This window comes from Pempheris klunzingeri, chromosome 1 (genome assembly GCF_042242105.1).
Source record: "Pempheris klunzingeri isolate RE-2024b chromosome 1, fPemKlu1.hap1, whole genome shotgun sequence".
NCBI lineage: Eukaryota > Metazoa > Chordata > Actinopteri > Acropomatiformes > Pempheridae > Pempheris > Pempheris klunzingeri.
Genome location: NC_092012.1, coordinates 1,138,960 through 1,207,969, shown reverse-complemented (window position 1 = coordinate 1,207,969; position 69,010 = coordinate 1,138,960). Strand labels below are relative to the sequence as shown.

Genomic DNA, 69,010 nt, shown 5'->3' with positions numbered 1-69,010 from the left:
TGCATGTGTGAACAGTGAAAGCAGTAGCTGAGTGGGAGCTGTGAGGGTCACTGCAGCCTGCTCACTGAGGAAACCACAGCCACACACTCCTTTTTTTTATTATTGCCCTCAAAGCCGTTTGCATTCCACAGCTTGAAAAAAGCCACAAAGCTTCTCTCTATTATTCCTGACAGGATGTAAGGTGACACTGCTCCTTTCTCCCTCTCAGTTCTCCTCTTTCCACCTTTCTCCTCCCATCTGTCTGACGGAGCTGAACTCATTTCAGGAGAGGAGAAGAGAGGGTGGGGGCTGAAATCAGAGACGCTCCCTCAGAGGAGGAGGAGGAGGAGGAGGCGATTTATGGTGTGTTTGTGGACGAGGGCGAGGAGGAGGAGGAGGAGGAGGAGGAGGAGGAGGAGGAGCGGTGGGAGGGAAGGAAAGGAGGGCATGAAGCAGCGACAGAGGTTGAAGAACTGGGACAAAAGTCTTCCGAGAGAAAGAAAAGAGCTCTGGAGTTTATTGTCGGAGCAGGAGAGCTCTAAAAGAGGAGGATTAGGAGGAGGAGGAGGAGGAGGAAGAGCGCTCGGCTCGCTCTGTGCAGCTGAACTTGGACTTGCAGCCACGTTTAGATCCCGGCGAGCGCAGGGAGGGAGATCTGCAGGTAGGAGGACAGAGCAAAGGTTACTGCTCCCTCTGCTTCTTTCTCTTCACGTGTTTGATGTGACAAACTGCAGTCGGGTGAGGAAGACTGTGGAGGAGGAAGACGGTGGGAAGGTGTCAGCGTTTATCTCGGTGTGCATGCAGGAGGAGCTGCAGCGAGCGAGCAGAGCCTTTGTAGTGCAGATTGTTGATCCTCCAGCTTCTCCTCTCGTCAGGTTTCTGTCTGTCGATCCATCAAAGCTTCGCTGCTTCATCTCTCGAGCGGCCGCCGACTTTTATTTATCTGTTTGTCTTTCAGATGTTATAACATCTTTACACCTGCCCGCCTCAGAGAGCTGGAGGAGGCGCTGGGTTTCTTGATGTCTAACAAGCAGACATGCTGTTTCACTTCACCTCCAGCCGTCTCTGTGCATGCAGATAGTTTGGGTTTATTCCTCCTGGTTTTCACCTCTCAGCTGTGAAGAATGTCATTTAAAAGACGCGACAGCAACATTTCTTTATAGAAACGGCGTCTCCTTCGCTCTGGATCGTCTGCCGGAGTCACTGAGCGACTGTGGGAGGTTTAATTGGGAGTGTTCCCCTGGTAGAAAGTAGTCCCTCTGACAGCGAGCTCTGCTGCTGCAGCATCAGCTTCTGCTCCACTCGTGTGATCAGTTTATTTATTGTTTCATAGGAGATACGGCTGAACTTTAAAGATCATAAAGCAAAGTCTGTCAAGCGTGCAGCGTTTTTACTGCCTCGTTTTTGGGGCTATGAAGTGTTGGGTGTTGGGCGGTGGGGCCTCTTTAAGACCAGTCTGCATGTTTGAAGGAGCACAAGCTCAGACATCAGGTCCACGTAGAAAGAGATGGATTCAGACCACAGAACAAGAGCTTTAACCAAAACAACAGGCCAATAATACTGGAAAATACGGAAATGACCCAGATACACATACTGTACTGGTGTTGGAGAGTGTTCCACTTAAAATAGAACAATTATTATATCAAACATACAGAACAACTGGATGAATTCCCCACATTCTTAAAATCTGGATGATTAGTAGACAGTCCTATGACTCTAAATGGATGTGAATGGAGGGATTTAAAGGGCATTTCTCCCCCTGAGTCCTCTCTGTGTCCACATCCTGGTGTCTGAGTGACTGGTAGGTAGTAAAAGTGTTGGAACTGGTCCAGTAGATCACCTCAGCCAGCAGCCACCAAACGGGCTGCAATGGCTGCAACATGATCCTTTGGGACAACTGATCCAAGATCCTTTTGGTTTAACCACAAACAGCCGTTCTATCGCTCTCTGCGCACACACCAGACTACATTCACTAAAACAGGGATTTAACCTTGGAGCACAGGAGCTGCTGGTCTGCTGCTGCTTTGTTTGTCGTGTTATTTCCTGACTCTGTAAACTCTGTTGTTTTGTGCGACATTGGTGTAACACACAACAACAGAAACAGACTAACTAATCAGGGCAGCAGTAGACCAGCAGCTCCTGTGTTCTCCAAGGTAAAATTACTGTTTTTTTCAATGGAGTTTGGTGGCTTTGAAGAGAACAAAATAACAGCCGTTTTCGGTTAAACAACAAGGATCTTACAAAAACAAGAATTTTAAGTGAAGTGCTTTGATTGGACGCAGATGCCTCAAAGGATTAAGTCTCATCCATTGCAGCCCATGGGATGATATACTGGACCAATTCCAACACTTTTTGTACCCAGTAAAAAAGGAGCCCAGAGTTACACTTAAACATAAGAGAATGATGAAAAACCCTCCCTGTTTTCTTTAAGCTGTGACTGCTGCTGTATTTAGACTAATTTAATATATACGTAGATCATACATGCCGTAATCAAGACGACAAAAACAAACGAAGCTACAGTTCAAAAATAGCGTCAGTGAATGTCATGTGTGGGAAAGAGACGAAGAGACAAAGGGAGCGCCAACAGTGTATCATTGTGAATTCCTGCTCGTATCCGTGGGACTGCAGGGAAATGAAATGAAAAGGTCGGCCACGGTCACAAACCCGCTAATCCCACCTCAGCTTACTGTGATAAATCACAAAGAAATACACGCGAGCTCTCGGAGCAGGCCGGCACGCCCACAGTACAGCAGATTAAGTGGAGCACACCTCCGTGACCTGAAGGAATCAAATTAAAGGCAGAACAGGAGAGCATGCTTGATACTCTGGGGGGGAAAAACAGACAGGAAGTTTTCAAAGAGGCAGAAATGTCAGAGAGTGAATGATTGGATGAGTTAGATTTGACGGTGGGATGAAATGTGTTCTGGGCCTCGCCAGGATTAACCTGCTGTGTGCAGCGTGTTCAGCCGCTCTGCGCCTGTTCCCGGTGTCGCTGCGCGGTAACTGGATTAAAAACATTCATTTGGCGGCATGCTGTAGTATGCTGGGAAGTCCGAGCGACGTGTTGTCTCAGTAAACCCACATCAGGACCTCCAAATGTATCTCCTGTAACTCCTGGTGCCTGTTTTAGGATGTGATGTCAACAGAGAGCATCAGCAACAACATGTACGATAATACATTCACAATAACAGTCTGTGTTCTTCAGCTTCGTCTGAGTTTATTTAGGGGAGGACATTTACAGAGTTAAAGCAGCAAAACTGGGCAACAGAAGTAGATTGTTCATAAAACAATAAGTAATAAACTAGTGGACAGCAATCTAAACAGGAGTAGACATAAAAAAGAAGTTTCTTCCAGGTCGGTCTCTGTAGGGTCTGTCACAATGCACAATTCCCCTTTATTATGATTTAAAGGAGAACTCTTGTATTTGAACCTGAGCCCTATTTGTACATATTTTGGCACAATGGCTGCAGTGTTTGGGGCAGAAATGTTATGTTGCACTGTTCAAAGCCACCAGACTCCACTGACAAAAACATCAATTTTAGCTCACAGGACACAGGAGCTGCTGGTTTACTGCTGCCTTGATCAGTTAGTTTGTTTCTGTTATTGTGTGTTGCACCGATATTATGTTGGATTCAATGTCACACAAAACTACAAACAAACTATCCCAACAAGGCAGCAGCAGAGCAGCAGCTCCTGTGTCCTGTTCTCTAAAATCCCTGTTTTAGTGAATGTAGTCTGGTGTGTGTGCTGTTTGTGGTTAAACCAAAAGGATCTTCCAGGTCTCTCTCTGTAGGGATCCTTTCCATGATGCTGTCACACACTTAGAATAACACTCTTTCACTACCTACCAGTCACTCAGACACCAGGATGTGCAGAAATGGAAGCCAGGATTAAAAACACGAACGTTTTTATGGTAAAACAGAATTACACATAAAAGCGTCTGAGAGGTCTGTTTCAAACGGCAGAAAAGGTTTTGTTCTTCTTGTTAAAAACATTTTGCTTTAAAACCGCTGATATTTAAATGCTGCCCAGCCCAGCCCACTTATCTGGTGCTGAAGTGGAGGAGTTCATAATGTGTCTCCTCTCTGAAGGAGTGTTTTCACGGTGCAGGGCTGCAGGAAAGGTTTGGTCCTGCTGCAGAGCTCTGATGTTGGGCGGAGGGGGAGGAAGAGCAGCAGCAGCACTTTGATGAGAGCAGAGTCATGAAGCAGAGGGCGAGGAGGGAAAAATAGGGCACGGAGATGCTGAAGGGTTATAAACAGCCACGCTGGAGGGCTGAGGATGGAGAGCAGACGCTTCTCACTCCTTCTGACGCCGGGGAGGAGAACAGAGCGTCAGGCGAGGCCGACCAGAGGGAGGTTTAAAGTCTGCGGACAGAGCGCTTAGTCATCGTTATACAGGAGACAGATCGGGCTTTCACTGGCTATTTAGTTATCGTGTCACTTCCTGATTGAAGATTTCCCAGCAGGCCGTCGCCCCAGCACTCATGACGACGTCCAGTCATGATCAGAGTTTAACGGTTACTGATGTGGACCCGGCGGCTCACAGCGGGCGTCTGGGCTCACGGAGAATATAGAGGATAAAACTGGGGAAACATTTAACAGTCGCACACACGTCTCTCTCTGCTGCTGGTTCATCCTGCTGGTTCATCCTGGTGGTTCATCCTGCTGGTTCATCCTGCTGGTTCATCCTGCTGGTTCATCCTGCTGGTTCATCCTGCTGGTTCATCCTGCTGGGGAAGTTCTGGATGATAATCTGAACTTTTCTCTTTGCCACCAGGGCAGACTGAGTGGATGAGTGTGGACTGATCTCTGGGTGATTGATCCAGGCTGAAATGATCACAAGCAGTGACGAACAAAATATTTAGACTGGGACGACCTGGACGGACACCAGTAAGGTGTCACATAGTTATATCCAGACATATTTGTCACACCAGCACACATGGGGAGGAACCAAATGACGTTCTCAGGGTCCCGTTTTAAGCCAAGATAAATACCAACATAACACATGAAGTATAGAAAATAGAGGTCCTATATAAAATAAAATAAAATTACATTACACTATTTGAAAAATCCAGGTTTCCAACAGGTGAAGTGCTAGCGGGGTCAGACCCCAGCATGAAGGTGGGGGTCTGGTTTGTCTACCTGGCTGACGTGTTCCAGCTGTGCAGTGTTCTCAGGCTTTGTGTGGAACAAACGGCATTAAGACAGTAAAAACTAATGTGCTGCTCTCCTGCTGGGCATGAAAACAGCTTACTTTAAACGATCAGAAGCTGGCAGGGATAATGAGATTATCGCAGAGAGTGACGGCGGCGGCGTGTCGGACATGTGAGAGTGTGACGGCAGCTCGTTTACCGCCGCTTTTTTGTTTATTTCAGGCGACTGAAATGCAAAACGGGATCAGTTTTAGTGCCGTTCATGGCAGCGGGGGTGTGAAGCAGAGCGTCCCAGGAGACCACAAGCATGTTTGGGCATCAGGTGTGTGTGTGTGTGTGTGTGTGAGAGAGAGAGTGTGTGTGGGTCAGTGAGGTCAAGAGAGAGTGAGTGGAGTTGATTACTCGTCTCCACTCTTATCTCTGTCCTCCTCTAACGCAGGAAGCCCCCGCTGATTATTCCCTTAATCAGGACGATCTCCTGTGTGATTAGCTTGGTGCTAAAAGCCCTTCAGTCTGAACGGGGACACGGACGCTGGACCGCAGCGCTGCTTTCAGCTCTTAATTGCATTATCATACTGTCTAACCCCCCCCGTTAGTGTTAGTGGAGGTCTATAGTGTGTGTGTGTTAGTTAGTCAGTGTGTCAGTGTGTAGTGGAGGTCTATAGTGTGTGTGTGTGTGTTAGTTAGTCAGTGTGTTAGTGTGTAGTGGAGGTCTATAGTGTGTGTGTGCTAGTTAGTCAGTGTGTCAGTGTGTAGTGGAGGTCTATAGTGTGTGTGTGTGTGTTAGTTAGTCAGTGTGTTAGTGTGTAGTGGAGGTCTATAGTGTGTGTGTGCTAGTTAGTCAGTGTGTCAGTGTGTAGTGGAGGTCTATAGTGTGTGTGTGCTAGTTAGTCAGTGTGTCAGTGTGTAGTGGAGGTCTATAGTGTGTGTGTGCTAGTTAGTCAGTGTGTTAGTGTGTAGTGGAGGTCTATAGTGTGTGTGTGTGTTAGTTAGTCAGTGTGTTAGTGTGTAGTGGAGGTCTATAGTGTGTGTGTGTGCTAGTTAGTCAGTGTGTCAGTGTGTAGTGGAGGTCTATAGTGTGTGTGTGTTAGTTAGTCAGTGTGTTAGTGTGTAGTGGAGGTCTATAGTGTGTGTGTGTGTTAGTTAGTCAGTGTGTTAGTGTGTAGTGGAGGTCTATAGTGTGTGTGTGTGCTAGTTAGTCAGTGTGTCAGTGTGTAGTGGAGGTCTATAGTGTGTGTGTGTTAGTTAGTCAGTGTGTTAGTGTGTAGTGGAGGTCTATAGTGTGTGTGTGTTAGTTAGTCAGTGTGTCAGTGTGTAGTGGAGGTCTATAGTGTGTGTGTGTTAGTTAGTCAGTGTGTCAGTGTGTAGTGGAGGTCTATAGTGTGTGTGTGCTAGTTAGTCAGTGTGTTAGTGTGTAGTGGAGGTCTATAGTGTGTGTGTGCTAGTTAGTCAGTGTGTCAGTGTGTAGTGGAGGTCTATAGTGTGTGTGTGTTAGTTAGTCAGTGTGTCAGTGTGTAGTGGAGGTCTATAGTGTGTGTGTGTGTTAGTTAGTCAGTGTGTCAGTGTGTAGTGGAGGTCTATAGTGTGTGTGTGCTAGTTAGTCAGTGTGTCAGTGTGTAGTGGAGGTCTATAGTGTGTGTGTGCTAGTTAGTCAGTGTGTCAGTGTGTAGTGGAGGTCTATAGTGTGTGTGTGTGTTAGTTAGTCAGTGTGTCAGTGTGTAGTGGAGGTCTATAGTGTGTGTGTGTGTTAGTTAGTCAGTGTGTCAGTGTGTAGTGGAGGTCTATAGTGTGTGTGTGTGTTAGTTAGTCAGTGTGTCAGTGTGTAGTGGAGGTCTATAGTGTGTGTGTGCTAGTTAGTCAGTGTGTCAGTGTGTAGTGGAGGTCTATAGTGTGTGTGTGCTAGTTAGTCAGTGTGTTAGTGTGTAGTGGAGGTCTATAGTGTGTGTGTGTGTTAGTTAGTCAGTGTGTTAGTGTGTAGTGGAGGTCTATAGTGTGTGTGTGCTAGTTAGTCAGTGTGTCAGTGTGTAGTGGAGGTCTATAGTGTGTGTGTGCTAGTTAGTCAGTGTGTCAGTGTGTAGTGGAGGTCTATAGTGTGTGTGTGTGTTAGTTAGTCAGTGTGTCAGTGTGTAGTGGAGGTCTATAGTGTGTGTGTGTTAGTTAGTCAGTGTGTCAGTGTGTAGTGGAGGTCTATAGTGTGTATGTGTGCTAGTTAGTCAGTGTGTCAGTGTGTAGTGGAGGTCTATAGTGTGTGTGTGTTAGTTAGTCAGTGTGTCAGTGTGTAGTGGAGGTCTATAGTGTGTGTGTGTTAGTTAGTCAGTGTGTCAGTGTGTAGTGGAGGTCTATAGTGTGTATGTGTGCTAGTTAGTCAGTGTGTCAGTGTGTAGTGGAGGTCTATAGTGTGTGTGTGTTAGTCAGTGTGTCAGTGTGTAGTGGAGGTCTATAGTGTGTGTGTGTTAGTCAGTGTGTCAGTGTGTAGTGGAGGTCTATAGTGTGTGTGTGCTAGTTAGTCAGTGTGTCAGTGTGTAGTGGAGGTCTATAGTGTGTGTGTGCTAGTTAGTCAGTGTGTCAGTGTGTAGTGGAGGTCTATAGTGTGTGTGTGCTAGTTAGTCAGTGTGTCAGTGTGTAGTGGAGGTCTATAGTGTGTGTGTGTGTGTTAGTTAGTCAGTGTGTATTTTCTCCATATGGTCCAGTCTGAAGTCTTTTCTCACTGATTCTTCTTTATTGACTTCTGGAACCTTTTAGTTGAGGTTGGACACATTTTAGGGACATGAAGAAGAAGAAGATCCTCCACTTATTCTAAGTGTGCAGCATCATGGAAAGGATCCCTACAGAGAGAGACCTGGAAGATCCTTTTGGTTTAACCACAAACAGCCGTTATATCGCTCTCTGCACACACACCAGACTCCATTCACTAAAACAGTTATTTTACCTCACAGAACAGAGGAGCTGGTTTATCGCTGTCTTGATCGGTTAGCTTGTTATTGTGTGAGTTACTTGTTTTAAAGGGCTAGTTTGGGTCCAACACTATATTCCGTAACACATGATAACAAAAGCAAATTCGGTTATTACCTCAGAAACTTTTGATTTCATTTATGGCTGAGTGGAGCTAAATGGTGATTTTGGGGGTCAGTAAATACTTCTACACAGTAACACACAGGATTAGTCTTCCTGAGGACCGTGTGTGTGTGTGTGTGTGTGTGTGTGTGTTATCCTTTAATTTACAGCCATTAGAGTAAGTGATCTGCTATCGTGCCGCCTCCCACGCAGCCTCCAGTGCTGCTCCCCGCTCTGATTAGAGGGCCGAGGAGGCTGCAGACGCCTCGACGGACGCCGGCCCAGCCTGTTGTTTTTACAGCCACAATTAGAGCCCAGACGTGTAAGCGTTTTGTGCAGCTCCTGCAGAATCGACAAAAGCTGCCTATTAAACTCCTCTTTAGTGGCACTGTCCCTCACTTTTATATCCTCGCTGGGTATATATGAGTGTGAGAGGCTGAGAGGCCAATACACCTCCGCATCTCCACAACTCAGCCTCCACCTTATTTACTGAGTCTGTCCTCTTCTCTGTCGCCTAAACCTTCTTTTATTCTCTTCTTCTTATCTCCTCATCCTGTCCTCTCCTCTCCATCTGTATTCTAGTCTAGTCTTCTTCTTCTTCTACCCCTCTTCCTCACGCCTCTTCTCGTCCTTCCTCTCTCTTCTGTTCCTCCCCTCTCCTTTCTCCTCCCTTTTCCTCCCATCTCAGCACCTTTCACTGCTCTTAACGACGTACGCCGCATACATCAGCCCCGCTAATTAACTCATAAATCACCCGGCTGTGCTCGGAGAGTTTAACCCTCTGTCCGGAGCGTTGATGAGGCTGTTTTCACCTCCCTTTAACGTCCACGTTAACTACAGACGACGCTGAGTTTCATAACAGCTTCTGTTGTTTGAGTATATTTTCCTGGTTTATTCACATTATGAGTTTGATGTCTTTTCACCTGAGCACTAAAACCGTCTGTCGCTGGTCGTGATGATTCTCTGACATCATCAGGAAGCACGTCGACCTCACGTTGCCGTCGGTCGGTCGCTGTTTGACCGGAGATCTGGTTCAGGAGCGATTCATTGAATCTTGTTTTCATTTTATTTGAGCTCACAGCAATAAAATAAAAGGACGACTGGGCCACATTCCATTTAGCAGCGGAGCTCTTATAAATCCAGTGTGTGGTTCTAAGCTGCCGCGGTCCCACCGGCCCGGCATGGTCGTTATTGTGGTCTAATTCATTTTTGTTATTTTTGTAATATGAGTATTTGTTTTCAGCAGGTTGTCGGACTGCACTTATTTATTTTGATCAAATTTATCTCATTTTTATATTATTTATTTAAATTATATAAATAATAAATAGATTATTTATATATTTATTTATTTATTTTTATTTCTTCAACTAAAAAAACTGGCAAAAAAAAGTTAAAAAAAGTTATAATGTTTAAAGTTCAAAGAAATCCACAGTTGTTTCTTCAGTTCATTAAACAAATGTTTCCAAAGTCGACAGTCATGTTAAATAATTGTGATTCTGAGTTTTGATCTCGTCTGCAGGTTAGTTTTTATCTTCAGGTGAACGAATGAATGTTTTCTCGTCCTCGTTTGTTCCCTTCAGGTCAGAGAGTTCACTCCTGACCTCCAGAGGAGCTCGACTGAACTAAAAACTGTCCTTGTGGTAAAAAGCTTTGGGATGAGTTGGTAAATGAACCCATGAGTGAGTGGACGTCGCTCCGCTGTCTTACTGTTGGTGAAGACGTTCAGAGGAAGATTACAGACGATAACCGATTCCTCTGATTCCTCTGGTCGTCGTTTCTGCCTCAGACAAACGAGGAAGATGTCACAGTCGGACTCGTGTCCATACAGGTTACAAGAGAAGGGCGGAAGTCTCATGTGAGAATAAACAGAAAGAGATGAAAAGCTGCACTAGCATGCTAGTAGCTGTGGCATTAAAGGCTAGTTAAGGTCAAAACGAACACACTCGTCTTCTTGCACCGATCTTATCACTAAATCTTGGTGCTCGTCCTGCTCAAGAGGACATTTTGTTGGTGGCAGCTGCCCCAAAACCACCCCGGTTCATCCTCTGAGGGCCGTGACCATCCACTCCGGACTTTAAAGAAGTGAGACGAACCATTAGACGACTGTTTTCTGCAGCCAGAAGTGTCTCAGGGTTTCATCAGGAATCCTTCAGACAACACACACAGGTGGTGAAGGCAGAACAGTGGAGGGAGATCTGAGCTCCGTCTTCTTCTCTTCATTCCAGCTGTCGTTCTCGGGGCAAATGTGTTTATATCATTGAGACACGGTGAGACTCAAAGTGCTTCACACAACAGAACCCAGACACAGGAAACATTACAGCTGCCTGCAGAAACAAAGAGTTAAAGCTGAAGGGGACGATAACAGATACAGGACTTAAAAGAGTTTATTCTATTATTAATTATCATTAAAAAGTGTTAGATTAGTCTATTATTAGTATTGTTTTTGACATTCAGTCACATTTTTGAGCGACTTAACGTTTGACTTTGGTCTCTTGAACCACTAACCTACAACACACAGGAAGTCAGTCAGTCAGTCAGTCAATCAATCAATCAATCAATCAATCTTTATTTATATAGCGCCAATTCACAACAGCGTTATCTCCAGACGCAGGTCTTAGACCAAACTCTTTAATCAGAGAGAGACTCAACGATTCAGGAATTCAACATGAAGGATTCAGGAAGTCAGCCATGTTGAATTTGATGTTATATTTTAAAATCTGGATTTATGCACCGATATATCAAAGTACATTCTGAAAGACTCGACAGGTAGATGAGCTGGAAACCTGCTTCTCATTGTACAAAGGGCTTTTCCACCAGAACCTACTGGGCTCGACTCTACTCGGTCTTTCTGGTTCTCCACCAGGTGATACTACCTGGTGACGTCACCAGACTGCAGGCCACTGATTGGCCAATCAGGGAGTGACATCACTGGATGAGTCATGAGAGCGACTCGTTCACAAGAATCAAACCCTCTGTTTTTAAAACCTGGAAACAGTTTTTATTATCTCTGTGAACGAGGTGAACGGCTGCAGGTGAACCAACACCGCGGTCTGACGAGCTCTTAGTTGTGTTGTGTCGCATACAAATGGCTTCAGAGGAGTTTCGGCCTGCGTTGCTATGACGACCCCCCCACGTTGAGGTGGTACTCAACTGTAATGGAAAACCAACCAAGCCGTGTGGAGTGCTGCTCTGAACCTGCCGACACATGAAAACATGGTGGACGGCGTCCTCGCAGGGCCGATAGTCAGAGGACGTCTGCTCAGGCTCCTCTTCCAGGGCCGGAGCTCTGCTCTGCCCTTCGTCCTGTCCTGTTGGACATGTTTTATTCACGCCCTGGAGGCTCGCTGTGTTTTGTCTCCTCCTCTTCATGTTATCTGCGCTCCACCGCGTCCTTCAAGCGGCTCAGACGCCACCTAAACTTCTTAAAGTATCTCGTATAAAGACGAGGCCACTCGGCGTTCTGACTAATAAAGTTATGGCTTCATATTTTATAGAAACACGAATCATCAGTCCTTTTGTGTCCTTCTGTTTCACTGCATGGAAACTTTTCCAAAGAAGTGCGGACACAGAAAAGAGGATAACCTTCCTTCCTACATGATCAGTTCAGTGAAAAGAGCTTCAGAATCTGCTGCTAATTAAAAGTGAAATACGCAGGTCAGAGTTCAGTTGGTGCTTTTTTCATTAACTTCAGATCAGCATGTTCAAATGAACATATCTGTAGAATAAAGTGACAAAAACACATTTATCTGCAGTAAAAGCCAGTTGACAGAATTCTCTCTCCCAGTTTAATTGGCAGGAAATATGAATTTTATTTTGTCAGATTAAAACCACAAGGTTTGTTCTGGAGATTTCGATCACGCCACATGGTCTTCCTCAGCAGGATGAGGTTTTCTCAGCTGCCAAAAATGAACTTTGAGGTCTCAGCTTCAGGAAAAAAAAGGAAATTTAGAAATCTGCAGCTCCACGACAAACTCTGTTGATGCTGATGAAGACCATGAGATGTGTGGTCGAAAACTCCTGCTAATAAGCAAATAAGTGGACCTTGAGGTGGCGACTTTTTTTATCGAAGGTCAAGAAGAAACTTAAGAGAAGCAAAATAAATAAAGTAAGAGGATGATTTCATTGGCTGATCAAACACAGAGCGAATATTACCAATAAGAAATGATTAGTTTTGTCTTCTGATGTAAGTCGCCCTTTATTTGAATGATCTGATATCGATCTTTTCCTGTGAGGGTGTGAAGCTCAAACCCTGTCGGTCTCACAATACCACCCCCAAATCAATCAATCAATCAACCTTCACAGGTGATAAGAGAACAAGTGTGGATTATGATTTTATTCATAATAAATTACAAAGTTAATATAAAATATATAAATCTAGTTTGTTTTTCATCATAAATACAATAAAATATGTGAATAAAGTGAAATAAAGTCTGTTTATTTGAATATTGAAGAATAACTAAGATTAAGATTAAGATTAAGATTAAGATTAAGATGCACCTTTATTCATCCTCCAAAGGGGAAATTCACAGAAACACAACAGATAGACCAGAAACTCCAATTTACAGTGAAAAGAAAAAGAAATTAAAAAATAAAATAAAATACAAAATATACAAAATGAAAAAAATATAATTTAAATGTACATATGAGACAAACAGCTGAGCACAGTTTTATAAAACTATAATATATATAATATATAATATATAATCCTGGTGTTAAATGTTAGAGCTTCAGGGTTTACTGGAGGACCAGTTCCCATTCAGGGCCTCAGAAACCACAGACACCAGTGGACGTCCCGTCTTAATGGAAGAGACATTTACAGGAAACACCATAATCACAGTTTAGGAACAAAAACCCTGTTTTCTTTTCTTTTTTGGGGTTTATTTTCTGTAGCTCACTGGTTTTTAATATTTTAATACTCTTTAATTCTTCTTCTTGTCTCTGAGCTTTAGCTCCTTTTTATGGCCTAAACATGCTGAGAAGAATCCTGAACCGTTGCTCAGGCGTCAGTGGTGGAGAAGATGTCCTTATCTGAGGGGTGTGTGGAGCGTCGGAGGGCTGAACGGCTCTGTTGCACTGAGGAATCATTACTTATCGTCAGTACAGCGTCCATTCAGAGGGCTGACATGCTAATTATTAATGGACATGAACGATCGGCGGTGATTTCTCTCTACGTTTGGTTACAGTTTGCAGAATCGGTGGTTAATCCCAAACATGTGTCAGAGTTTCGTCCCCCCCCAGCTGCTGTACTCTCACTGAAGCATCACATTCATCCCCACAAACAGCCGACAGTGTCGTCCTCGCTGCGGTAAAGCTGGCAGAGCTCTCCGCTCTCGTTTCCTGTCTAATTAAAGTGGGATTAATGAATCCTGCTGTAAAACAAAGGGCCGGCACACAGAGGGAGGCGGCTCGGCCCGCCGGTGGGAGGGGTCACACGGCGCCTCGTCCTTTCAGGTTTTCTGTGTTTACATGTTGAAAATGTGACGCTTATTGATTCTGTTCAGCCTCGTTACGCTCAAACAATCGGGGATCATTTGAAGCTTTTACCGTCCAGACGCTGTGTTTCTCAGCCCGTGGATATTTATCTGATTTTATTAACAGGAGATCAAATACCAAAGTGAAGACGTGACGCAGAGAATAAAACGCTCCAAAGAGTCTGAACTGGATGAAACCTCATATCCTGATAGATGTCATTTCATATCTGGATCACATTACAGCACTGTCTCTGTGAATCCATGAGTGTTAGAAGACCTGCTTCTGACTGCAGTCTGAGTTATAGACTCAACACGTCAAAGGAAATATTTGGATTTGATTATTTTTGTGCACGTTTTCCAATTAAGCATGTAAACAAAACAGAAAATATTAGTGTACGAACATTGTAAGGGGTTCCTGATTCTGGACACCTTACTGATATTTTCACAAGGGTCTGACTAACACCTGGAACAACCCATAGAGCTCAGCTGTTAGCCAGGAAGCTAACGATATGCTAGCACCCCGCTCTGCATCGCCTCCATGTTTGTCTGCGTTGTTGTCTCCATGCAGGTTTCATGATTTGAAACAGCAGACGTGTTGTCATATCGCCCCCCTGATGGTGACTAAAGCTGCACTCATCAGCTGATTTCTCCACCTGGGGGTGGAGACATGCAGCTGATGCAGTTTAGCGTGGGGATGTAGCCCAGCTGGACCAGGGTGGTGCTCTTTAATCCATGATCCAGATCAGGTCTCGGTATCGATCCGGTCCGACTGTCTTCCTGCTCGATCTCAGTGCAGACCTGCAGACCAGTTCTGCACCAACAGGGTTCTTAGAAACGGGTCACATGATCTCACATGATCTCACATGATGTCACATGATGTCACATGATGTCACATGATGTCACATGATGTCACATGATCTCACATGATGTCACATGATCTCACCACACCGACCCAAAGACGAACCAGATGTTTTTCAGTTTAGTTCACTCTGTCCTTCTCTCTGTTCGTCTCTCCTCAGATGAAAGGATGCTGCAGGGGCCCGACGAGGGTCTGAGCCCCACCTGAACCCCCCCTTCCCCCTCTCCTCTCCTCTCCTCTCCTCTCCCCTGACCCCCGACCCCCCACCTCCCCCCCCAGCGCCGCCGTCCCACCATGAACCTGCTGTGCCGCGGGCGCCTGAAGCTGCTGGTGGCGTCTCTCACGGCCGTCGTCCTGCTCACCTGGCTCTACCTGCTGGCCGGAAACCTGGAGAGTGAGTCAGACCGGCTCTTCCCGTCCTTCGCTCCTCGCTGTGTCATTCTCATGGAGATCGAGTTAGAGGAGCCCAAAGTTGATTTCTAATAGATAATAGAGGAGTGCAGCTGTGGTTTGGATCAGACGGAGGAATCCAACCAGCAGGAACAGAAAACATCAATTATCAGGCGCCTTTTTACCAACTCAGCTCCATTTCTCTTCGATCCGACCGTTAAGTTTAATTTTTAAACACGTGGAGGCTGTTTTCTCTTCGGTTTGATTTTTCTCTCTGACGTCCTGGTGAGCCGGCGAGGCGGCGAGGCGAGCCGCAGCCGGGTTCAGCTCACAGGAATGCTTTTAGAACACACACACACACACACACACACACACACAGCCTGGCTCTAACCATCACCAAACTAATATTTTCCCTGAGAGTAGAAAGAGGAGAAAAGGTCCTGAATAAATAACAGAGTCTGTCTTTCTTCTGTTATCAGGTCCATAAATATATAATATATAATATAGAAGTGACATCATTAGATTATTATCATTAGTATTAAAGGTAATAACAATAGGAAGTCAGGACAGATGTGATACAACTGGATCAGAAAATACTACAAAGAAAAAAATAAGAATGTCAAAAATTAATTTAACTAACTAACTAACTAACTAATGCACTAACTAACCAGCGAAATAACTAATAAATAATACACACGTAATGCATTCACTAGTTCTCACCTTAACCTTAACCACTACTACTAAATACCAAACCTTAACCTTTAAACCAGGTCTTAACCCTCAAACTTAACCCTTAAACCAGGTCTTAACCTTTAAACCAGGTCTTAACCCTCAAACTTAACCCTTAAACCAGGTCTTAGCCCTTAAACCAGGTCTTAACCCTCAAACTTAACCCTTAAACCAGGTCTTAACCTTTAAACCAGGTCTTAACCCTCAAACTTAACCCTTAAACCAGGTCTTAGCCCTTAAACCAGGTCTTAACCCTCAAACTTAACCTTTAAACCAGGTCTTAACCTTTAAACCAGGTCTTAACCCTCAAACATAACCCTTAAACCAGGTCTTAACCCTCAAACTTAACCCTTAAACCAGGTCTTAACCCTCAGACGTCACTTTGGAGTCATCAGGAAAAATGTTTTACTTTATTGTTTATATATCTGACATTTTATTGTTTTAGCATTTTTCCTATTTAAGCTCTTATTTATTTATTTATTTGACTATTTTATGATGTGAGTTTGGCTTTGACACTTTAGTAACTCATCTGATCCTAAACCTTTGGTTCCATATTGGCAGCATTACTTCCCTTTGAAACAGTTCACAGGATGCAGGTTGATTTTCTAGATATTTCTTCTTATTTACCCAGAATCCATCAGACTTATCGAACTCATTAACTCAGCTGATGATTGTTTTCATCGTCCATTAATCTGCCCGTTGTTTTCTTAATTAACTGAGCGGAGCTGAAGGTGTCGGACAGAGACGTGAATAAAGAGAGAGAAGATCTATTATATCCTACTATACAGTACTGTCACCACACTAAACACAGGGGGAGATGATCATGTTCCCCAGAGGATGGTTTCACAGCAGAGTGTCAGAGCCAGACACAAGAGAAAGAGAGGAAACGTCAGTAGTTTGGTTTATTCTCTATTAGACTTTATTAGACTTTAGTCCTGAAGGGTCCTGGTTCTCCTGGTTCAGAACCAGAACAGGAGACCAGAGCAGGAAGCTGGACTCTCTCTCTCTCTGTCTGTCTCTCTCTCTCTGTCTCTCTCTCTCTCTCTGTCTGTCTCTCTCTCTCTCTCTCTGTCTCTCTCTCTCTGACATCACCGCTGAGTCGTCTGCAGAGACGTCGCTTCAGAAATAACCAGCCTGTCTCTCTTACTGTCTGTCTGTCTGTCTGTGTGTCTTACTGGTAGATCAGGTGTTCAGTGTCTCTCTCTGGCGTCAGGTTTCACCTTCCTCCTCCTTCCTCTCAAATTCACATTTTCCTTTTTCTGTCCCAGTCAGTCAGCTTCAGTACAGCTTAGTAAAGTCAGTCTGCACGTTAGTACTTTATATACACAAACACCTGTACCTGTACCTGTGTACCTGTGTACCTGTGTACCTGTACCTGTGTACCTGTACCTGTGTACCTGTACCTGTGTACTTGTACCTGTGTACCTGTACCTGTGTACCTGTGTACCTGTGTACCTGTGTACCTGTGTACCTGTAGCTGTAGCTGAGAGCAGCTCTGAGCTCTGAGCTTCACTCTATAATGAAATATTGTGCCAGCAGCTCTGCAGATTGAAATAATGACTTAAGTGTGCAGAATAAATGGAACCACTCAACAGAAGGTAAAATAGCTTCTTCTCAGCCAATAAATAAAACTCATCTGTAACAATCATCAATACACAACGATACCTTTATTTCCTTTTGTTCTATGGAAGGAAGGATGCAAGTCAACAGTGTGAGGAGAAAAGGTCCAGTAAATAAATAACAGAGTCTGTCCCACATTGTTCTGTTGTCTTCAAGAACGGACGGATCCATTAATGTATAATATATATATCATATATCATATATAAGTGACATCATTAGAGTATTAAAGGTAATAACAGACCAACTGGATCAGGAAATACAACAAAGAAAAAGGAAAGAAATAAAAGTAACAACACTAACTAACTACATCTAACCATCTACATGTCTAACTAACTAACTAAATAATTAATAAACAGCTAAATAACAAAATAACTTATTTTAACTTGTTAAAAAACCACCTAAATATTTAAGTAACTAACTAAGTGAATAAATGAATAACCAGCTAACTAATGAATAAATATCTAACTAACTAGATGAGAACATGCATAAATAAATAAAGGAAACTTGAGGAGACGTGACGGCTCCTTTAGGAAAGAGAAGGATTTAACCTTTGACCTCAGGTCACCTGACTGAGTATTAACACCTGTTCCTCACAGTAAACAGCAGCACGGAGAACAAACCGTCCATTAAACCAGTCAATAGGGAACCAGAAAGAGTCGAGGAGCTTCTTCCCTTCTTTCCCTCCTTCATTCCTTCATTCCTTCATTCCTTCCTTCCATCGCACTCGTCTCCCTTTCGCCCTCGGATGAGGGTGTGCACATTCCCAGCATGCCTCACTTCAGCTGTGGGCCAGCTGCTGCTCCTACAGGGTTAGAGAGAGAAGAAGAAGAGAGGAGGAGGAAGAGGAAGAGGGGAGGGATGGTAGGAATGTGTGAGAGGTGGAGACGGGATTAGAGAAGAAGAGGTGTGCAGCAGAGAGCTTTTATCGAACCAACAACACAGGAAGTGGTGCATTTGTGGGGACTATTTTCAGCGGCGGATTAATCCATGTTTGCTGCTGCCGTGTGTGTGTGTGTGTGTGTGTGTGTGTGTGTGTGTGTGTGTGTGTGTGTGTGTGTGTGTGTGTGTGTGTGTGTGTGTGTGTGTGTGTGTGTGTGTGTGTGTGTGTGTGTGTGTGATAGACACAGTGACGCTCTGAGGCTCAGATAAATATTCACTGTTTTAATGGGATCGGTCAGTCATAAGAGGAACTGAAGCTGGATCAGGATCCTGGTGGATCTGAGGACTCGCTGTCCTCCTCCCGTCCTGATGCTCCTGAACTGAGCGTCGGTGGTTAATTTGAGGACAATCAGATAAAATAAGTGGCCTGTTTTCGGCGGCTGTGACTATTAGAAGAACCAAAGCAGGAAATAAACTCAGCGTTCTTTAGTCTTGATGGTTACTTTTCTCTGAGGGTTTGTAATGAAGCGAGACGCCGACCATAAACGCCAAATCACTGATTTTTTGTGACCACATTATTACCTTTTAAGACTTTATGGCAAACAGGAAACAGTTGTTTGTTTAAAGAGTCCTTCATTAGGAGCGCCGGTTATTTCACTTGATGGATTTAAGTGTCTTGGCTCTGATTTTGGTCTCCACCACCTCCTGAGGAAGATACCTCGCTCTTTAAATGATGCACCGTGTTCACCAGCTGGTGTCTAACTGAGGTTGTGGCTGAGCAGGTGGTCTTTACAGCCTTTTCTCTGAAAGCCAGGACAGTAAAGTTGTGGGCCGGGTGTTTAAACAATGAGCTGAAAGTCACCATGAAGCTCAGTAAAGGTGACTCGCTTTTCACGGCAGGAATGCTTTGTGTTGTTCTTCCACCTTGCTGTCTGTGTAAAAGTGACTTAGACAGAATGAGGGGTCATGTTTTTCAGTGGAGGTTGTAAAAAAAAAGTGAGCTGGCAGGACGGGACGCCCACTGGACGCCAACACTTGTTAAATTCCAGTGTGCTTTCAAAACTCACACTGTGGGGCAGCAATTTGCCGCTGGTGTTTGGTTCAGTGTGAACAAGCGAAGCTGCCTTAATGATGAGTCTCCTTTATGCTGATATTTTGCAATGTATACGTAAAAAAAAAAAAAAAAAAAAAAGAGACGACTGCATCTTGTTCAAAGCCACCAGACTCCATTCACAAAAACAGTAATTTTACCTCGCAGAATATGGGAGCTGCAGATCTACTGCTGCCTCGATCCCTTAGTTTATTTATGTTATTGTGTGATGTGCCTGTTTTAAATGGGCAGTTTGGATCCAACATAATATTTGTGTAACACACAATAACACAAACAAACTAATGAATCGAGGAAACAGTAGACCAGCAGCTCCTGTGTCCTGTTCTCTAAAATCCCTTTTTTTATGAATGTAGTCTGGTGTGTGTGCAGAGAGCGATATAACGGCTGTTTGTGGTTAAACCAAAAGGATCTTCCAGGTCTCTCTCTGTAGGGATCCTTTCCATAATGCTGTCTGAGGTAACCTACTTTTTGTTTAACCAGAGAAAACCATTATATTGCTCTCTTCAAAGCCACCAGACTCCATTGACAAAAACTCAAATTTTACATGGCAGTTGCTGGTCTACTGCTGCATTGATTTGTTAGTTTGTTTGTGTTATTGTGTGACTTTGGTGTCTTAAAAGGTTAGTTTGGATCCAAAACAATGTTTCTGTAACACACAATAACACAAACAAACAAGTGATGGTGCCATGACTCTCATGCTCTGTGAGCTTAAATCCCTGTTTTAATGAATGTAGTCTGGTGTGTGTGCTGTTTGTGGTTAAACCAAAAGGATCTTCCAGGTCTCTCTCTGTAGGGATCCTTTTCATGATGCTGTCACACACTTAGAATAACACTCTGAGCCTGTCAGTGGATCAAACAAGCTCTTTTAGTGGACCTACTGTGATCAGGTGCAGTTGTCCCAAAGGATCACGTTGCAGCCATTGCAGCCCGTTTGGTGTCTGCTGGCTGAGGTGATCTACTGGACCAGTTCCAACACTTTTACTACCTACCAGTCACTCAGACACCAGGATGTGTAAAATTATGATCCAGCCAGTCGAGTAGCTGCAGCTACCAGGCACGCTGCAGTTTCAGGCTGCTGCTGAGTTATTTTGGAGACTGTTTGTTTTGTGACTCCAAGAGCTCTGTCTGAGTCTGAGTGGATCTAAATTTGAATTTGCTTAATAATTTACTGTGAGTCAACTTCACTTAATGATTCTCTTAATTAGGGCCTCAGAAACGACTCGGTGAAAGACGTCTATTTATTCAAATTTATTCCGAGCGAATGCGTCTCTGCGAGCGCTCGTATTCTTTCTTTTATTAAGTAACAAACGGCCACACCGCAATGCACTCTGGGAACGTTCACACCCCCAGTCTGTCGGGAAAGAGCGAAGGATGGAGGGAGGTGGAGAAAGAGGAGAGGAGGAAGTGTGACGAACCAATTTTCGCGAGAACATGTCGCTCACAAACTCTCTGCGTGTTTGTACTATGGAAGCAGAAAAGTGTGTGTGTGTGTGTGTGTGTGTGTGTGAAGTCACCTGTGGGTGTGAGAAGTCGTGATTCTGAAGCTCAGGTGTGTCGGCTTGTCGGCTTCAAACGTCTGAGTAACAGAAGACGGAGCCTGTTAGCAGCTGCCAGCCTCAACATAACTCCTGTGTTTGTTTCTCTGGGTCCACGACTGTTCTTTTACTCCTCCACGTTTGGCCGACAGCTTTCTTTACTTTGCTGATCAGGTCGTCGCTCATGATCACACACTATAATTCACATGATGCTCGATTGTTTCAGTCTATAAAGCGGTTAAACACAGTCAGTCTGTCTCTGGCCTGTTTTCAGAAACGAGATTCACAGGCTCTTTGTTCCTTCTGTTAGTTTAACGTGCTAATTAGCAGTAAATGCAAAGTTTAGCTGATGCATGATGGGAATGTTTGCAGCTCTGCAGGTAACTGGTCATAAAACGAAGTGAAGGATACACTAAAGGTTTGACCTGATGACGACGCTGAATGAATTATTAAGGGATTGTATTGAGTGGATCCCATGGCGATCCGTCTGTTAGCTGTGGAGATGTTTCGGTTTGGACCAGTGTGATGGACCGACCAGGAAAACAGTATTAATTGTATTTTGTTGTTTAACTTTAGTGCTTCTCACCTAAACAGTGACTCATGATGAAGATGATAAAAGCATGTTTGTCTGTTTAAAATATTTTCAAACCTTTAAACCCTGGTGCCTGTCCCCCCCCCCTCCCCAGATGGTCGCTCCATCCTCCTCGCTCCCTGTCTGGCCGACACACCGGCAGCCCGAGTCCTAGAGCGAGCCGTCCTGGAGTCGCGGGTTCGAGAGGTGGAGGAAGAGAACCGGCAGATCCGGTTGCAGCTCAGCCAATCGCAAGGCACCGCCGCCCAGCCGCCGGACGGTAACTATGGCAACCAGCAGTGGGGAGCCTCGGCGGACACGGGACCGGAGGACACGGACAACACGGCGGAGGAGAAGAACAACCACACGGAGTGTCCCCGGTCACCAACCGTCCAGAAGTGTGAGGTCAGGAAATAAAGCGTCACACAAACATCGTGTAAGATAGAATGACTGTTTTTGTCAATGGAGTCTGGTGGCTGTGAAGAGAGCGATACAAGAAGTTTGACTATTGGGTTAAAAAAAAGTGTTGGAACTGGTCCAGTAGATCACCTCAGCCAGAACTGGTCCAGTAGATCACCTCAGCCAGCAGACACCAAACGGGCTGCAATGGCTGCAACGTGATCCTTTGGGACAACTGCACCTGATCACAGTAGGTCCACTAAAAGAGCTTGTTTGATCCACTGACAGGCTCAGAGTGTTATTCTAAGTGTGTGACAGCATCATGGAAAGGATCCCTACAGAGAGAGACCTGGAAGATCCTTCTGGTTTAACCACAAACAGCCGTTATATCGCTCTCTGCACACACACCAGACTACATTCACAAAAACAAGGATTTAAGCTCACAGGAAACAGGAGCTGCTGGTTTATCCCACTAGTTTATTTGTGTTATTGTGTGACTTTGGTCCTGTAAAGTGCTTTGATTGGGTAGTTTGTTTTGTTTTAAAGGGTTAGTTTTGTCCAACTAATTAAACACCAAAGTCAAACAAAGTCCTGCATTCTAAGAGGTAAAATGACGGTTTGGTGGTAAATGATGGTTTGGTGGTAAACACTTTAAATTGCACCCACCCACCAGACTCCATTAACAAAAACACTATTTTTAGATCATAGGAGTTACTGTTATAATATACTGTGTTATAATGTGCCAGTGATTGTGTTGTATGAAAAGGAAGGCTGTGTGTGTGTGTGTGTGTGTGTGTGTGACCACCACACCTTCCTGTATCACAGCAGTTAATACAAACTAATCGATGAAAGGAGTCAGGAGGAGGCTGACAGGGACTAAAGCTCAGAGGGAACACTCGCTCTTTGATGTGGTTTTCCAGCCTTTGAGCTCCAACTTTTTCAAAGACGTCTGCAGCTGAAAAGCAAGTGACGTGAAATCACACATATCTGAGGAGCTAAATATGAAATTTCCCTTCAGGGGGGGGGGGCTGTGAATGTCCTGGATTATGCGAGGTTGTTGGGGTGAACTGCTCGTGATGACAGTTCACAAACTTAAAAAAGTAGAGCTTCAGTTTTTAAAAACATTTTTTTTTTAGATTCCCCAAAGCAAAAAAATCACAACTAAGGTGTTAAGATTGACAGTTGTGGTTGTGTGTTGTCATTACAATCTGCTTTTAGAAGGAGGCAGAGGAGGCTGTGATGAAAGTCATCAGCACCCAGAGTGTTAAAGAGTCGACGGGTGAAGTGAAATGACTCCCGGCTGCCTCCTGGTGAAACTCTTAAACTGCTGAAGTGGAAGTAGACGACTCTTTTAAAACTTAAACTTCATTATGAACGAATAGTCGATTTCACATAACAGTGACGGCACCAGATGTGCTCCGACTGCCACATCTGTATTTGCAGATGACACCACACATTATGCCGCTCTGATTGGCTGCTCTCAGGGAAGTGTACGGAGGCCGTGTGTGTTTACATGTCATGGTTTCAGATCTGTGTCCCTTTAAAACATGAATAAAAAAAGTTACTGCAGGTGCACGTGAGGTTTAGTTGTTCCAATAATAACACATTTTCATTGATTTTATGTGATATTATATCATCATTTATTAGATTTCACTGAGATGTTGATGGACAACACAGACACATCGATATTTGTTGTCATAAATGCAAGAAATGAAAAGACAGCACAGAAAAATGCTCATTTAAATGGACGTCTGTGACGTGAACACACGGCGTCCCAACACTTCCTGACTTACAGCCAATCACAGTGTCATAATGTGTGATGTCATGTGTGAATAGAGTATCTGGTGCCTACAGATGTAAGTCAGTAAACATCACAACCAGCCTATTAATTAATACCACTGGAGCTCAGTGCAGGTTGTAGTCTGCAAACAGCTGTTAGCCTGTTAGCTTCCATGCTAACTAGCTCTGGACTTTAAACCCACCTGACACAGATACAGGAAATGACTCTTCGGTGTCTCCTTCCTGTATCGTCTCTGTTTTCACGTTAACCAAAGACAAACTAATGTCCTCAGAGACTCTGAAGCTGTTTCTGATAGAAAGCTGTCACTCTGCACCTGCTGTATATGTATGTATACCTATATGTATATATGTGTGTGTGTATATATATATACACACACACACACACACACACACACACACACATATATACACCAACAATGGTATCAGGTGGAAGGTGGCAGTGATACACCTTTATATGACCACAGAACACCCTGCTCTAATTTCCACTACAGCCCATCAAAGTAGCTTTACAAGAAAATTAAGCTCAAAATAAGTTCTAAAACTAGAGGAAATACCTTCAAGAATAATCCAACAACATGAAACGATTCTTCAAAAATATATATTTATTGTAGTGTCAACAAACAAAAATACAACAAGATATTACAACTATGCCACAAAATAAGGCAACTTAAAAATGCACAGCCCTTATAGATTTAAATTATACATTGTAACTGTAGGCCTATAAATAAAATAAAATGTTTTAACCATCCATTTATCAATGGATCTACTGTATGCTACCTTATCTATCTGTGAAAAACTAAAATACAATGTCTGTCAGCCACACTACAACATGTCCACCTGACAGAAGACAAGCACCACTTCTCTAAACTAAAGAACCAAATGTAACTACATAACATACATGATAACTACAGATAATAATAACAAATCTGGAGCATGACATCAAACTCATGCTTAAATAAATACTTACATACATTTTAAAATCTGGATATCTCTCTAGAAACAAATCTAAAATGTCAGTAAAATGAGCTTGTTAGCAATCATTAGCTATAGGCTATTAGCTTAACCAGCTATTAGCTTAAACAGCTATTAGCTTAAACAGCTATTAGCTTCACCAGCTATTAGCTTCACCAGCTATTAGCTTAATCAGCGTGCTGATAAAAAAAAAAAAAAAAGAGGCTGATTTTGGACAAAACAGGAGAAATGTCACTTTTCATGTTACAAACTTGTGCTTGTTGAACAAGTGTCGTAATAGATGACTTACTGTCTTTGATACACTGGTGTCGTTAGCTTCCTCACTATCGGTGACTGTCACTGAAGCAGAGCTGCCGGTAGCCCCGCGCATCGGAAAACAGCATGTGGACCAAACCACTTTGAGGAATAGGGGGGGCATCATTTTTCAACAATTAACAAACACATTGTTTTATGTTTTTAATTAGCACCGCGTGTGTTGTGCTTTTATTGATCATAACTATATTATTCGAAATTATTTATTTGTGTTTCCAATGATTTTTGGGGGGGACAACTTTATGGCAGGGGGGGTCACGTCCCCTGTGTCCCCCCCCGGGATTTCCACCCGTGGACGCAGGTACCGGAAGTCCTAACACCACATGGTAAACACTGACTCCTCCTCCTTCTTCTTCTTCTTCTCCTGCAGCTGATCCATGTAGCGTGCGTTTGTGCCGGTCACAACGCCAGCAGAGACGTGGTCACGCTGGTCAAGTCCGTCCTCTTTCACAGGTGAGTGGCTTCATCCCCGGCAGCACCTGTTGTGTCCCTCAGACCTCCTCCTGACCCCACGGATCACTATGTCCTCCACACACTGGATCAGCGGAGGCCTTTAAAACCCTCGAAGAGTTGGACAAAATATCAAGATAGAAAAACAAGATAGAACTTTTAATGAAATTAACATTTTGATGCAACACCTGAGTTGAAGAGGAACTTAATTATTAGTGTATTTAGGCCCCATGTTTTTAATCTGGAGTAATATTATTGTCTAGTTTCTAAGTTAGGATCATTTCACTTTATTTTATTGGCTCTTATTTGTAGATTTTTAACCGTTTAATGCATAAAAGTATGAACCTGTTTGTGGATATTTATTCATATTTATACTCATGTGTTACATGAGAAGATTTCAGGGTTTTGTTGCTTTTCAAAGATGCTTTTAAAGATTTAAATCTGAGTTAATTCATGTTTTCCTGTTTGTGACGCTGCTTTGAGAACAAACTGAGTGTTTGTTTTAGTAATATCTTTAAAATGCATGTGAGACAGTGAGGGCTTTTAGCTCAGTGGGACCTGAAGTCCGTCCGTCTGTCTGGTGTCTGTCGGTGTCGACGTCTGCCGTCGTAGCCTCGGGGCGGCTGTCACGATGAAGACGAGCCTCCGTGACCTCGGTGTTAACACAGAAAACTTTCCATCTCTTTGCTCAGACTTGACAGAGCACATTATTGATGTCAGTGAACGCAGCGCCGGCTGTTACAGAGGTCTAGAGGAACATTTAGAGAGGATCATTTGAAAGGACACGGCAGCGGTGAAAAGACTAAAAACAGCTTGTGAAGCAAACCAACCTCGCTGGTTTGGACAGAATAACATTCATGGTTGGAGTGAAAAGCTTTCGGCTTCTTTTAGGAACGTTGAGTGTTTGTTCTTCGGGGGAAATCAGGGAATAATGAGCCACAAACACACTTTTTGTTCTGTGTTTTAAACCCAACGTTTTACCAGCCAACAGCTCAACTCAGTCATTTTAGTGTCGTTTACGAAGATAAAACCAAGTTTCACCACCAGACGCTCCCTCAGCGCCTTTTAAAGACTAAAGATGGACAGAAGGAGGAGATAAATATGAACAGTGCTGCACTCAGGAAGCTGTATATTAGTATTAGGAGCATATTTCTAGTTTGAACCCACTGGAGGAGGGAGACGTGATGTTCAGGCTGGTCTGAGCTGCTCTGGACGACATCACTGGGATGTAGCGGGTGGAGGTGCACAAGTAAAACCATCATATCACTCCTTCAGTGATGAAAAATAAATCTTATCATGAAATATTTAAAAGGTGCCGGCGAGGCCTTTGGGAGGGGGGGGGGGGGATTAAACGGTCTTTCATGCTCTGTGGACTCTTCTGCCCGTCCAGTCGCTTCATCCTGCTTCACTGTTTAATGTTTCAAAGTGTTCGTGAGCTGCTGCTGCTGCTCCGGTGGGGATCAGGTGAGGCCCCGGGGGGGTACAGGTGAGGCTGGGGTTAAGGTGGTATTGGCCGTCTGAGCAGAGCTGTTACAGTAAATGAGGACAGTGATGCGTTCAGGTGCTCCTCGGTGGTGAGTCACAGTGTGGATGACGGCTGATTCAGGCGTTTGTGTGACCACGAAGAGCAAAGGAAGTTCTCTGAAACAGTTTGGAGCTTTATATTCCAAAGCTAAATTCCCTAAAACCACTAAAATATCGATTTATCAGACTTGTTATCAGGATTAATGCTGATAAATAACTTTTCTAACTGAGCTCTTCACTCAAACGCCACATTACAGATGAAACACGAGCAAAATATGTGAATTAATAAAAAGTTAAATTAACTTTTTTTTAACAATATTTACAGGTGGAAGCAGGACGGGTCCACAACTAAGTCAGTTACATATCATCATAATTTGCTTTACTGTAACTTCACAAACAGGAAGTCACAGAGGAAGAGAAAACAAATGAACAAACTTTAAAAGATTCTCGTCGTCGTTGACAAATCAGGCACCAAAACTTTCACCCACTTTTCTAGTTGTTCCGACTTGAGTGGGAACTTTCCCGTAAACCTTTACCGGTTGGGATCTAATTTTCCTATTATTCAGACGGCGCATGAACGCACCGTCAGCGTCACAGTCAGTTTAACAGGAGTGGACGTAGCTGCTGTGACGTCAGTCTGTTTACGACTGTTTTGAAGCCTGGAGTTTGTCTTCATGGGCGTCTCCATCTTGGTTTTCTGCAGCCAGAAGTGACGCTCAAAGGCCTCCTCCGATTGGTCAGTGAGCCGGTAGCCCCGCCCTTAAGGCAGCGGCGTCGGTGGAGCGTCTCCAGCTCGGATCTCTGACGTCTCTCTTTGTCTCTGTTTGCCAGGAGGAACCCGCTCCACTTCCATTTCATCACAGACACAGTAGCCAATCGTATCCTGAGTTCTCTGTTCCAGTCCTGGATGGTCCCGTCTGTGCAAGTCAGCTTCTACGATGCAGATGAACTCAAGGTGAGAGGCCATTACACACACACACACACACACACACACACACACACACACACACACACACACACACACACACCTGTCTGCTGCTCCCTGTTGGACAAGGTGAGCCAAAGTCAAATCCTACATTTACCATATCAAAGGCAAATCTCTGGACTCCAAAGCACAGCAGCGAGCTGTGAGGACGCGGAGACGAGTCGAGCTAAATGTATTTATAAATCTCCTCTAACAGGAGCATCAAAGAGAAGAACGCACATCAGCGGCGTTCAGACGCGCCGCGAATTCTGAAGCAGGAGGTCGCAGCGCTCGTCTTCATGTGTCAGTCAGGCGGCGTGTCACATTAACGGAGATCAGAGGATTGTTTAAGCCGGCCGAGTGTTAACGGGATGTTACTTCAGGATGCGACGGAGGGTCGAGCTTCAGCTTAGCTTCCATTCAGACTGACAACCACGTTCAAGAAGGGAGCATCCATACCGCTAACTTTGTGTCCAACCCTGTTTGTCGTAATGTGCTTAACATCACAAACATCTTTTAGTTTGTGTAACACGACAATATCCCAGCCTCTAAAAGACCCATAGAGTGACAGTGCAGACTTTATTAAAGGGTTGTTCTGGCATTTCTAAACCCAGGCCCTAATTTTTAACTGCACCTGATCACAGTAGGTCCACTAAAAGAGCTTGTTTGATCCACTGACAGGCTCAGAGTGTTATTCTAAGTGTGTGACAGCATCATGGAAAGGATCCCTACAGAGAGAGACCTGGAAGATCCTTTTGGTTTAACCACAAACAGCACACACACCAGACTACATTCACTAAAACAGGGATTTTAGAGAACAGGACACAGGAGCTGCTGGTCTATCACTGACTCAATTGGTCAATTGATGTCATTGTTTGTTCCACAAATATTGTGTTGGATCTGAACCAACCATTAAAAACACCAAATCACACAAATAAACAAGCAGCCAATTGAGGCAGCAGCTGACCTGCAACTCCTGTGTTCTGCGAGGTAAAGTTACTGCTTTTGTCAATGGAGTCTGGTGGACTGATATAGCTCAGATTGTGTGTGACAGCATTATGGAAAGGATCCCTACAGAGAGAGATCTGGAAGATCCTTTTGGTTTAACCACAAACTGCCGTTATATCACTCACACCAGACTCCATTCACAAAAACAGCCATTTTTTGATCCCAGAACACACGAGCTGCTGGTGTACCGCTGCCTCGATCAGTCAGTCTGCCTGTGTTATTGTGTGACTTTGGTGTTTTATAGGATTATTTTGAATCCAGCATAATATTGTGTAACACACAAATAGCAAATAAACTAACAGATTGAGGCAGCGGTTAACCAGCAACTCTTGAGATAGAATCGGTGTTTTTGTCAATGGAGTCTGGTACTGGCCAAACGTGATTAGTTTTTGACGTGCCTTGTGATAAGTCAACATGTTTGGTTTGGAAAGTCAGACCTGATGACAGAGCGATTATTGGGATTCATCCTCTGGAGAAGACAAATATCCACAATGGCAGTCCGGCCTGACATCTGACAAGCTAATGTAAACCCAAATGTGGTCATATTTCATGCGTTCATGTTCACTGAAGGACTCTGTGACCCCTTTACATCCATTCATTTATTCAACAGAGTGAAGGAATTAAAGCGCAGGTTCATCTGCACATTTTGGAGATACAAGGTTGTTACACGACCACAGTACATTTTACTTTCTAATGTTTTCCAAAGAAACCTTGCATCTAATAACCTTGTATATTTTATCTGGACCGCAGGGCACGTAAGGCTTTATCTCGGTGATTCTCTGCTCCCCCCCACCACCCCCGTAAAGTTAAACCACGACTGTCACCTCAGCGGGTTACGAGGTTTTCGCTCAACAGCAGCGATCTGTAATCGAGCCGGACGAGCTGTTGAAACACTTTTCCCCCAAAGTCAAGTGACACTTCAGCACAAAAACACCAAATCATTTATTCTAACATCAAGTTGATGAATGTGCTCTCAGAGTGACGGGAATGTGAGGAACGAGCATGAATAAGTGTGTGTGTGTGTGTGTGTGTGTGTGTGTGTGAGTGTGTCCAACCTGCATCCCCCTCCTTCACATCATCACATTTTCTCCTCCCTCACAGTCTTTGTGCTGAACAATGAGTCCTTTGTGCCGTCAGATGCTTCGACCTGCAGCCCCTCTCTTCAGTTTTCATTAACTCACATTAAACTGGAGGAAAAACAGACGAGACTCTAAGCCGATTATATTTGCAGATGATGCACTTATGCAGATCCAATTACTCTGAATCAAGAGAATTAATTAAAAGACACTATTTGCAGATTCAGAAAAAAAAAAGAAAAACACATTGAGGCTTTGCCAAAATATGCTGAATGTGGCTTTGTGCGCGCCCCCGCACAGAATACTGAGCGTATGTGATGAACGCTCGATCATCAGTCAGCCGGCGATGACGAACCTGTTAGTGAAGACAAGATGGCTCCTCAGAGATTTACAGTGAAAGTGAAACGCCTCGTGTTGTCTTCTCTGTCGTTTCAGTCCGAGGTGTCGTGGATACCCAACAAGCATTACTCAGGTATTTACGGCTTGATGAAGCTGACGCTAACCAAAGCTTTGCCCTCAGACCTGTCGAAGGTCATCGTCCTGGACACGGACATCACCTTCGCCACCGACATCGCTGAGCTCTGGGGCATCTTTAGGAAGTTCACCGGTGAGAATTTTATACTGAATAAAAGGAGACTTTAACCCCCTGGTCCTCTGTGTCCACATCCTGGTGTGTGAGTGACTGGTAGGTAGTAAAAGTGTTGGAACTGGTCCAGTAGATCACCTCAGCCAGCAGACACCAAACGGGCTGCAATGGCTGCAACGTGATCCTTTGGGACAACTGCACCTGATCACAGTAGGTCCACTAAAAGAGCTTGTTTGATCCACTGACAGGCTCAGAGTGTTATTCTAAGTGTGTGACAGCATCATGGAAAGGATCCCTACAGAGAGAGACCTGGAAGATCCTTTTGGTTTAACCACAAACAGCACACACACCAGACTACATTCACTAAAACAGGGATTTTAGAGAACAGGACGCAGGAGCTGCTGGTTTATCATTTGTGTTATTGTGTGACTTTGGTCTTGTAAAGGGTTAATTCAGATCCAACACAATATTTATGTGACACTCAATGACACAAACAAACTACCTGTTGGAGGCAGCAGCAGACCAACAGCTCCTGTGTCCTGTTCTCTAAAACCCCTGTTTTAGTGAATGTAGTCTGGTGTGTGTGCTGTTTGTGGTTAAACCAAAAGGATCTTCCAGGTCTCTCTCTGTAGGGATCCTTTCCATGATGCTGTCACACACTTAGAATAACACTCTGAGCCTGTCATCGATGATCTACTGGACCAATTCCAACACTTTTACTACCTGCCAGTCATTCAGTAACTCAGTGCTTTCAGTTGATGAAGTTCATGTTGAAAAACTGATTACAGGAAACAGATGCAGCATATTTGCAAATGAATAAATAACTTCATCACATATGCAACAAATCTGATAAAGATAAAATGAAATTAGTTGGAGAAACGAATAAAAATCTGATCTATTAATTCAGTATTATTGTTAGAAGATTATTTCATTTTAAAAACGAGTTCTTGAAAGGTCATTTTTTTTATGACTCATAAAAAACTGAAACTTCATTTTCAGGAGGCAAAGTTTGGAAAGAATAATGACAGAATAAACTGTGGAGATCCATGCTGATCACTGTTGGCTGCTTTGTTTGCAGATAAACAGGTGATTGGCCTGGTGGAGAACCAGAGCGACTGGTACCTGGGGAACCTGTGGAAGAACCACAAACCGTGGCCCGCGCTGGGGCGGGGCTTCAACACAGGTAACGACAGTAACAAAAATTAAATGATAGAAATGAAGGTGATGAAAATGTGAGTGGTGACGTATCAAGTGATTTGATTCATTCTCAACACAACAATGCCATTTATCATTTGAAGGAGAACTCTGGTACTTTTAGACCTGGGGCCATATTTGTACATGTTTTGGTGTCTAAATGACTGGTTGGTACAAAAAAATGCAGCATAAAATGGTTTGAGGGACAGAAGAAGCCGTTATATCACAAGCCACCAGACTCCATTCACAAAAACTGTAATTTTACCTTGCAGGACACAGGAGTTGTTGGTCTCCTGCTGCTTTGATTGGTTAGTTTATTTGCGTTATTGTGTGTTACACCAATATTGTGTTGGATCCAAACTAATCCTTTAAAAACACAAATGCCACTTGGTTACACAAACACACCAACCAATTGAGGCAGCAGCAGAGCAGCAGCTCCTGTGTCCTGTTCTCTAAAATCCCTGTTTTAGTGAATGTAGTCTGGTGTGTGTGCTGTTTGTGGTTAAACCAAAAGGATCTTCCAGGTCTCTCTCTGTAGGGATCCTTTCCATGATGCTGTCACACACTTAGAATAACACTCTGAGCCTGTCAGTGGATCAAACAAGCTCTTTTAGTGGACCTACTGTGATCAGGTGCAGTTGTCCCAAAGGATCACGTTGCAGCCATTGCAGCCCGTTTGGTGTCTGCTGGCTGAGGTGATCTACTGGACCAGTTCCAACACTTTTACTACCTACCAGTCACTCACACACCAGGATGTGGACTCAGAGGGGATCAGGGTTAAACATCCAGTACATAATGGAAGTAATGAATTACCAATTGATTTGACATTTTATCTGAACCAGCGTTGCTCTGATAATCAGCTGGGCTGTTACGGTCTACTGTCGACCATCCATCACTCACATTTTCAGCACTTCCATGTTTATCGGTTAGCTTTGTTGCCCCCCCACCCACCTCACACACACACACACACACACACACACACCTGCAGCCGGTCTGACCTGAGGCGACCTGGGGCTCATGTTTCCGTTCCCTCCTGCAGGCGTCATTCTTCTCTACCTGGAGCGACTGCGGCGGATCGGTTGGGAGCAGATGTGGCGGCTGACGGCGGAGAGGGAGCTAATGAGCATGCTCAGTACATCACTGGCTGATCAGGTGAGGGACACCCCCGGCCACAAAGTATGTGTCAGTGTTCGGGTTCATCCTCAAACTAACCCGCAGCCTGGAGACCAGAGTCAGTAAAAGGAACGTGTGTGGTTCTTTTATCATTCACACATTTACAAACCGATGAATGTAAACAATGAACACAAGAAGGACAAAACATTAACTCAAGGTCCACTAACCTGTTTTTCCCACAGCTTTCAACCTCATCTTACAGCAGCTAAGATTATTTTGTTAAACATCTGAGGTGAAGAATTAACTTCCAGGCTCAAACTGTGAGAATTAAAGGTGAAAAGCTCCAAAGTCCAGTCCAACTTTATTTGTAAAACTCATTTAAAAGTGACGGCGGTCGACTCAAAGTGCTGCACAATCAGAGTAGCAAGAAAGGAAACAGTTCAGAAGATAAAACAGGTCAGTAAGAGAAAAAGATCTGATGTTTTCACGGAAAACTGCAAAATAATCAAAGTCTGAGGATTCAGAAACATTTAAAGACAGCAGGACGTCACGACACATGAACTGCAGAAGAAATATTTCAGATTCTGCAAAGTCATTTGGCACCAAAAGGCATAAAGGGTTCGATACCCAGTCCTGGTCTCAGTATCACCTCGTGGTTCTTCTTTGATCTGCGCTGCGTCGCCCCACTTCGTTGCTTTTAGTCCGTTTACAGTCGTAGATCCAGCAGCTTCGACCAGCAGCCTTGATTGTATTTTCTGAAACACAATGCGGCCTGCGCGCAGGGAGCCCCCGGACTGGAAAATCAAAGCCGAGGTTGCCAGGGAACCGGCAGAGAGAGAGTGGCTCTTCTTCCTGGAGCCTTTTAAGAGACGAGCTGCTGTATTTTTAACCGAGACGAGACTTTAATGTCACGATGAGTCACGCTGTCAGGGGCGCAGGCCTGTTTCCTCCATCCTGAGGCAACAGTGACCCGCCCCCCCCGTGTCTGCTGTGGTGGGGTACTAACGCTGCTTCCTGTCTGTCTGTCTGTCTGTCTGTCTGTCTGTCTGTCTGTCTGTCTGTGTGTGTGCAGGACATCTTCAACGCCTTCATTAAGCAGAACCCGGTCCTGGTGCACCAGCTGCCCTGCTTCTGGAACGTCCAGCTGTCCGATCACACTCGCTCCGAGCAGTGCTACACCGAGGTGTCCGACCTCAAGGTACACACACACACACACACACACACGATCAGTTATTCACCGGAGCAGTGAGGGAGTGTGTCTGGGTTCAGAACGATGGTACTAAGAGTGCAGAGAAAATAGTAGAAACCCTTGAAAAGATGCTGCCTTTATTAATAAAGTCAAAAGTAATGTAAAGTACTCATGTTCCCCCCACAGTCTGATCTCAGGACTGTCCCTCACCGTCGGACAGGGCCGCTCAGGTGTGAGAATAACTGTAGTATTTTTATTGTTGCGTCCTCTGTGTCCACATCCTGGTGTCTGAGTGACTGGTAGGTAGTAAAAGTGTTGGAACTGGTCCAGTAGATCACAGTAGGTCCACTAAAAGAGCTTGTTTGATCCACTGACAGGCTCAGAGTGTTATTCTAAGTGTGTGACAGCATCATGGAAAGGATCCCTACAGAGAGAGACCTGGAAGATCCTTTTGGTTTAACCACAAACAGCACACACACCAGACTACATTCACTAAAACAGAGATTTTAGAGAACAGGACACAGGAGCTGCTGCTCTGCTGCTGCCTCCATCAGTTAGTCTGTCTGTGTTATTGTGAGACTTTAGACTTTAGAACACAATATTGGTGTAACGCACACTAATAAACAAACTCACTAATCAAGGCAGCAGTAGACCAACAGCTCCACTGTTCTGGGGGGTAAAATCACTGTTTTTGTGAGTGGAGTCTGGTGGCTCTGAAGAGTGACACAATGGCTGTTTCTGTCCCAAAGGATTACACTGCAGCCATTGTTCGTTGCAACTTTTTGTATCAACCAGTCATTTAGAGACCAAAATATGTACACATAGGGCCATGGTTCAAATACCAGAGTTCTCTCTAACAGGGGTGTCGTGTGACTTGGGCTTCAGCGGGTTAGATGCCTTCTGAGTATGACTTCACACTGTGCACAGTATTTCTCATGCAATCTGGCTTCAGCAAAGCATTTGAGCACCAGAACCTTAAACACTGAACCGAAGTAAGTGTCCTGAGTCACCTCCCTGCGGTGGTTTCAGGTGATCCACTGGAACTCTCCAAAGAAGCTCCGTGTGAAGAACAAACACGTGGAGTTCTTCAGGAACCTCTACCTGACCTTCCTGGAGTACGACGGGAACCTGCTGAGACGGGAGCTGTTCGGCTGTCCGAGTCCGGCCAGTCCAGAGAGCGTCCAGGTGAGAGAGACACACACACACACACACACACACACACACACACACACACACACACACACACACACACACACACACTCTCTGGAGTTTGCTCTCCCTCATTATGATCCTTAAGGGTGTTTGAATTGGAGCCGACTGGCACTGAGGCCAATATTGATTTTTGAGAATATTAATTTCTTTGCATAATAACATTGATGCTTTCAGAGAGGACTCCAAATCAAAAAAAGTCCTAATTATTTGGCAGGGGATCAGTGAGTTTGGGAGTGTGGCTCCTGCACAGGTTTGAGGTTTGACTACGATCCAAATAAACTTAATTGGTTTAGTTGGTTGTTTACGGTCGACTTCTGGCAAAAACAAAAGAAAAGCGGCCAAAGCTGGACCGAGGAGGAGAAACTTTAAATGGCAAATAAAAATGTAGGAGCTGCAGACGTGGAGGGAAACGACAGAAGGATCATCCTCTGTTGCTTTGGGTGTGTTGTGTCTGAGCGTCGCCGTGTCCGTCTCCTCAGCTGCAGGCAGCTCTGGAGGAGCTCGACGAGGACGACCAGTGTTACGACTTCCGTCGGGAGCGGCTCACGGTCCACAGAGTGCACCTCTACTTCCTGCAGTACGAGTACACGCCGACCGAGGACGACACCGACGTCACCCTGGTGGCCCAGCTGTCCATGGACAGGTACCCTGCACTCACCTGGGCCACACAGGTTCTACTGTGCTGTTAGCGCGGCACTGTGTTAGCGGAGATGATCAGTCTTGACTTTGGGAACAACAAACAATCTCACCACATGGTTCATTTTAGCTTTCTATCACTTCACACATGATCTTCATCAGCAGAGGCTCGTTTAATAATTTAAATAATAATTATTTTAAAAATTAAATTGCTTTTTGTTACACACAGCTCCAAAAGAATAAGAATAAGAATAAACTTCAAACACAAAGTAAAATATAAATATATAAAAGTATGAATAAAAAAAAAAAGATGGCCAACAGTTCGATGACACACACCTGCTGATGAAGATCATGCAAAATGAGACTGAAAGGTCCAGAACAGTGACTAAAATGGACCTTTTAGTGAGATAGTCTGCTCAACACAAGTAGCTCTTTTGTTCTTTTTGCCATTTCTCTAACGTTACTTCATCAGTGCCAAAGTGTTCAGTCATGTTCTGCTTTTCTTAGCTTCTATCAGGACATTTGAAAAAGGAAGTTTTAGGCTCTGGCTTTTATTTAAAAACACTCGTCCTGTGACTTTATCCTCACCGCCTGCAGGCTCCAGATGCTGGAGGCCATCTGTAAGCACTGGGAAGGCCCCATCAGCCTGGCGCTCTACATGTCCGACGCCGAGGCTCAGCAGTTCCTGCGCTACGCTCAGGCCTCCGAGGTCCTCAAGAACCGCAAGAACGTCGGCTACCACATCGTCTACAAGGAGGGCCAGTTCTACCCCGTCAACCTGGTGAGGAACGTGGCCCTGAAGAACGCCAACACGCCATACGTGTTCCTGACAGACGTGGACTTCCTGCCGATGTACGGTCTCTACGATTACCTCAGGTAAGACCGGCCGCCTCAGAGAGCACTTTTAGTCCAGCTGAAAGTACAGTAATAGATTTTGTGCCCTTTTTCACAGGAGTAACCAATAATACTAAAGGGTAACTTTAACAGGCTCAGAGTGTTATTCTAAGTGTGTGACAGCATCATGGAAAGGATCCCTACAGAGAGAGACCTGGAAGATCCTTTTGGTTTAACCACAAACAGCACACATACCAGACTACATTCACTAAAACAGGGATTTTAGAGAACAGGACACAGGAGCTGCTGCTCTGCTGCTGCCTCCATCAGTCAGTCTGTCTGTGTTATTGTGTGTTACACAAATATTGTGTTGGGTCCAAACACCAAATTCACACAATAACACAAAATACAACCAAGTGAGACAGAGGTATACCCCCATGTTCTGGTAGGTAAAATCCCTGTTTTTGTGCATGTAGTCTGGTGTGTGTGCAGAGAGCGATATAACAGCTTTTTGTGGTTAAACCGAAAGGATCTTCCAGGTGTAGTGTAATCCCTTGGGATAGAAACAGCCATTGTGTCACACTCTTCAAAGCCACCAGACTCCACTTACAAAATCAGTAATTTTACCTCCCAGAACAGTGGAGCTGTTGGTCTACTGCTGCCTTGATTAGTGAGTTTGTTTGTTAGTGTGTGTTACACCAATATTGTGTTAGATCTAAAGTCACACAATAACACAGACAGACTAACTGATGGAGGCAGCAGCAGACCAGCAGCTCCTGTGTCCTGTTCTCTAAAATCCCTGTTTTAGTGAATGTAGTCTGGTGTGTGTGCTGTTTGTGGTTAAACCAAAAGGATCTTCCAGGTCTCTCTCTGTAGGGATCCTTTCCATGATGCTGTCACACTCTTAGAATAACACTCTGAGCCTGTCAGTGGATCAAGCAAGCTCTTTTAGTGGACCTACTGTGATCAGGTGCAGCCCGGCGTTATTTAACACACTGTTGGTATAAACACTGAGGCTCACCTGTCCCCTCTCCCCCGTGCAGAAAGTCCGTGGTGCAGCTGGACATGGCTCACACTAAGAAGGCTCTGGTGGTTCCGGCCTTCGAGACGCTTCGTTACCGTCTGTCCTTCCCCAAATCCAAAGCCGAGCTGCTCTCCATGCTGGACATGGGGACTCTCTACACCTTCAGGTACCTGAGCAGCAGCCTTTCCTGTCAGAACAAGTACAATGAGAACAGTGTGCTCACCGATGACGGTCAGTTCATCTTTTTCACCGTGCCCTTCTCCTCCTCTCCTCTGCAGGTATCATGTGTGGCCCAAAGGTCACGCTCCTACCAACTATGCCAAATGGCGAACAGCCACCACACCTTACAAGGTGGAGTGGGAGCCGGACTTTGAGCCGTACGTTGTGGTGAGGCGAGACTGTCCAGAGTACGACCAGCGCTTCGTTGGCTTCGGCTGGAACAAGGTGTCCCACATCATCGAGCTGGACGCGCAGGTACGTCTGCACCGTGATGGGTGGGGCCATAAGGTGACCAGCCTGACATGGTGTGTGATGTTTGCACAGTGTGTTAAGTGCAAAGGTGCTGAATATAAATGAGAGAGGTGCAGAGATGAATCATCATCCTCTCAGCCGGTCGTAACAAAACCTTTAGGAGATCTTTAAGCTCTGGTTATGTTTGCCAGAGGCTTCACTTCCCTAGTTTAAAACATAGTTTGAAAATGACTGGTAGGTAGTAAAAGTGTTGGAACTGGTCCAGTAGATCACCTCAGCCAGCACCGGGACTGCACCTGATCACAGTAGGTCCACTAAAAGAGCTTGTTTGATCCACTGACAGGCTCAGAGTGTTATTCTAAGTGTGTGACAGCATCATGGAAAGGATCCCTACAGAGAGAGACCTGGAAGATCCTTTTGGTTTAACCACAAACAGCACACACACCAGACTACATTCACTAAAACAGGGATTTAAGAGAACAGGACAAAAAGAGTTGCTGGTCTACTGCTGCCTCCATCAGTTACTTTGTTTGTGGTATTGCATGATTTTAGATCCAACACAATATTGGTGTAACACACAATAACACAAATAAACTAACCAATCAAGGCAGCAGTAGACCAACAACTCCTGTGTCCTGCAAGGTAAAATCACAGTTTTTGTGAATGGAGTCTGGTGGCTTGGATATAACGGCTTCTTCTGTCCCTCAGGCCATTATATGCTGCATTCTTTTGTACCAACCAGTCATTTAGACACCAAAACATGTACAAATATGGCCCCAGGTCTAAAAGTACCAGAGTACTCCTTCAAATGATAAATGGCGTTGTTGTGTTGAGAATGATAAATGACAGTTTTCACAACTGTTTTAATCAAATCAGCTTTGAATGAATGAAATCACTTGATGAGTCACCTCTCACATTTTTCATCACCTTCATTTCCATCATTTAATTTTTGTTAAACACCAGACTCCATTCACAAAAACAGGGATTTTAGCTCACAGGACACAGGAGCTGCTGGTCTGCTGCTGCCTCCATCAGTTAGTGTGTCTGTGTTATTGTGTGACTCAATAGGAAGACGTAACCCTTTAACAACGTCAGAGTCACATAATAACACGAACAAACTAGCCAATCGAGGCAGAGGTCGGCGAGCAGCTCCTGTGTTCTGGGAGGTAAAATCACTGTTTTTTGCAGTGGAGTCTGGTGGCTGAGAAGAGAGCGATATGACGGCTGTTTTAAATCTAACAGTCATTAGACACCAAAGCAGCTTGGTTTTCCTGTAATGATCTGATTTAACAGTAAGAATAAAAGTCTTACTCACCTACTTTATCCTTTGTTCTCTTCACGACGCCTCTTTCCCTCCCAGCTCAGGAGAAAGCTGATGAGTCCTGTGCGAACATAAAGAACAAATAAATAAGTTGTGATGATGAGAACACCCCAGATCTCCTCAGAGAAGGGAACCTGAGGAAGCTGCTTCACTCATCTACATGTTGTTCCTCCCACACAGCAACACTTCAGTTTCACAAACCTTTCAGCTGCGTGGGCGTAAAAAAAAACCAAACAAAAACCTCTTAACTCAGCGTTTGTTTGTCTCTCTCTCTCTCCTCTCTCTCCTCTCTCTCTCTCTCTCAGGAGTACGACCTGATGGTCCTCCCCAACGCGTTCATGATCCACATGCCCCACGCTCCCAGCTTCGACATCTCCAAGTTTCGCTCCAGCTCGAGCTACCGCAACTGTCTGAACACCCTGAAGGACGAGTTCCACCAGGACCTGTCCAGGAAGTACGGCTCGGCCGCTCTCAAGTACCTCACCGCCCAGAGGAACATCTAAAAACGACCAGAGCCCCCCCCCCAGCGAGTCCGTCAGCCTCCGAGAGCTCGGACACGTACTGACGCAGCACCGCCGGCCGCGGTGACGGTAAAGCTTTACAGCCCTTTGGAACATTCTCGGGCTCCTGTGCATTAATTCTCCAGTCGACTCCACCCGAAGGAGGCCGAGGACGAGACGGACAAACAGACTTCCTGAAGGCAGGACTGAGGGAGGCGAGCGACGAGCCTGGATGTGATGGGACTAGCTTTAAGGCCGGGAAGTAACAACCATATTCTTACAATCTGTTCTGACAATCAGGGCTTTTATTTTCCCAGGATGAACCAGACCTGGACTCCACGGGACGGGTCTGAGTCCGATCTGTGCGTCCAGTCGAACTGGAGAAAGATTAAAGCCTTATCACCTCCCATGGTATTTACTGAGATGTTAAAAGATCTTCTCATTTCTTTTTTTCCAGCGTAAATCAGAACCAATGAATAACAACCGTTGACGCTTTGATTACGACTCCACATAAGAACCACTTGTTTTTTTTTTCCTCTCTATATTTTCTGACCTCTTTCAAAGAACGTCCATCACGTCCCGGTCGATTCATTTCAGATTTTCCGTGAGCTTCAGGGATGAGCTTCATGTGTGTGTGTGTGTGTGTGTGTGTGTGTGTGTGTGTGCGTGTGTGTGTGTGTGTGTGTGTGTGTGTGTGTGTGTGTGTGTGTGAGATCCAGCTGCATCGCTCTCGGTCTTTAACACTCACCGATTGTTGTCAGCGTCATTCTCGCTCTCGTCTCCATCATATATTTGCTTGCATGTAAAGAGTTGCACTACATGTTGTTCATCACCACCATCTTCATCACCATCATCATCTTCATCATCATCATCATCATCATCATCATCGTCGTCGTTCATCCCTCTGAAAGAAGCAAAAATCCATTATTGATAAGCGTGATGACTGATTGGGACCAACACTGACACCTGCAGTGAGCTGTTATTACCGAAGGCCTGGAGCTTCTTTAGTTTCTTGTGTTTGTGTCTGATTCACTGGATTTATGTGCCATCTACTGTACCCCCCCCCACCACCACCACCCCCCCCCACCTCACCACAACACTGTTGATCTGTAAAGTCCAACTGAAATGACCACATCAGGTCACAAACGCAGACATGGAGGCAGTAAAACACACAAACTAACTGGAGAAACTCTGATTTCTTCTTTTTGGATGCTGATTTTTTTTTTTTTAACCACAAAAATCAAACCTGTATTTCAGAGTAAATCTTCAGTTGGACTTTAATCTTCCTCATTTGATTGATTCTCTTTTTTTTTTTTTTTATGCGTATTAGTTTTTGAGAGAACTGCAGTTATCTGTGTGGATTATCGTGGTCCACAGAGGATGATCCCCGGTGATTTTATCTACTTTGTCTCTGTCTCGTCTGGAGAAGCCGTTTGATTGACCAAAACTTTAGTCCCTGAAAAACTATCTGAAAGTCATTGGCCCGTATTTTTGGTGGATATTCAAGCTCCCCAGAGGATGATCAGAATTGTTTTTTTGTTTTTTTAAACCCAGCCTGTTTTAAAGAGTCTTCATGTTTTAAAGATTTATTTTTACTGAGCTGAATTCTCAAGCAGGCAAACCATTAAATTAGCTAATTAAATCAAACCCCCCCCAAAAAAAGGAATATTAACGGACTCACTGAAAGCCGACACCGGCGCCGTGACATCACGGCCCCCTCATGGCCTCAGTTCTGGTTTTTCTCCATCACGCGTCTCCTCCTCTCTGCGTCCGTCCGTCCTTCTGTCCACCACCTTCTTACTTTCCTGCATCCGGACGAAAGGCAAGCAGAGGAGAAGCGGTTCAGATCTCGTAGAGTTTCCACAGAGGCGGAGGTCGCTCGGCGATGGGTCGAGCGAGGAGCGAGGGCCGACCGTGCCGCGGAGAGCCCGGCTCCCTCCCCGCCGCCGTCCACGCCGCCTCCATTGACTTGTTGTTGATTGTGGTAAATGCTAGTGCCTTTGCTGTATTGTGAAACTGGATATTGATTGTACTGTTGTACCGACGGGGCCTGGGGACAGTCAGGCGCTCTATTTATTATTGTTGACTCAAATCAATCATATTTTTCTATGTAAGTGCTTTAAATAAATTTGCCCTTTTTTAATCACTTTGTCTCGAGTTTATTATTTTCTTCTTCTGCGCAAACAGTCCGACTACGTCTCTTCACTGCGGAGCTCCCATTCAATTAATCTGACTCTAGGATTACTGAAACCTTGAGGATTTTTAAGATTCTTACCCCCACAGGGCAAATATCATCTCAGGGTACGCAGGATTTTAGAATATTTACCAACCGCAGTGGTTTTAAGCCTGTGAGAGTCTGCCATGTGTGTAATTGGTCCAAAGAAAAATTTCCAATTCAAACTAAATTATTTTGGATGACTGCAGAGGTCCCCTGATAGCCCTCGTCCTGTTTAAATGCAAATTACTATAAATTAATTGGACACGTGCAGAACATTTTTCCTGCAGCGTGTCTGAAAAGTTACTTGCTTTTGTTCAGAAATGGTTTTCATCACCAACAGACTGTTTCTGGGCCCAATTATTAACAAGTGCTCTTTATTTGTTTCCACCACTTTTATCAGAAAACAAAAGCAAGAAGATAAATGTTGGAATTAACATTTAGAACATGTGCTGACTGACTGGTGCAGGACAACAGGCCGCAAAGAGCCGCAGCTTTGGTGACAAACACAACGCTGAGATCTTCGGTGGCAGTGAAGTTAATAAGGACGACAATAACACGACCGTTAGTTCAGTAAGTGAACATTAAACCAACCACTGCAACAAATAAATCTGATTTAATGTCCATCACTGCTGTAACTGTGGAGAATTAGCTCATCAAGTGATGAAGGTCTGATCGATGTCAGGGGTTCATAGACGTGAACAGGAGGAGGCTGATCTAACACAAGCAGATCTACACTCCTCACTAAAAGTCAGGGATGTTCAGCTTTCAGGTGAAGTCTCAGGATGAACCTAAAACACATTCTAACCTTTCCAGGTGAACTTAATGTGACCTTCTCTAAACCTTTGAATGCACATGTCCAACTGTTCAGTGTCTCAGTACTTTCTGCACCAGCTGCTGTTCTCTAACAAGAAGCTTAACAGCAACATTCACAACAGGTTTGATCCATGAATCCACCAATACATTTCCTGCTTCAGTTAGAATTGGTATTTAAACAGTCCTCCTCATCCTGCTGTTCACATTCTGACATCATGAGACCAAGACGACACCTAACAGTTGATCAGCAGCACCTCAACACTGGAGGCTTCAAACAGGAAGTCCTCAGACGGAGGTGTTCACTGAGCTTAGAGGGTCACAGAGTGTCATCAGGAGGTTGGAACAGTGATACAGAGACTGGAAGAGTCACAGAAAGGAGAGGAGTGGACGTCCTTTGGCCACGTCCCAATTTATTGAGACACTGAACATGTTTTGTTGTGGTTTACCTACCACTGTTGGTAGATTTTCTTTCAATAAACTGTTTAAGATGAAGAAATCACCAGTGCATGCTTCTACTTAAATGTCCTACTTTCATGATATAATATCACTGTAGCATTCACTTTTTACATTTTCCATATATTTCACCTGAAAGTTGAACATCTCTAACTTTAGTTAGTGTAAATACTGTTAGTGTCTGTGATAACTAACGTGTGTTCACACTTGAGGAGAACGGCTGCAGAACAAAACCAGACAAACTGAAGCTCGACCTTCAGTCAGTTCTCTTCAACAATCAACTACAAAAAAAGATCCTCATCATCCTCATCGTGATGACGACACAAACACCAGCTTCTACGGGGCGACGACACGACGGGGAAACATACCGACAACAAAACAGCAAGAGGCCAAAGATGTGAACGAACACGACTGCAGACGATGTTTTGTTCCTCACTTGAACAAACGTCAGAGGAAGAGGAGCCTGAGGAACCTGAAGTGGTAGAAGACGAGGCAGACTGACACGTTCATCACTTAGTAAACGTAGTTAATAAAAACCTGTTTGGATGCTTTAACCCCTGTATGTGTTCAGGTCTGGAATCAGATTGGTTTCAAAAGTTTCAAGCAAAACTTATTAAAAGTCAATCAAACTCAAGCAAAAAATGTTAACCTTCAAAATAAAACATGTCTCTTGAAAACAAATAACTCAGTCTTTTATTTTGTTCAAGGATGTAGTTTTGCTCTCGCCCTCTCTCTCTCTCTTGGTTACGCTTCTGGCTTTTTTGTTTGCGCTGCCAGATTCTTTGTTTGAGTTTTGACACAAACCTGTCGAGTGGGCGGGCTCTTTCAAGGGCGCGTTCCTATTGGCTGGTGAGTTTTTGATCGACATTCGCCGTGTAAGACATGCATGAAGAGGAAGCACAGGGGGGCGAATGAAAGATTCTTTCTCCCGCTTGGTGATTAGAAAAAGTTCAAAAAACTTTATAGATCCTCAGGAGTCAATTCAAGCAAACAGGGGAACAACAGCCGTGTCACTCAAAGACTCAACAGCCAAATATAATTATATATATATAATATATATATATTATAATTTTTTGCTTGAGTTCATTGTTTTCTCTCTCAAATCCATTTATTCTGATTGACTTTTAATAAGTTTTGCTTGAAACTTTTGACACAAATCTGATTCCATATTCAGGTCCGTTTTCATTTTTTTATCAAGAGAAAAATGATGTGTTTACCATCATTTCTAACTATAAGCTGCTACTTTTTCCACACGCTTTGAACCCTGCGGCCTAAACGATGATGACGCTAATTTATAGATCTTTACGGGCTAACGGCCTCCGGGGGGCGCTCTAGCAGGAGGCGCAAGAGACATGACATTGAGAGCGTCAACAAAAGAGAGACAGAGAGAGTGTGTGATGAAGTGTTTCTGAGGCTGAAGAAGACGACTTCAGTGGTTTTAGTGCGCAGGAGGAAGATGAAGGTAACGCTCAGTGACTTTTCTGGTAGGTTAAGGTGTTTTTTATCTTTTTAACCAGCCGTGTTACTGCTGTGTTACACTGGTCGGGAACAAGCATTGATTTAATCAAACATTTAAATAAATTTAAATTTATTATTTTTTCAAACTCAGACTCATATTGATGAGTCTGAGTTTGAAAAAATGATTAATCGTATAATTTCTCTTTTGATAAAGAACATGAAAACAAGCCATACAAGAGTCACTAACTGATAACTGACACTGTGCCTGAAATCACCTGAAATCACCTGCCGTCATGTCAACTCTCAAAGCAGCTGCTCACTAAAACACACACACACTTCTTCTTATGCAGAAAGTAAAACCTGAAACAGTTCAGATCTCCTCTGGAGGGTTCACAGGTCTTTAGATCCACTGTTGTTCTGGATCAACATGTTCTCTGTCTTTCTTTAGGTTCTGTTTCTCCATCCACTGTTGTTCTGGATCAACATGTTCTCTGTCTTTCTTTAGGTTCTGTTTCTCCATCCACTGTTGTTCTGGATCAACATGTTCTCTGTCTTTCTTTAGTCTCCTCTGATGAACAACATGTCTGAAGTCTTTTCTCACTCATTCTGCTTCACTGACTTCTGGAACCTTCTAGCTGAGGTTGGACACATTTTAGGGACATGAAGAAGAAGAAGGTCCTCCAAGAGACGACGTCACCAGAAGAAGAAGCAGCAGCGTTCAGAGCTCAGAGGGTTAAACTGTCCTTCATGTCTTTGTGGAACAGAAGGAAGCTGTGAAGAGTCTCAGACCTTCAGTGTGTGAACGTACACAAACACTCACACATGCAGCTCTGCTCTCCCTCAACACTGACACACACTGAGACGTGATATCAGCCCTCCACCAGCAGAAATACATCCACTCGGCCCCCCCGGGGCTCTCAGCGACAACCTATCAATTATTAGTCAGCCTCTCTGCATGTAGGCCAGCCAGGCCCATATGTACAGAGCGCCACCAGACCCCATGCACATATGCACAATGATTCATTGAAGAGAGCTCGAGACAGTTTAGGAGTCCCTACATGCAGCCGGGGGGGGCAGGGCCCCTCAGAGAAGCATGAAGCAGGTCCTGAAGACTAGAGAAACAGGCTGAACATCTGCAGAGCGGTGATGGAGGAGGGGGCTGAGTGGTCATATTAAATATTATTCATGGTTTGTCTCTCTGTTTGGGGAAACCATGACGACACGTCAGCTCTGAGGTGAATAACACAGAGGAGTCAGCGTCACTGAAACACTTTAAAAACATGCTCTGCAGTCATGAGGATCATCTCTGCTGTGGTTCCTACGTGGACTTTGGACATAAGATCCTAAAAGTGTAAGTCACATTGAATGTAAGAGAGTCGGCACCACGTCTGTTATGACATTAAGGGTTAATCCGGCTCATCTGGAGGGTTACCACATGTTTACTTCATGTTTCTACGTTCACTGTTGTCCTCTAAAGCACAGAGGAGACTCTCAGGAAGTGTCAGCAGCAGTTATACCTCCTCAGGAAACTCACTTCCTGAGAGCATCATCACGTTCTCTGTAAGCTGCTGGTGTCACTCCCTCACTGTGCTCCAGGATCGTCGGCCTGCCGGTCAGAACTCCCACTAACAAACATGACCAACATGCACTCAGGTGCAACACCCCCCCTCTAAGAGACGCTCTTATTTACATCCATATGCACCTTAAGTTCTGTTTTATAGTCTGTCATACAACTGTCTCCTGTTTATTTATTATTATACACAACTACCTCTTCAATAATATGTAAATATAGAACCACACACCTGCACTGTTCACACTGTCCTGTCTGTTTCACTGTTCATATGTTTATTTTTTTACTTTATTTTATTCTTATTATGCAGCTTTATTTTTACCTACCTTTATTTTTCTTTTTTAATAATGTGCCTGGTTTTTACATGCCTCTTTGCTGCTCACATGTGCCTTAAATTGCCCCCTGGGGACAAATAAAGTTTTCTTGAATCTTGAACTCGAGGAGCATTTCCAACCTCTCTGATGTATTTAATGAAGAGATGGAGCAGCGTGAACCTGAGGTATCACAGCATGCCAACACAAAAACCTAAAAGTGCATCTATTAAATATTAAAGTAATTAATGGAAGTGTAGCTGTGATAACCTGCACCAGTGGATCCACACTGAACAGCCCTGGATTAATAATATTCAACCGGTAGCACTAATGAGCCGTTGATCCAGAGGCTGTGACAACATGCAGAAACAGGAACAGGAAATAAAAAAGTAAATGTTGAACTTCATCAATTGCATGAAAACAAACTTTTCTTCTTCTGTGCTGTGAAATGACGGGTGTCAATTAGCATCATGGGGTATTAGCGCCACCTACTGTTCAGGAGTGTGAACACATGGCGCTCTGCTGCATAATAAATCAGAATAAAAACACAGGACTTTTTTCTTAACATTATGTTTTTCCCAGGCCCCCACGACCTGCTGAAAACAGGTCCACAAACCACTTCTGGGTACCAAAAGAAGCCATTTACCAAAAACCAGAAAACTCAGTTCCAACATCGGTGAACTCTGAAGTTCATCTTGTCCTCAAAGTGCAAACTCCAACCACTGTGATGTGATCAAAAGTTTCAGAACAGCTACTAAACTGACGTTGACGTGAAAAATGATTCATCTGCTACATCTAAATGAGAAGTGTGTCCCAATAACATGACGGATAAACAGCCGGGCCCCATTTTTACTTTATTTTGGGTTTGAAATGATTGAAAAGTGTGTGACAGCATCATGGAAAGGATCCCTACAGAGAGAGACCTGGAAGATCCTTTTGGTTTAACCACAAACAGCACACACACCAGACTACATTCACTAAAACTGGGATTTTAGCTCTCAGAACATGGGAGTTATGTCTTGATTCGTTAGTTTGTTTGTGTTATTGTGTGTTACATCAATACTGTATTAGATCTAAACCAACCCTTTAAAACACCAAATTCACACAATAACAAAAAGCAAACTAAACGATAGAGGCAGCAGTAGACAGCAACTCTCTGTGCTCTGCAAGATTAAATTAGTATTTTTGTCAATGGAGTCTGGTGGTTTTGAACAGAGCAATACAATGTAGTACGTCCACTAAAAGAGCTTGTTTGATCCACTGACAGGCTCAGAGTGTTATTCTAAGTGTGTGACAGCATCATGGAAAGGATCCCTACAGAGAGAGACCTGGAAGATCCTTTTGGTTTAACCACAAACAGCACACACACCAGACTACATTCACTAAAACAGGGATTTTACACAGTATTATACTGCAGTCTCAATCAGCTCGTTTGACTGTGGTGTTTTAAAGTTAGTTTGCATCCTACACAATAGTTGTGTGACACAATAAGACAAACAAAGTCTCCACTGGAGACTGGTGGGTTTGAATAGTGCAACACAACAGCTCTGGTTAACAGAAATGATCTTACACGCCTCTCTGTAGGGATCCTTTCCATAATGTAGTCGGAGAATGTTGTTGAGAAAACACTCATTTTACCTCACAGAACATGTTCGTGGCTGAAATACTGCTGTTAGTTTCCAAACTAACCCTTGAAAGTCACACAGTAACACAAACAGACAGTAGAACAGTAAAATCTGCATTTTTGTCAATGGAGTCTGGTGGCTCTGAACCAAGTCATATAACAGCTGTTTCAGGTTAAACAAAAGGATCAAAGGATTATATCTGAGCCTGTTTCACAGCTGCCAGCTGAGTCTACTGGACAAATTACAGCACTTTTAGCTCCTATTAGTCATTTAGACACCAAAAATGTACAAATAACGGCCACGAGTGCCAGAAATACCCTTTAACCTTTAAGTCTTCAGCCTCAAATATAAATGACTTATCTTCACACACATCATTTTGTCTCCACAGTGTGACTGTGTAAACACACACACACGCTGATAAAAACACAAACATCCTCACAAATCTAAAAAACAAAAACCCAGATAAAACAATTTTCCGTCAGCTGTTTCCTGCTCCGACATTTATTGCCACAGCCTGGAAATTGAATTGTCTTCTGTAGATGTGTTGTTTGAATAATGGGGATGCTCGCTCTCCAGTTTTCTTTCACAAAACACAGCGCAAATAAAAACTGCAAAGTCGAGCATTTCCTCATCTCCGATATCTGCACAAACAACTGAGCGCTGCTGTGATAATCATCTGCTACAAGCCCCCAGCAGCTCTCACTCAGCACAGCTCTGTCATGGACTGTGGACGCTGGCAGAAAGATTTTTCCTTCCTGCCAGGTCCTGTCGACACTGTGTGCACGTCAGACCACACAAAACTAAAGAACACAAGACCAAACGGCATCTCGTTGCTCCGCTAAAGATGCACACTGAGCAAAGGGGCAAAGAGAATCCACTCAGTTTTCAAAATAAAAGCCCTGGTGCAGGAGCACATCAGTATTATTCTCTAATGGGGGGGCACCAGGCCAGACGTCAGCCGCTCAGAGGGTTTTTAACACCATGACGACCAGAGGTTCATCTGGGATGGAGAAACACTCTGACTGTGACTTTAGCTGCTGTCTGTAGCTGCAGCACAACAAAGCAGGAAGTACATCCAAGAAACACATTTAAAGCAGCAGAAGAAGAAACGCAGCCTGTTTGATCCTGTTAGAGACACATTTAAAGCAGCAGAAGAAGAAACGAGGCCTGTTTGATCCTGTTAGAGACACATTTAAAGCAGCAGAAGAAGAAGAAACGAGGCCCGTTTGATGATCAGTTGATCAGTTTAACGACCAAACCAGCTACCTGCTCACTGACCAATCAGAGGAGGTCTTCGTGGAATGAGCGTCACTTCTGGCTCCAAAAAACCAAGATGGCGACATCTGTGGAGCCAAACTTGAGGCTTCAAAACGGTGGCCAACAAACCAACAGGTGACGTCACTTCTGTTCTACAGTCTGCGTGTTGACTGTAAAAACACATTAGCGTAGTGAAGGAATAATCCAACATGTACGTTGTATTGTTGTGACATTTCATGTCTGTTTACATTCAACACTCACCTCTGATTGGTCCTCCCAGGACGATTCAAGTCGGGGTTTGTTTTGACACTGTTCATGATCTGTCATGTATTCATCCTCTTACTGAGCCCCAGTGGATCAAACGATCAATATCCACGTCTGCTGGTCTGGGACATTGTGGGAATCGTGACAACGGTTGCCATGACGACTCTGAAAATTATCTGTTGATCCTGTCATTATTTCACTGGTTGTTTTTTAAAAATCGGCATACGAGAGTCACAGAAATCGAAGTCCTCGCTGAGAAATACGAAAGTTTTTTGGACTTTGGCGTCGATAAGCTCGTAGAGACAGATGAGTGTGAATTTATAAACTCTCACACACACACACACACACACACACCTAGAGCTGCAGAAACATCAGCAGCTAGCCTTGAGGCCACCCCGGGGCTACGGTGCAATATGCAAATACTGAATACATGAAATATCTTCTGAGAGTCAAAACGCTCGAAAAGTTTGTTTCTTCACCGAGAAGTGAGCAGCTTGGATTCACACAGTTATCTTATATACTGTACTCACACACACACACACACACACACACACACACACACACACACACACACACACACACTCCTGCTGAACTGATGTGTAAAACTGTGTCGATCCCGGTGATGAAGACAGGAAGAGGAAAACATCATTTCCACTGAAGGAGATGAAGTGCAGGTGTGAGGATGATGGAAAGCTCCTGGATGAATCGCTCCACCCGGACCACCGCCGGAGGAGGAGGAGGAGGAGGAAGAGGAGGAGGAAGAGGAGGAGGAGGAGGAAGAGGAGGAAGAGGAGGAGGAGGAGGAAGAGGAGGAAGAGGAGGAGGAAGAGGAAGAGGAGGAAGAGGAAGAGGAAGAGGAGGAAGAGGAGGAGGAGGAGGAGGAGGAGGAAGAGGAGGAGGAAGAGGAGGAAGAGGAGGAGGAGGAGGAGGAGGAGGAAGAGGAGGAGGAAGAGGAGGAGGAAGAGGAGGAGGAGGAAGAGGAGGAGGAAGAGGAGGAAGAGGAGGAGGAGGAGGAAGAGGAGGAAGAGGAGGAGGAAGAGGAGGAAGAGGAGGCCTCCCCCTCTGATCGTAACACAACTCATTCCTTCCCCTCCGTCATAAACCTGAGCTGTAACGTCCCCACAGCTGATCTGTTCCCTCCTGTCATGTTCTCTGTAGTAAAACACCATCAGGAGACTATTAACAGAAGAACTGAACTTGTGTACTTGTACTTGTACTTATTGCCTTAAGGTTTTTTTAAATACCACCATTGATTAAATTTAAGACCAACTTTGCTATAAAGATAAAAACCAGATGTGAACATGTAGTTCTGAGTGAATTCATGTTTCAAATGAAAAGAACTGGTCGAGTTAAAGATCATTTTCCCCCTACATATTTATACATATACATGTCTAATATTTGATGATATTTGTTTATTTTGAGCCTCCTTTCATCGTTACAGTGGTTCTGTTATTTAGTCTGAGGATTATTTCCCTCCAGTGTTTCCTGAACATTATTTAGCTCATATTTATGTTCTGACTGTGCGAAGGATCGAATGATGTGAATCACCAGCTCAGGCTAACCAGCTAACTAACCAGCTAACTAACCAGCTGCTACAGTCCTACAGGATAACAGAGACATTTTGTTCAGCTCTGATCAGATTAAATCTTCCAGCAGTGGATCTTCACTGATTCACTAAATAAATATCTGAGACTGTTAATCACTTTTATTTGTTCATGTGATTTAAGACATTTTAATGACACTCAGCCGTCCAGTTCATTACACCTCAGATTCAAACACAGCTGAATACTGAGTGTGTGTTTCTCCCTGAACTTTCACCTCAACAACGAGGAAAACACAGCAGGGAGTTTCCAAATGTTTCCACCTCCAGACTTCACATGGTCTGTTATTTGGTTTCTAACCTGTCGCCAGAGACGGTTTGGTGACTTCAGACAGTGAAAGACTTCTACTGATGAACAGACAGACAGACAGACAGACAGACAGACAGACAGACAGACGCTCTACCAGCCGTCTGTAGCTCTGCAGGTGGAGCGGATCAGTCTAAAGATCAGGTTGTCGGTGTGTCACTCAGAGACACAAAGTCAGAGGAGAAGTGACGAGGCACCAAACATCAGCACTCATCAAGGTCATCTTCATCGACTTCATCGACTCAGGCCTTGGACGTGGGCAGGACGGGGTCCTCCTCCGGTCTGGGAGGGGTAATACCGAGGGGGGAAACCTCTCCTGGTGCAGCTCACAGCTCAGGGTGGAGCAGGAGGAGGTGATGGAGGGAGCCGAGGAGAGCACCGGCCAATTATTAGTGTCAGAGCCGAGGCAGGATCGATGTGGCTCCAACAAAAACCAACTCCCAGCAGCTCCTCCTCCTCCTCCTCCTCCTCCTCCTCCGATCGATAGGAGTCACAGCCCCCCTCTTTGGCTCCTCCCTCTGTGGGCCCAGTGGAGGTCGGTGTCTCTCAGCAGTGATTAGCCTCACAGGAGGACAGCCGTGATGTATCCATCATATTTACTCTGGCTGTTATTGTCCCGTCTGTGTTTTATTGACTCGTGGCTCTCTGCAGAGCTCCGGGTGTCTGCGGAGGACTGTAGTCCACGTCTGCTAATTAGGAAGTCACACAGCTCGACTGCAAACGGGCAGATTAAAGCTAACGGTTTAATTAATGTGGTGATTTAAGGTAAATAATAACTGTCACCGTCTGAAATATTGAACATGAGAAGTAAAGTTGAGAAGACAACTTCTCTGTGATCACTCATTTCATGTGCAGATCCATCACACAGCCGCCGCCGTTAACTTTTATTCATGTCAACTTGTCGTAAAATATAGATTTGATCAGCAGCGACTTCAGATCAGATAATATTTATGAGCGGAGCCACATCTGCTCCTGCTCCTCCTCCTCTGTTGTCTGACAGCACTGATGCTCAGTACATGTACTTTTTTTACTACTGCACAAAAGTACAAATCTGAGGTACGACTGCTTCATACTTCTACATCTCAGAGGGAAATATTGAACTTAAAACTGAGCTTAAATTATTTGCCAATCACTTCATTGATTTCTACATTATCAAAACATGAAATCAGTGACTGTTGAGAAGAGATGAAGTCATTTTTCATGCAGAAACGTCTGAAACATGGCAGCCTCTCAACTGTGAAGATTGATTTTGTTAAATTAAAGGAGAAGTACGGGATTTTTAAGCCTCTGCAGCAAAGACCCGCCTGCAGCGTGATCCTGAGATCCATTTTGTTTCACCAGAAACAGCTGTTATATCACTTGGTTCAAGGCTACCAGACTCCATTGACAGATATAGTAATTTTACAGTAGTAACAGTTGTAGTTGCTGGTCTACTGCTGTCTCGACCAGCAGATGATCATTAGATTGTTTGTGTTATTGTGTGACTTTGGGCCTTTAAAGGGCTTTTAGTTCTGATCCACACACACACAAACAGAAACAAACTAACCGATTAAAGCAGCAGTAGATAATAAAGCTTCTAACGTGACCTGTGAGATAAAATCCCTGTTTTAGTGAATGTAGTCTGGTGTGTGTGCTGTTTGTGGTTAAACCAAAAGGATCTTCCAGGTCTCTCTTTGTAGGGATCCTTTCCGTGATGCTGTCACACACTTAGAATAACACTCTGAGCCTGTCAGTGGATCAAACAAGCTCTTTTAGTGGACCTACTACATTGTATTGCTCTGTTCAAAACCACCAGACTCCATTGACAAAAATACTAATTTAATCTTGCAGAGCACAGAGAGTTGCTGGTCTACTGCTGCCTCTATCGTTTAGTTTGCTTTTTGTTATTGTGTGAATTTGGTGTTTTAAAGGGTTGGTTTAGATCTAATACAGTATTGATGTAACACACAATAACACAAACAAACTAACGAATCAAGACATGACTCCCATGTCCTGTTCTCTAAAATCCCTGTTTTAGTGAATGTAGTCTGGTGTGTGTGCTGTTTGTGGTTAAACCAAAAGGATCTTCCAGGTTTCTCTCTGTAGGGATCCTTTCCATGATGCTGTCACACACTTAGAATAACACTCTGAGCCTGTCAGTGGATCAAACAAGCTCTTTTAGTGGACCTACTGTGATCAGGTGCAGTTGTCCCAAAGGATCACGTTGCAGCCACTGACTGTTGTGTCACTATGAGCTGTTTGACTGAGGTGATAATAGACAATAAATAGACGATAGATGATGAGAAATAATAATCTAACAACAGGGGACACTTTCCTGCTCCCACTACTTTCACTCTCACACTTTTACTGAAGAAACATTCCACCACTGGAAAACAGAAAAGAAACAAAAACATGGAAATAAAATCGGCTAAATTGAGAATTGGGCCTCATTAAAACACGTTAAAGGTCGTCAGAGAGGAGGAGGAGGCTGGTTTTCCCTCGTGAAAAACAAAATCAGGGAATATTTTCATCTAATGAGCAGGAGAGCTTGTTTTTCTCAGTCGACCGCTCAAAGTTAATTTGATGAGTGTGTGCTATTTGTCAAACGATGATATTTGACATCAACAGTTTAATAATTTGCTTTTGCTTAATGGCATAAATTAAAACCAGAGTTCTGCCTATGGGATGATTTAGATAATGTTTTAATTGAGCGCATATCATTAAAAAATACTGAGCTAATTAGTTTATTAGGGTCCAGGCGCTGCTCTGATGCATGTTTGATCAACACAGCTGCACCGCCGACTGTGAGGGCTCACTTTTTATCATCCCTTACCACCATTACTAGGATTTCTGCCGGCATATTAAATAAACTCCTTTCACCTTTGAACCAAACAAAAAGTTCATCACCTTCAAGTTACAACCGGCCTCAACTGAACCGTTTAAGCAGCATGAATTTTATTTCCACAAACGTACGATGGATGTGTGAAGAGTTGGACACTAAACATGTTTCCCACTGATGCCACAACTAAAAGTTTTTACTCTGATTTTACAGAATTTAACACAAAATAAATACAGTGATGACTTTTCCAATAGATAACTTAAATAGATAACTGCAAACAAATTATTCTTTTTTTTCTCCTCTTAACTTTTTCTTAACTCATCCTGATGAAGTCCAGGTGATTACGGTTGAGAGCCTCGGGGAGGAAGAAAAAAACTTTATTTCTTAATTATTTCGATTTCTGAGGTCGACCATGAACTTTGATGCCAGCGAGAGCACGACTTGTATGGATTCAATCACACCGCTGACAGATTCATCTCCATGGCAACCAGGCAAACTCCAGCCGCTGACGAAGACCACGGGATACGGCTGAAAGCTCCAGAGAAAGCGAGCATTTAAACCCTAAGTTGGACACAATTAATCAGACGATTCTTACAGACAAATTCTTCTAATTCAGTAACTTTTCTCTGGCAGCATGTCACAGGTTTTGAAGACAGTAGGCGCCCTCTTGTCGCCGTGGTGATTATGACGGCAGGGAGCTGCATAAAGGGCGACAAACACCGGAGCATCACAGGAGTCATTTCAACTAAAGTAACTTAGGTCACGTACGTAATGCCGACCAATGATAACAGTGTGGTTAATGATGCTTTTATCTGGTTTGTTAGTCAGTACTAGTTAGTCAACCGCCACACAGGACTCAAGATAAAACACAGCCGTGCAGAGCACACACACGCACGCACGCACGCACGCACGCACGCACGCACGCACGCACGCACGCACGCACGCACGCACGCACGCACACACACACACACACACACACACACACACACACGTCAGTGTACTAAAGGTCCCAGATTCTGCTCATCTTAGAGTTCTTGGGTTTGGAGGTGATCCTAGATCAGGTTTACAGGGTTTAAAAACACTATTAAAAAACAATGGAGGACGGCGAGGTGGATTCAGGAAGTTTTCAGTGGGCGGGAGGAGGTCACATGATCAACAGATCCCCTTATGACATCAGAAAAGGATCCGAATCTAAACAGAACATTTTCACACATCTACTGAAAGATGGAGCAGCAGAAACAGAGAGGATGGACTTTACTCAGAGTTTAGAGGGTCTGCAGACACATTATGTTAAAAAGATACTAGAAAACCTTAAACAGCTCAAGGCAGGCAAAGAACAAACTAAATATTCCCTCCAGTGAAGTCTGTATTTTCCTCTCCAAAAGAAATAAATCTAAAATCTCCTAAACCAAAGTTCAGTTCAGCTCCAAACAACAGTTCAGCTGGTGAGAGCAGCCTTGCAGTGTGAACACGTGTCCTCCTGCACAGTGAAGATCGACCAGAGGCTTCATGATACTGGTTACCCACTAACCTCATGGCCGACGGCACATTCTGCACCCACTCACACAACAAGAGAAATTAGACCCCATTGCCAGTTTCCAGTGGCTCCACACTAACATCACGCCCACAACGTTAAACTCCATATATCCAGTTTCTGAGACGTGCTTTGACATCCATGATACACTTTTACGGGAAAATAAACGACTCATTTACTTTTCCCTGATGGGAGGATGGTGGGGGAGGCTCGGCTCGGCTCGGCTCAGCTCAGCTCGGCGGCCGGCTGCTGCTGAGTGACTCCGTCTGCGGCAGAGAGCCGTCCTCTCATGTCACGGCCCAACGAGGAGGCTGCAGCTGCAGCAGCGTTTAATGAGGGCGAAGGGGTGAACACGCATTTACACGATGGATTCATTAGAGAGACATACTGCAACATTTGGTAAATGAAGCCCAACCGGTACAGTGTTGATGCTCTGCTACGTCTATGAGTGTGTGTGTGTGTGTGTGTGTGTGTGTGTGTGTGTGTGTGTGTCCAACATGGCTGCAGGTCTCCAATTACAGACCAAACTTCTCATCTGGAACTGAGGCCAAAACACCTGCTTGTAACATCTGCTGAGGCCCTGCTGGAAGTGTGTGTGTGTGTGTGTGTGTGTGTGAACATACTATTACTTTCTGAGTGTCAGTTTCCAGGTGTGTGAGCTGCTGCTCTGGAGGGAACAGAGCAGCTTTTAACAACATAAACTTACAGAAATATGGCCAGGTTGCATGATGGGAAGTGTAGGATCCACTGTTTGAACCAGCAGAGACTACAAGTTCACTTTCATGCTTCCTCTCTGCTGTCGCACACAGATGTGTACACATGTTCAACGTGCTCGTTTAGCGGCTCTCAGGTGTTCAGACCGACTTTACTCCTTCCTGAAGTGAATATAAAAGCATCCCAGTACCAAAACGATGTTTTTCTGCTTTGCTGTTATCATCTGTAGTTAGTTACACCATTAAAATGCTGAGGGGAAAATATATTTTGCTGCATTCAAAGAAATAAGTTAAAACAATCATCTCTGACAAAAGCTTAATGAAATATAAATACTAATGTGAATTGTGTGTTTCTCTCTAAATTGTACTCAGTTGAAGCGCCTCAGTTCATTTATTTACTGTAAACTTCACTGTTTAACGCTTCATGTTCCACTGAGCAGAAACTGGTGTGATTAGCTCTGTTAGCCGTTAGCTCTGGTGTTTTTAATTATACCGCTAACTGCAGATGATAGTAGCAAAGCAAAAAACACCATCAGCTCCACAAGCTGTTAGCTCTGTTCAGCATAAGTTCCATTAGCTGCTAACTCTATTAGCTTTATTAGCTCTGTTACCTGTAAGCTTGGTTAGCTGTTAGCTTTGTTAGGTGTAAGCTCCATTAGCTGTTAGCTCTGTTAACTCAGGTGGCTGGTAGGTACATTAGCTGTTAGCTTTAATAGCTCTGTTAGCTCTTAGCTCTGTTAGGTGTAAGCTCCATTAGCTGTTAGCTCTGTTAAGTGTAAGCTCTGTTAGCTCTGTTGGCTCCATTAGCAGTTAGCTCTGTTGGCTCCATTAGCTGTTAGCTCTGTTGGCTCCATTAGCAGTTAGCTCTGTTGGCTCCATTAGCTGTTAGCTCTGTTGGCTCCATTAGCTGTTAGCTCTGTTGGCTCCATTAGCTGTTAGCTTTGTTAGGTGCAAGTGCTATTAGCTCTATGACCTTTTTGCTCCATTAGCTCCATTAACTACAAGCTGTATTAGCTATGTTAGCCGTAAACTGTTAGCTCCATTAGCTGTATTGGTTAGCGATAGTTAGCCCCATTAACCAAACACACTGCAGTACCTCCCATCATCACTGCATGTCCTGTGTTATCTCATTAATCTGGTTTTCTTTTCAATCCAATCAATTTTTTATCTTATTTGCCTAAAACAATAATAGCAGCTCTGTCTTCTACATTACATTTAGCCAACACACCAATACTAAACTAATGGCACCTACATTCATTCCAACAGTATAAGATGTTGTTAATTAATATCTCTGCAAGGTTGCTGAACGTTCACAGCTTCTTGTTACTGCAGCTGCTTGTCTAAAGCATAATGAACATGTTTAATGTGCTGCTGGTGGGGATCAGGGAAAGATGGGGGCTCTAACCTTTACATCACATTCCCCTTAACACATACTTAGCTAAATAAATCAACCTAATCCGAAAGGGATCGACCGCCGACATCAACTGTAAAGACACTGAAAAAAAAATACCATTACAGAGTCAAAAACAACATTTCACTGCACACAAAGACAAAATCAGCCTCAGATCAGACTAAAACACAACCAAAGTACCGTCATCAAGGTTTCTTAAGAGGCTCGCTGGTGAGAAAAACAACCTGAGAACAGCAGCAGCTCACATTATCTTCTCACTAATGTTTCCTTTCAGACCTTTTGCTGAAAAGTGCACTTTTATCTGCTGAACGGGCCCAAAAAAACAAACACCCACCAGGTTAAAGTGAAGCGCTAATGCAGGCTAGTGTAGATGGCTAATTAGCTTTTTACCTGCAGCACATTAAAGAGCCTAAAACCAGTGTTGCTCATGCTGTGGTTTCCTCTCTGCTGACAGAACGCTGAAGAGTGTTGACACCTGCCGGCTCACCTGTCAGTCAGAAAACCACAGGAGCAGGTAAAATAGAAACTTTCACTGATGTTTGCCCACTGCAGAGGGACGACTACCTCCAGATTAACTGTGATTCCAGTCAGACGTGAATGACTCTGCAAACATCTTCACATGTTTGTCCTATCTGCTGCTTCAGGCTGTGAATCAGGGGCCTCCAGTCTGCGCTCAGCCGCCCACATCTCTTCTTCTTCTCCTGATATCCAGCAGATTTCATGGCACAGTTTTGCATGTGAGGACACTCCAAAGACATGAGCCTGCGGCGGTGGTGGTGGATCCATCTACTCTTACTGGTTGTTTCTCAGTGGGGTCGAGCTGATCCACATTCCCACGTTACTGCTCCAGTTTCTGGCTGTGCACACAGTCCTTCCTGTTTTCCAGTTCTTGCCAAGTCCCATGTCAGCTGTTTTCACACTCTCTCTGTCACTTGGCTGTTGTATTTTCAGCACACACACACTTCCAGGTCTTCACGGCTCCTCCTCGGTGGCCTCCCTCCAAACACTCACCTGTGGCTGCTTCCTGTTGATTAGAGGGAGCTCTGCAGGAGGAGGCGTGGCTGCAGCTCAGTCTGTCTGCTTTAGTCAGCCTTCACCTGCAGAGCAGCTCAGCAGATCGACAAGAACATACAAATAACCAATAAACCAATGCACAGCACACATGCATGAAGAAAATGAGTACAGAAATAAATCAATAAACACATGATAAATATATTTTTATCTTCTCTATCTCAAATTTGCGATGTTGTACAGTTTCACCTTTCATTTTCAATTATTGTTGTTGCAATAAGCAGCATTTTAATGCAGCTGTGAGGCGAAGCAGAGAAAGAGGAGAACACACCACTTAGTCAATGATTTATTTACAATATTCATATTCAACCATGCATATAATTTATAGTAAATTATTTTGTGTGCAAGAGGTAATTTACTTGGTCGCACAAGATGAAGTAATCTTACCTTTAGGGAGCTTTAGGGACACGCATACTGTGTGTGTGTGTGTGTGTGTGTGTGTGTGTGTGTGGCTGCACTCTGTTGATGGTAATGAATGTTGAGTGTGTGCAGGATTGTTGTTCTGTGCTTCTGTATTCTTCTCATGTATGTAGCTGTAATGAACTGTGGTTTAAAAATAAAATTGCCATTTAGGGGATCCGTGGAAATGACATGAAATAAACAGAAAGAGGAAAAAAGGCAGCTGAGCAGCACGAACGAACAGAAGGACGAGACAATCAAACAAAGCGAGGATTACTGTTTTTATTATTTAGTCAGCCAGGAATTATGCGACACAAACCAAAACAGAAGCTGCACATGAAAAGAGGGAAAGAAGAGAAAACCTGACAGAGAAGAAGAGTCCAAAGAGTTTCATCTTAATAAATAATCCAGAAACACGTCACCCACGTCTGGACCCTTCGTCCTGACGTGGTTGGTGTGTTCCTCGCCGTGTTTGCTCCCCCTGGTCGGCCCAGATGTCCAGATGTGGCTCTCTGAGGCCTCGGCGGTAACTTGGTGGTGACAGAGCTGCACGCCTGTCGTTTCCAGGCCAACGGCGTGGGAGCCGTCCGGAGCACAAACTGTGGCGTCTGAAATTGATTAACTCATCTATATTCATGCCTGCTGCTGCTTTGAGCCACGACAAAGAGGAAGTCCCTTCAGCAGAACAAGAGCAGCAGACGAATGAATCACTGACAGCAGCTTCTTTTAATACACCATATGAGATGAAGTTAATTTAGCTCTTTGTGCGGCGGCGGTGGCGGCGGGGCGGGTCTGCGGCGAAAGGTGAGGCTGGAGAGACGAGAGCAGGTTCAGGTGATCGATCTGGACGGCGGCCAGACGACTCCAGGGATCGTCAGGATAATTAAACCCTCACACGCTCTTATTAAAAGCTGCATGATTGGACACGAAGTGACGAAGTGGTTGGCCGGTCCGTCCCCGCCTCGCGCTCTGAGTGTTGTGACATCACGCTGACTGTCCTCATCAGGCTAATTGAGCGGCAGAGGCCTTTCAGATCAGAGGACGGGCCAACAGCTCAGTGAGCAGCGTGGAGCGTCCACGTCCACCCACCAGCACATCAGCGACACACCGACACGTCCTTCAGCATCACTTTCCTGCTCGCCATTAAAAGTGATTTACACACAATGCAGTGGGTGTCTGGTCAGTGGCAGAGACGTCTAACTTCAGTGATGCCTTAAACTTTATTAGCTTGCACGTGTTGGACAGAATGACGCCAGCCTGACCAGAAATGGAGTGAACAACACCCTGCAGGGTGCAAAGGTCACGGGGTCACGTGAGTCTAAAGGGGAGCCGCTCCATCAGGCAGGAACAAGTGATGTCACCAGAAGTTAGAAAAATCAAAGACCGTGTTGGCGTTGGAGAGAAGTGATCCCATCATTCATCTCACCAGCTGCTACTAGCACAACACACCCCAATCTGCTACAGGAGTGTTGACAGTCAAGCTGCATTGTGGGTAATGTAGGCTGCAGATTTTGGGCAGTGAGTGAGTATCTGTGTGTCTGCTGCACCAGTTGTGATGTGTGATGCTAAATCTTTTCACATTTTCACTGTTCTCATGTAACCATGTTCATATATTGTTTTCAGACACATAAATGACATGTTTATCTTTTTATATTAAAGACAGCAGCAGACAACATGTCACTCCAAAGCCACAGGCATTAAAGGATATGTTTAAACATGTTATTGGTACATATCCTGGTGTCTGAGTGACTGGTAGGTAGTAAAAGTGTTGGAACTGGTCCAGTAGATCACCTCAGCCAGCAGACACCAAACGGGCTGCAATGGCTGCAACGTGATCCTTTGGGACAACTGCACCTGATCACAGTAGGTCCACTAAAAGAGCTTGTTTGATCCACTGACAGGCTCAGAGTGTTATTCTAAGTGTGTGACAGCATTATGGAAAGGATCCCTACAGAGAGAGACCTGGAAGATCCTTTTGGTTTAACCACAAACAGCACACACACCAGACTACATTCACTAAAACAGGGATTTTAGAGAACAGGACATGAGAGTCATGGCATCATCGCTTAGTTGATTTGTGTTATTGTGTGTTACAGAAACATTGTTTTTGGATCTAAACTGACCCTTTAAAACACAGAAGTCACACCAATAACACAAACACACTAAACTACAGAGGCAACAGTAGACCAGCAACTCCTGTATTCTGGGAGGTAAAATTGCTGTTTTCGTCAATGGAGTCTGGTGCTTTTGAAGAGCCCTCAGAAATGTAATTTTCAAATGGGCTCCATGAGAGGTATACAAGATAAAAACTTTGTTGTATTGTGTCTCCTGGGGTCTTGCTGGATAGTTGAGTTTAATAAATTAAATGTGTACTGTGAGATGGATGGATGACACACTTCACACTGCTGGTGGTGGGCTGACCTTTATGTACGACGTACTTAGATAAATGCAAAAGATGTCGTGGTTTTGAATGTTGAGCTTTGGACTGTTGAGTCACTTTGTGCTCATTGTGACGTCATTTATCACTTTTCACCATCTTAACAAACCAAATAATCAATGGATTGATGGAGAAAATGATCAGCAGATGAATCTAGAATGACAATATTGTAGTTGCAGCTGACTCCCCAACACTGTGCACATACTCTACAGGTCATATGTTGCCTGTGTATGGAAACACACTGTGTGTTTGCTGCTGTGGAGACCGGCTGATGTTGTCCGTCCTCTGAGGGCTTGGAGTTATTATCAGGTTCAGGAACAGTGTGCACACCTTGATTTAAGGGTCACCACGTTCTTGGGATGGAAAACGTCTGTTAAACAATATTCCACAGGACAAAGCAGCATATTTCGCTCATTTTATGTAACTAATGTGGACAAGCTATGCGATTATACTCACATTACTGCTGAGTAGAACTGATGAAGTGTCGTCTGCTCCCACATGACAAACTATCTCTGCAGCCCAGTGAAACTAGACCTCCTCGTCCTCTTGTTCACAACAGCTAAATCAGATTGTGATGCTGCACAGCTCCAGCTCAGCTTCCTCCCACTTACTCCTAAAGCATCAATACGGCTTCCTGTTTTCCCCCCTGACAGCCTAAACAAGGATTCATACAGAAACCGTTTATAGACTGGAACACAGTTCATCGCCTATTCATGCGCTGAATGCACTGAACAAACATGACGGGGAGCGCGGCCATGATAGTGCCAATAACTCAGGAAATAAATGTCACCGCCTCTTTCTTTTTCCATCCCAGCCGCCGCCGCACCCTCCGCCTCTCGGCCCGGCTTCCGCGTGTCATCTCAGATTAATGGCCTGTGGAGATTTGCAGGGCGGGGATGTTTTCCACGGCGTTTCACAGACTTAATCTTGGCGGCGGCGTGTTGTCAGCACATCCAATGCACAGCCATTACCCTCAGGGCGGTCTTATATCTCTCTCTTCTCCTCTTCTTCGTCCTCCTTTGCTCTCCTTCCTCCACTCTCTCTCAGACTGGGACGACCAGGGATTCATACAGGCCCGTATATCCAAAAAACAACGACCAGAGGCAGTCGCTCTGAGAAACATTCAACTATTTTAGCTGCAGACGTGTATTTACTGACATGAATATGTATTATTTCTACTGACCTGAAGCCAAAACCACGGGCAGATAACACAAATGAAAGTGAGCAGTGGCTGTTTGTTTCACAGAAAGAAGCTGTTAAAGTACTTCAGCACGAGAACAAGTCCAGAAAAACCAAACTTAGATTCAAGCAAAGAGGTTTTATCTGCAAACTGTACTCAAGTTAGAGTAGTAAACGTTCCCTGCCAGGGTTTCATGTTACAGCTGATGTTTCTGGATGGATTTAACTGCTGCATTAATGTGGATGAGGCGTTTCACTGCTGCTGAGCTCAGTTTAACTACTTTACATCCTGTTGGGCAGTTTAATCTACAGCAGTGCATCATGGGATAAAAAAGAAACTCATCACATAATATCTAAAAAGGCAGCTTTTCCAGCTGGACAGTAGCTGGTGTCTGTGTTTTATTCTGTTTTGTTTTACTTTAGAGACATCGAACGTTAATGAGCATCAGATGGAAACATGCCGGAGTTAGCGAGAAGCTAATTTACAGTCCCGAGGCAGGTAACACACACACAAGACGGAGAAACACTGCAAGAGACTCAATTAAAATACAAATATGAGGATAAACAAGTACAGCCGTTCGTTAAGATGGGTCTTAAAAGCAGCTTCTGTGTTCCTGCTGCCAACACCAGCAGCCTCCAGAAGGTGGAGGACGACCACGTCCTCTCTGCTGACTTCTACTGTCAGAGACGACCTCAGAGACGTGGGGGGGGCTGAGGTTTGAGTCCCACGTGAAGTCAGCAAAGTTATTTTAACTTCACTTATTATTAACCAAACCTTCAGATGTTCCTAAACGTAACCACGTCGTGTCAGTGCCTTTGAAAGGCTTGAAATGCATCGAGGTGACGTGAAACGTTGTGTGATATTTATACGCCGTCGCACCAGATCATGGTGACATTACACGAGCTCACAAACAGCTGTGTGATGATGCATTTTACAGCCGAGATGATCCAAGACGGTTTGAAATAAAGTTATTCTGAGGAAAATGTTCGTATTGGTCATCCTTCAGTTTCCTGCTAACAGTCACAGTCACCACATGCAGACAGCCACGATCCTGGACAGGAAGGTAACGGATTCTGTAAAGGTAACTGTAATGTAATGTGGTGAAGTAAATTGGAAATACCCAAGTACAAGTACCTCCAGTGTTCACAGCACTTCAGTAAATGTACTTGGTTTCATTGCACCACTGCTCGTGCGACATGAATCCATTCATTCTGTCTGAAGAATGTGAGAAAGAAAAAGGGTTTTTCTTTGAGTTTAGAGCAGCAGCTGATATCTGAGGTGGGAGTGAGGTCCTGTGGGGGCTGGAGGACAGGGTCACAGACAAAACCAGCGCCGGTAGTCCAGAGGAATCACTGCGGTCTGATTGGTCGTCGCCACAACTACTGAATCACAGGGTCAAGACGGGTGAAACTCATCATGACTGGATGTCTGCTTCCATTTAGTCTCCCCATAAGTATGCAGTCAGACATCTGAAGGAGAACTAATACAGCATGAATACAGTGCAGCGAACACAGCGGCCTGATCGTGAGTTTATTAGAAAAGTCGTTATTTTTAGGTCATTTTCATATTAAGCAACGGTTTCCCAAGCGGGAACCTCAACGTCTTATTTGCAAATTACAGGGACTTCTTTATATAAAGGAGCAGCAGAAATAACGACCTGCAGTTAATTCAGTGCAGACATTTTTTCAGACCTCCAGCTGTGGTGGGTTTCCTGGAGGGTGGAAGACAAAGGAGTTGCATAAATGTAATGACTTTCAATTGAGCCACTTTACCACCTGAGTGTTAGAGCCCTTCAAAGCACATTTCTCTTATTATGTTGTTAAAAAAATGCCTGTTAAGTATTTTCCCGGCTCTGTGGAAGGTAACGCCTGACTGTCGGTCCGACACTTCAGTCCAGACTGAATTATCTCAACATCTACTGGAGGGACTGCAGGGACATTTTGTGCAGACAGTCATGATGCATCCCCTCACCTGGATGACCACGTCGTTCACCCCATCAGGATGTGATCACTTTTCTCCATGGTTTATCACCAAACACTGTAATTAATGATGTTCACCTCTTATTAAATCACCTCCTTTTTAAAAAAAAAATTTATTTTAAAAGTAATTTTACATTTACAACATGTGGAATTAAGACCTAATGAAGATCCTAATGAAATGAGGATAATATAACAGGTGGACTGTGACTCCATACGTTCAAACATGTGGTAATTAAAACAGGATATTGAATCTGATATAAAATAATATAATAATATTATTATCAGAAAAGGTTGACAATGAAAGCAAAACTCACATTTGTTATCGATATCTACAAATTTTAAGACAACTAACATCGGCACAAGAGCCGAACGATTAAATCATTTTATCCACATTCAAGTTAGCAGAGGGCTAACAGGAAGTTAGCAAAGGGCTAGCAGGAAGTTAGCACAGCTTTCACAGGAGTGTTTCCTGTATCCAGGTCTCTTTAAACATCCATGGAGAAAACATTAAACACCTGTGATACATCAGCATGCTAGCATGGTCACTGATGCTAGCGTTTAGCTCAAAACTCTGCTGTGCCTACAGTTTAGTATGAGGTTAGCTTAGCAGAGCTGATAGCATGGCTGCACACTCTTCGTCGCTGCGTGACGCACAACAAATAAAGTTGAGCTCCGTTCAGAGTTCGATGACACAGGGAGCCGTTAAACCAATCACATGTTTTAGTTCCCCTCCTCTCTCTGTAAAGGTGTGTTATTTAGCCAGCTGATGCTATGCTAGCTAACAGCTCTGTGTATTGCAGCGCTCACAGGGATGCAACGTAATAAGATGCACAGGACGCCCATGACGACTTGATCTCGTCAATAAGTGCTTGACCAACACCAACACTCATGGGGGGCTGCTTGGTTTTTAGCATCACTTCACAGGACAAGCTAATCCTGCTAACTTCAGTGGTGAAACGTTAGCATCAAGTGTCAGCAACCTGCACTCTAATTATAGTATTTATTGTTTATTGCTAAATATCCAGATCTTTCTAAAGCTGACAGGAAATAGCTGAGCATTAATTAACACTTCCTGTGTTTGGTCTAAAGTGTGCCGCAGACACTCGGTGATGAATGGACTTGGAGCCGAGGCACCGAGGGCATCCTGCGAGTGGATTGGAGGATTGGAAGGATTTATGTCCTCCTGTTTTAGAGCCATGCCCGCTAGATTACAAATATCATTTAACCCCGTAATCACAGACAATCCTGTTATTCGAGGAAGAAAGGAGGGATGTGACTGTGACTGCAGCGTCGGCGTGTGAACTGAATGGCCGTCAGCGCACAACAAAAGACGACTCCTCACACCTCCGCCAGCTTGGATCAATAAATGCAGATCAGAGCATAAATGCAGCCTGTAAAGACTCTCTATCTCTTAAAGTCTGCGTCTGGTGGTATTATATATCTTCTTGTTATCAACAGATCCCATGAGAGCTGAAGACCGAATCACAGCCTGACGTATCTTCCTCCTCTGCATGATCAGAAACACATCAGTGAGCCTCACGCTGCTCCATCACATGAACAATGGAGTTTATTCTGACTCAGTCCCACACACACACCCTCCTCCAGCCCCAAATACTCACTTCAGCGCCAAACGTGGATTCATCCGCCGCTGAAAATAGTCCCAGATGAGTGCACTATTTCCCTGTGTTTGTCTGATAAAAACTACAGTGAGCAGCTGTTTACGGAAATTAACCTTTTTTAAAGACGAAACTATATATTTGTGACCTGTTTTTAGATTTCTGTCCTCACTGGCTGCCACCGTGGAGCTGAGGGCCACAGATGGTGAACACCTGCCAAACATCAACATGTTAGCTTCACAACTCTAAACATGCTAGCTTCACAACTCTAAACATGCTAGCTTTACAACTCTAAACATGCTAGCTTCACAACTCTAAACATGCTAGCTTCACAACTCTAAACATGTTAGCTTCACAACTCCAAACATGTTAGCTTTACAACTCCAAGCATGTTAGCTTTACAACTCCAAACATGCTAGCTTTACAACTCCAAACATGCTAGCTTCACAACTCCAAACATGTTAGCTTCACAACTCCAAACATGTTAGCTTTACAACTCCAAGCATGTTAGCTTTACAACTCCAAGCATGTTAGCTTTACAACTCCAAAGATGTTAGCTTTACAACTCCAAGCATGTTAGCTTTACAACTCCAAGCATGTTAGCTTTACAACTCCAAGCATGTTAGCTTTACAACTCCAAACATGTTAGCTTTACAACTCCAAAGATGTTAGCTTTACAACTCCAAGCATGTTAGCTTTACAACTCCAAGCATGTTAGCTTTACAACTCCAAACATGCTAGCTTTACAACTCCAAACATGCTAGCTTCACAACTCCAAACATGCTAGCTTCACAACTCCAAACATGTTAGCTTTACAACTCCAAACATGCTAGCTTTACAACTCCAAACATGCTAGCTTCACAACTCTAAGGATGCTAGCTTTACAACTCCAAGCATGCTAGCTTTACAACTCCAAACATGCTAGCTTCACAACTCTAAGGATGCTAGCTTTACAACTCCAAGCATGCTAGCTTTACAACTCTAAACATGCTAGCTTTCAGCTACAGTAGTGGTAAAAGTGTTGATCAGACATGTTCAACATGTTTTGTCCTGAAGGTCGGTGGTTCGATGTTGAAGGCAGTGAACCCCAGCGTGCTCCTGGAGCAGCTTCAGTGTGTGGATGATGTGATGTAAAAGTCCAACTGTCCATAAAGGCACCAATCAAACAGACCATTTACCATCTAACGGACATCCTGTCAGTAAAATGAAGCTCTGTTCTGTGTTTTGGGAACAAAAGCTGTGTGCTGAGGAAAATGTCCCATTTCCACGGACGCCTGACGTCCGTATGCAGCCGAAGCTACACAGAGACCCCTAATATCTGGGCCGGGGGGTTCTTGCGACCCCCCAACAGGCTCCATCACAGGCCAATTTGTGCAGACTCTCAGCCTCGATACGAAGCTGTCAGCCAGGGAGGGATGTGGGAGAGATGTTTTTTTGGGGTTTAATAAGCCGTTGCAGTCTGCCGTCAGTCGTTGGTAAAATGATGGGTGTGATTTTACTGTTAGTTGGTTATATTCACACATAGATTACACTTCTGAAGATGACGGTGAAAGTGCTTAAAGATAATTGCTGCTGTTGCTCTTTCTGCTAAAATAATGGACCTAGTATTATTATCAGTGCTGTGCTCCACCTCCACCTCCACCTCCACCTCCACCTCCAGTTTGAACATGACAGCTTGCTGCCTATTAACACTCCTCATGCTGGTGGCGTCAGTCAGTCAGTCCGGCTCCCAGGACCTGCCTGACTTCTAATTTGCTCCCAGACTTTAAACATTATTATTCTGTTTCACCACTTGGCAACGGTTAAACAAAATAATTGAATGTAGCTTCTCTTCCAAATATGAGATTCATTTTGCATGAAGGACAGCGAGTCCGTGTGTTGCAGCATCGGAGAATCCGTTTGAAAGAGAAATTCAATTATGGTGAGAGAGGATGGAGGAAAAAATAATAAGGAACATCAGTGTGATAATAAAGAGGAGACAATCATTGTTGGGCTGGAAAATGGATTCCATTCGTGTCGGAGGCACATTTCATTGTAG

The 69,010-nt window shown here is 44.2% G+C and overlaps 1 protein-coding gene across 2 annotated transcripts; it reads left to right on the top strand.

Annotated features, from left to right (window-relative positions):
- Positions 1-14,800: 14,800 nt before the first annotated feature.
- On the top strand, positions 14,801-40,386 carry large2 (LARGE xylosyl- and glucuronyltransferase 2). 2 transcript variants are annotated; one of them, XM_070855891.1, is made up of 14 exons: positions 14,801-14,912; positions 21,469-21,758; positions 25,207-25,289; positions 27,642-27,765; positions 30,294-30,465; positions 31,523-31,627; positions 32,678-32,790; positions 33,824-33,949; positions 34,970-35,125; positions 35,638-35,795; positions 36,386-36,664; positions 37,666-37,812; positions 37,925-38,120; positions 39,744-40,386. In XM_070855891.1, the coding sequence occupies exons 1-14, from the start codon at positions 14,813-14,815 to the stop codon at positions 39,939-39,941; spliced, it is 2,247 nt and encodes a 748-aa protein (XP_070711992.1). In that variant the 5' UTR covers positions 14,801-14,812; the 3' UTR covers positions 39,942-40,386. The 2 variants fall into 2 exon arrangements, with proteins under 2 accessions (XP_070711992.1, XP_070711306.1); XM_070855205.1 differs by having other exon boundaries at positions 35,632-35,795; positions 39,744-40,385.
- Positions 40,387-69,010: the final 28,624 nt, after the last annotated feature.

Bases quoted from the DNA above. Each gene is read 5' to 3' on its own strand.
- large2 (XM_070855205.1), top strand. From the start codon at position 14,813: ATGAACCTGCTGTGCCGCGGGCGCCTGAAGCTGCTGGTGGCGTCTCTC. The intron at 36,665-37,665 runs GTAAGACCGGCC...TCCCCCGTGCAG, and splicing joins GGTCTCTACGATTACCTCAG to AAAGTCCGTGGTGCAGCTGG. The intron at 38,121-39,743 runs GTACGTCTGCAC...TCTCTCTCTCAG, and splicing joins TCATCGAGCTGGACGCGCAG to GAGTACGACCTGATGGTCCT.